General features: G+C 33.8%; 6 protein-coding genes across 15 annotated transcripts in view; 4 read left to right on the top strand and 2 right to left on the bottom strand.

The window, feature by feature from the left end:
• The first annotated feature begins 4,597 nt into the window (after nucleotides 1-4,597).
• LOC128233741 (uncharacterized) lies at nucleotides 4,598-9,146 on the top strand. 2 transcript variants are annotated; one of them, XM_052947566.1, is made up of 2 exons: nucleotides 4,598-4,729; nucleotides 5,003-9,146. In XM_052947566.1, exon 2 carries the CDS (start codon nucleotides 5,013-5,015, stop codon nucleotides 7,515-7,517), a length of 2,505 nt encoding a protein of 834 aa, XP_052803526.1. In that variant the 5' UTR covers nucleotides 4,598-4,729; nucleotides 5,003-5,012; the 3' UTR covers nucleotides 7,518-9,146. The 2 variants fall into 2 exon arrangements, with proteins under 2 accessions (XP_052803526.1, XP_052803525.1); XM_052947565.1 differs by lacking the exon at nucleotides 4,598-4,729 and adding an exon at nucleotides 4,741-4,876.
• A 2,677-nt stretch (nucleotides 9,147-11,823) lies between these two features.
• On the top strand, nucleotides 11,824-15,805 carry LOC128233773 (uncharacterized). Its single transcript, XM_052947621.1, has 2 exons — nucleotides 11,824-11,877; nucleotides 12,303-15,805. The coding sequence occupies exon 2, from the start codon at nucleotides 12,440-12,442 to the stop codon at nucleotides 15,020-15,022; it is 2,583 nt and encodes an 860-aa protein (XP_052803581.1). The 5' UTR covers nucleotides 11,824-11,877; nucleotides 12,303-12,439; the 3' UTR covers nucleotides 15,023-15,805.
• A 4,389-nt stretch (nucleotides 15,806-20,194) lies between these two features.
• LOC128235599 (alpha-2B adrenergic receptor-like) lies at nucleotides 20,195-23,689 on the top strand. The gene is made up of 2 exons (XM_052950408.1): nucleotides 20,195-20,682; nucleotides 22,921-23,689. Exons 1-2 carry the CDS (start codon nucleotides 20,195-20,197, stop codon nucleotides 23,687-23,689), a joined length of 1,257 nt encoding a protein of 418 aa, XP_052806368.1.
• A 7,200-nt stretch (nucleotides 23,690-30,889) lies between these two features.
• On the top strand, nucleotides 30,890-41,435 carry LOC128235084 (uncharacterized). 3 transcript variants are annotated; one of them, XM_052949801.1, is made up of 2 exons: nucleotides 30,890-30,990; nucleotides 36,368-41,435. In XM_052949801.1, exon 2 carries the CDS (start codon nucleotides 36,369-36,371, stop codon nucleotides 38,844-38,846), a length of 2,478 nt encoding a protein of 825 aa, XP_052805761.1. In that variant the 5' UTR covers nucleotides 30,890-30,990; nucleotide 36,368; the 3' UTR covers nucleotides 38,847-41,435. The 3 variants fall into 3 exon arrangements, with proteins under 3 accessions (XP_052805761.1, XP_052805762.1, XP_052805760.1); XM_052949802.1 differs by lacking the exon at nucleotides 30,890-30,990 and adding an exon at nucleotides 35,956-36,141 and having other exon boundaries at nucleotides 36,517-41,435; XM_052949800.1 differs by lacking the exon at nucleotides 30,890-30,990 and adding an exon at nucleotides 35,956-36,141.
• Nucleotides 41,436-45,345: 3,910 nt separating this feature from the next.
• On the bottom strand, nucleotides 45,346-56,317 carry LOC128236167 (irregular chiasm C-roughest protein-like). 3 transcript variants are annotated; one of them, XM_052951054.1, is made up of 11 exons: nucleotides 56,216-56,317; nucleotides 52,741-52,883; nucleotides 52,073-52,268; nucleotides 51,143-51,460; nucleotides 50,831-51,030; nucleotides 50,173-50,287; nucleotides 49,400-49,534; nucleotides 49,110-49,235; nucleotides 48,348-48,527; nucleotides 47,458-47,537; nucleotides 45,346-46,320 (listed from the first exon to the last, which is right to left on the bottom strand). In XM_052951054.1, the coding sequence occupies exons 1-11, from the start codon at nucleotides 56,283-56,285 to the stop codon at nucleotides 46,192-46,194; spliced, it is 1,692 nt and encodes a 563-aa protein (XP_052807014.1). In that variant the 5' UTR covers nucleotides 56,286-56,317; the 3' UTR covers nucleotides 45,346-46,191. The 3 variants fall into 3 exon arrangements, with proteins under 3 accessions (XP_052807014.1, XP_052807015.1, XP_052807016.1); XM_052951055.1 differs by having other exon boundaries at nucleotides 52,073-52,259; XM_052951056.1 differs by lacking the exon at nucleotides 45,346-46,320 and adding an exon at nucleotides 46,990-47,117.
• A 3,929-nt stretch (nucleotides 56,318-60,246) lies between these two features.
• Nucleotides 60,247-62,397, bottom strand: part of LOC128234351 (uncharacterized) — a 12,551-nt gene continuing 10,400 nt past the window's right edge. For 4 of the 5 annotated variants that reach the window (XM_052948547.1, XM_052948546.1, XM_052948544.1 and 1 more), the window contains one exon: nucleotides 60,247-61,094. In XM_052948547.1, coding sequence (XP_052804507.1) covers nucleotides 60,939-61,094 — 156 coding nt within the window. In that variant the 3' untranslated portion in view covers nucleotides 60,247-60,938. The remainder of the gene's footprint in view (nucleotides 61,095-62,397) is intronic. The other variant, XR_008260934.1, reaches the window with a different exon arrangement.

The following is a 62,397-nucleotide window of genomic DNA, read 5'->3' as shown; positions in this document are numbered from 1 at the left end:
GCATCGGGTCCAGATGGCATTAATAAACGTATTCTACGTGAAGCTTCTGGCTAATTTAGCCAACCTTTATGTGAATTGGTTCCTTGGTTCTTACGTTCTTAGGTTATGTCATTAGAATGGAAATGTTCAAATGTCTGCGTCGTCTTAAAAAAGGTGATCCTTCAAACTATCGATCAATCTCTCTTCTTAATAAAATGGAAAAGGTATTTGGGAAAATTGTATTTAAACATGTATTCACTATTTTTCGTGATTTACACTACCAGTTTCAAATCAGGTTTATGCCCGGTGACTCTATTGTTAACCAGTTAACTTATCTCTATATTAATACATTTTGTCAAGCTCTCGACGATGGACTTAAAATATTTGTCCTTTGCGATAGGACAAAAGTTGTCTTTTTCGATATAAGTAAAGCGTTTGATAAAGTTTGGCATCGTATGCTTCTGTACAAACTTGAACAAATAGGAATTTCTGGTCGTCTATTTTCTTGGTTTTCCAATTACTTAGGAAATAGGTCTCAGCGCGTTGTAATTCCAGGAGCTACATCCTCATTATCTGAGATCGAAGCGGGAACTCCAAAGGATCAATTCTTGGTCCCCTTTTGTTTCTTGTATACCAATGATATTGTTCAGGAGGTTGATTCGTATATAAAACTTTTTGGGGATGAAACGAGTCTCTTTGTTATTGTCAAATCCACTCAGTCCACAACCTTAAAAATACAGACTGACATTAATGAATTTTCTCTCTTGGCTGACAAATGGCTTTTTAAGTTCAATCCATCGAAATCAGAATCAATAGTCAAATCTCGTTAATAAAATAAACCCATTCACCCACCAGTGCATATGTTCGGCACAGCTATTTCTTCCGGTGAATATCACAAACATCTTGGCATTTTTTTTCACTGATGATTGCAGTTGGCACGCTCATATTAACTACAGCACCAGATAAAGTCTGGTGAAGAGTAAATATAATGAAACGTCTTCGTTATCAACTTGATAGGCTGTCTCTGGAGGTAATTTTTCTCTCCTTTATAAGGCCAATATTGGAGTATGCAGATGCTATCAGGGATAATTGCACACACTACGAGAAGGCCGAACTGGATAAAATACAAAACGAATGTGCACGTATAGTTACTGGTTGTACTAGACCTGTTTCTCTGCATTTCCTACAAATTGAATCTGGTTGGGAAACTTTAAATACTAGACGCGAGAAACACAAACTTCTTCTCTTCTTAAAATGAAAAATGGCTATACGCCAGATTATTTTTCTGTTTGGTTTCCCAGACAGTAGGACAAGCATCATCAAGACCGCTTACAAATTCATCCACTATATCTAGTTTTCGAACCCGCACATCTTTGTATATGAATTCATTCCTTCCTTTTACAATATCTGTAAGAAATTCTCTTCCAGTTGAGGCAAAGGCTGTAAACAATATCGCTGGTTTTAAATCATACCTATATTCTGAGCCCAAAACACTTACACTATTTTATTACGGGAACCGTCGGCTTCAGGTTCTGCCCACTCAACTACGCAACGATTGTATCCCTGAATCCCCATCGCTATGCTAAAATTAATGTTCCCTTATCATTTTGTAGGTGCGGAAACAGGAGACTACATACCAATATCTCTTTATTTGTCCTCTCTTTACTTAACAAAGGCAACATCTGTTTAATACTGTTCAATCCCTGACTCAGGTTATACTCCATTCATTACTATATGATTATGAAACACTGACTGAAGAGCAAAGTAGTACTCTTTTTGATGCAGTTAATCGTTTTATTTTTTGTCAAAAAGATTTGAAAGCCAGTGATCGACTTAAACCACCAACACTCACACATCTTTTACTTTGCCTCTCTTTCTTTTTCTTCTATTCTCAAACTTTTTTTCCAGCTTTAAAACAGTTGATTAATTTAGAATACAGATTTGTTTCTTTTATATTTTCTTTATACTAGGTAATTGCATTTAAAGTCTCTCATTCAATCACCTGTATTTAAAACATGATTTTACATGAGCTTGTATACTACTATTATTATAACTTCTTTACTAATACCTGCCTCAATTGTCAATTGTAATTTATCATAACAGGGAAAGGAACTCTATTAGTGTATTTGAACTGCTCCAATCCTGAAATTTGATTATGTATTTGGATTGAAATGTTGATTAATTTTCCTCAATAAAATATGTTTAAATCAACAGGATTACGCTCAGCTCACTATATTTTTTTCTATAATTCGCGTTATATTTTCTTCATTGAGACTTTTTAGACTTTGAATAGGAATTATCTTGATAATTACAATTAACGAAATTTTATTTATCAAAATTAAGTTTAAGTTTGCATCTTGGCTTCTTTAAATAAGCTACTTAAGCCTGTTAACCTTGAGAAGTTTCGAGAAAATGGGGCCAGGTCAATAGGTACGTGATATTAATGAGAGGGAATAAAAACAACAGAAACCGGCAGTGAAATATCTACGGCACGTTCCCTCAGAGTCGGATATTCGAACCCACCCACTAACACATGGAATATGCCATCAACAAAATGCTTAATTTCTACTTTTCTTGCAGTCAAATTCCAGAAGAAGTTGAGAAATGCTTTTAGAGTCGACAAGTATCACGCATTTATCAACTCGCCGACGGTAGAACGAAAAGTTTAAATTGTCGCGATTAGAAATTACAACGACAACTGAAAAAGTAGAATATTACTGCTTAATGTCAGCTTGTCAACTTTCGGTGGCGAGCTACCCAACTGTAAGAGCTCTAATTTCGACTTATCGCGCAACAGAGATCACGGCTAGTGTCTTTCTTTTTTAAAGTTAACTTCAAAAACGAGGGCCATTATAAAATATCCGTATGCTTTTGTTATAACTTTAAGAATATAATCTAAGGTATGTGCGTTTGGTTGGTGGTCACCAAGCCTGACAAGTGTGTTTCCTCCGGGAAGTCCAGTTTCCCCCACAACACAAGTCCAGTCACGGCTTGGGTGCCGACGAGAGTGATAAATATATTGTTGAAATAACTTGTTTCATAATTGTTGTTAAATAAAAAGTTTAAACTAAAATTAGCTGACAAAATAACGCCATTTAACATCATTCATTAGATATTTTCACCTGGTATTTGCGTTGAATACTTCTGTAGTTCAATGTATTGTAATTATGCTTTCCGGTTGTTGATAGAGATTCATCAATGAAACACAAATTATGTTTCACTGTTTCATTTAATAAAAAGAAAAGTCATTGGTTACAGTGCAACATCCCTTTATGTCTAATCTCTTGAACACTAAAAGTAAATATTTCACTCGTGGCAACGCTATTCGTGAACTATAGGTTTTGGTGCTCACTCGGTGAATTATATTACGATCTTACGCTGCCACAAACAACTCTCTTCTATCTTATAATCACACGTGCACACTTTCTGTCTTACTATGTTTTGACTCTTTAAAATTATTTCAAGTTGGTACGTATTGAATTAAACAATAATGTTATTGAAGGAAAAGTTAGACGAGAATGATGTTTTCAAATGTGTTTGATGATAATTTTGTGGTGGGTTTTATGTCGTTTAATTCCACCACCTGCCGTATATCACGTATATCACGTTTGCGCGCATGTTTTCAGCACTGAACATTTTCAAACTCTTAAGATTTGGCTACAAAATTACTCGCATTTTTGAAACCTCTTTTAATAAGGGGTACAAACATAATAACCACGGACTGATCAACGATTGCTGTTTAGAATCGATATGTCTGAGTAGTTGTTATATCGATTTCGAACCTAATACCTTTTTTGGTCAGCTAAGGAAAGGTCTGTTTGATTTTGCTTGTAAAAATCATTCATTTTCTAAAACTCACTAAATATCTTCTTGTACTTCTTGATCATACGATTGTTTGTCGAACGCATGTTGATAAATGGCCCAATTCGTAATCACGTGAGCAAAGATGCGCAATGAAGCTGTGCGCAAGTGCGGAACATAAAGACAAAGGAATCAAAGTAGTCTAGTACTTTCTCTGATAAGCCCGCCTCAACTGGATGTATGAAAGTTGTATAGAATTGTTTTGAATATCAGTTCTGGTTCGACGACCGTTTTTGGACGGTTGACCATAGCTGAACTTTGGGAACACATCTATAGCACTAGCAAAAATAATAAATTATGTTCAAATTGCACAATTTCGGTCTAGATATTATTAAAATCTATGAAAGAGAGTTACCCCAAGCACCAATGCAAACATTTTATACATAACTATTTCGTTTCTGAGGGATGGGCGCACGTCAAAAGGTTGCGCTCTTTTATTACATTTACTCTGGCGTCAAGTCCTGGATCCGCCCCTCTATACAACCTTAATTTTCTCAATCATATGAGGTCATTTGTGAAGCAGTAAACCAGGTCACGGCCCATGATTCAGACTATTAAGTCCAAGTCTAAACTCAGACTCAGAATCACTTTTAATAAATTACAAAGAAACGTTTTCATTCCGCTGGTTTTGCAAAAATTGTATAATTCTTTATAGTAATAACATACACTGAAGTGCATGCTATTTCAGAACATCCAAATATTGTGGGATATTCCCCTACATTGTCCAAGTTTATGTCTATTCTACCCTTTTTACCTACTTGGATTTTGTTATCAAAGCCCCATTATTAAACAAGGAAGTTTAAGTTTTACTTTTGAATAACAAATTATAGATTCACCACTATCTCAATTTCCATACCTTTTATGCTCATCGGATTAAGTGATTAATTTGGTATGCAATATTGGATTTGTTATTTTCCTACAATTTTAATTCTTTACCTCATTTATAATGAACAACAAAGCAGTTTAATTTGCTGCAAATGGATTCATATACCTTTGGTTCCATTCTAAATCATGGATTATTCAGCAGCAAATAAATGTAATTTAACTTTCTGTACAATCGTTGTAAAGTTTAAACTGAACAAAATACTTGATATATATCACAGTGCTTACTTTCATACTGCATTGTACAAACTACATTTTTTGATCTTTGGTTTTCATTCAGTATCGAAGCCATGAGGACGCCAGTTCTGCTTGCGAGTATTCTGCTGCTACTGCTACATATATGTTGTGGGATCGCGTACCACCTTGACAACAACGAAGTAAAAACAACGTCAAATCTAGGAGATATCGTTTCCGTTCCCGAGGAAGAAAACGGCACTTTGTCACGTGGATTAATTGTATTACCTCATTCAAAAAATATGAAACAAACCGTTAAAAGAACAGATGGTCACACTATTGACACATACAGTAACCACGGCACAGTGTCAAGTGTTGAAAAGGCTGAATTAAACGGACAAGAAGATTCAGTGTCTGAAGAATGTGTAATTGAAGTTGAAAAACCTTCATTGGATAGATTTCGTCATTTGGTTTTCAGAGCCGACAGTAATTTTGTTTTTTTAAATTTAACCTCAAACTATGATTCAGGAATACATTTAAAGAAAGCGAAATGGACAATTGCAGAAAATATTTGGATATGGACATTTTACGGAAAAGAAGGTGCATTAGAATTTCTCAAATGGCCAACTGAATTTGGAATTTGGTCCATGGGTCTATTATACGAATCTGTGATCAGAAAACCAATTGAGATATCACTGAAACGAATTACTGGCAATTGTTCGAAATTAGAAGTCGGAAAAAAGGATGATGACCTTGTTATTGCGAAAGCCTTAACAAATTTAACACTTGAAATGATGTCGCTTGACTTGGAAAAGTATGCACCTAGCTTTTATTGCTACCGAAAAAGAATGATAATAGACGCATACGTACTCTGCAAACATATTGTGTGTCCGATTGAGGCAGTAAAACACTCCTGCTGCAATTTCTTCTTCAACAAAACTTTAAATCGGAGAGTAATGAGCTGTAAGGAAATTGAATTCGAGTACGACGAAGTGTGGTGGATCTTTCCAAGCATTCTTTCAACAGTATTACTGATATATTCACCTTTATTTCTTATGTACATATTGTACCACTATTCAGAACGGGAAAGCGGTCGTCTGAGATTAAATGTTTTGAATGGACTTACGGAGAACACTATAACTTTTACACAAGACAACAACGAATCTATGATTATACATTCTCAAGATGAGTATATCTTATTCGATGGTATTAATCATGTCACTTTGTTAAACACAATCTGTATTCCTTTGAACATGAGTTTGGCAGCAATGGGTTGTTTTACGGACGTATTAAAGCGTTCGGTTAGACTTCTCATTCCTGTTTTAAGCCTAACCTTTGTTGGACTGCAGGTGGTGTTAGATTATAAGGTATTGTACAAGTTTGTACACGACTGTGTTGAATCTGGCGTACCTATGGGTTTTCGCTCAATGCTGACGGGCTATGATAAAAGTAAAAATATTTTTCTACCCTACATTGGTGGCCCTTTCGTTGCTCTGTCGTGTTATTTAATCATCACTGGCGTGCTTGTTCTTGCGCCCAGCGATCCAGCTAGACTATTGTCCGATGCTGTTGTAGCTTCGAGATCATCACAAAGTAATCCTGAAGCTTCGCCACTTTTTCTGAGTCTCAATAATATAGAAATATTCGGTGCAATGAATCTTAAGTACAGCAAAGGCTTTCGTAAGATATATAATATTTTCCTTGCTCAATTTTATATGCTTATGAATGTGAAATTCTGGAAACACATTTTCAAAATTCAAACCGCTCGATGGAATGTTTATAGTAAATGTTGTCTTTGCGTCATTGTCTTTCCTTTGTATTTTATATTGTGTTGTGTAGAAATTTTCTTATCCGTAATAATATATGGCTTCCCGATTGTATCATTTGGAAGGCTGATAATTAAAGCATATTGTATTCCCTTTAACAGAGGCGTTCGTAGATGTAGAGATCATATTTGCATGTATCTTTTTACAGGTTGTCTCATTCTATCAGTTGTATATTTTATCTTTATGTTTGCTACTATTTTTTCTGACGCTATTTTGTTTCTCACACGCGTTGCTATATTCACATTCACTGGCATCATCGTTTTTCCTAAAACGGCGTACGGATATATGATATTTGGCTTTACTGTGTTTTACTATCTTTCGAACTGTTTTAGTGACTTTTCTATGAACTATAGCAGGCTCATGAAGGATATTATCAAACTTACAAAGGGCTTTCAGCGGCATAATGAAAACACCCAGAAAAAGGTGCTTTTCAAACATAAGGACAAATGGGGAATTAGAGAGTCCCTTTTTGAACTAGCCATAGAAAACCACAGCCCTCGACGAAAATTGTTGTTTTCGACGCTCCTCCGAGCATTTGTTGTTCTCGGGTTACTGGGAATTTGTATTAACATGCTTTCCAAAACGGACAGTTTTCGTGAGCTTCACGTCATAATGCATGTTGGTACCGCTTTATTTATCTGCGCTTTACCGCAGATAGTGAACCGTGTTTGCAAGAAAAAGGATAGCATTAAGGCATTAAAGCGACGCAGAAAAGCATTGGTCAACACAGTTAAGGCATATCTTGGGTATTTTGCTGATAGTGAAACGTCTGATTCGGAGGTAAATGGTGTTTAAAGGCAAACAAAGAACCTGAGAGCGTGGGCTTTCTGCAACATTAAAGATTTTGGAACTTCAGACGAACAAGCTCGTCGCGTAAAAAAGAAATTGATTTACGATCTGGGCCATATTCATCAAGCACTTAGTTGAATTTTTCAACTTAGTGAGAACAAGTCTTGTCTTATTTGAAGTTAAAAATAATAAAGTAACCATGTTACAAAGATAAGCTAGAAAGATGTCTAGATTATAAAGGCGCGTAATTAAATATGATGGGATAAAGAGGGTATTCAAATCTTTCGTTACTAAAAGATCGAAATGTTCAAGTATGAAACTTAATATGTATGGCCCCTAGCTTACAACAACTAATATGCAAGAGCGATAACAATGGCTTCATCACCAGTTCTCTTAGAAGTGATTGTGTGTTATTGTGTTTTGTTTCAACTCTCAAACTTCAACTGTCTGACCTTTACCTCTCACCCTTGCCACGGACATATAAACCATGGATTGGCAACTGGCCCATATCGGTGATACGATAAGAAATAATAATTTACCCACAATCCTTAGCGTGCGCTCGGCAAATATCGGAAAATCCTGCCGAATCTTCGATCGGTGATTAATGCCTTGTTCGTTATAGATTTAATTATAATTAATAACTGTGATTGCAATCAGATTCAATTGGACTATTATCAACTCAAATGAAAGTACCGCGCATTTGAATCAATTTTAAATAATGTTTTCCTACATGTATATATTCGGCCGATGTCGGACGTCTCGAAAATGACAACACGGTAAGATCTCAGAATGAAATCCCGCTGCACGCGTGAGTTTGAGATTATCACATTAACACAGATGAGAGTTGCCAATCAATGGTTTATAGGTCCATGCCCTTGCTTACTTTCGCTAGTAATCCCTCGTGTGGCTGTACGTCGAAAGGTTAGTTGGCTGTTGGGATCTATAAGATTGCCCATTAAGTTACCCCGGAACAGCACGGATCTGATTCCCCTGAAAGAGTAGTTGTGCTGTTTCTGAAAAAAAAAACACAATTGCATTATAATTATAAGATCATATTGATACATACAATTTTATAATTCCAGTTGTCGTAATAGTGTTTATGTTGTTATTGAAAGTATATTACATTATCATGATATATCATATTGGTATATGTCCATTTTAACCCATTATATATCATCTGTAATTGTTATACTGATGGCTTTGATTTGGAAAATATATAACATTATAATAATTAAAACACCAGTAATCATTATAGTCATTGTGTTTTTAGATATATTAAATTTTATGAAAACATATTGATACATTTTCACTTTATATCTGATTATGCTTATTTCTTCTTCGTTTATCGTATTTTAATCAGAACACTATTATGTGTTTTTGTTTGTTTTGCTTTGTCTGTTTTGACCTTTGATCTATGCGACATTAAATAGGATAATATTTGGGTTAAAACGATCTGTCATGTCACTGTAGCTAAGGCGGAAGAAAATGAAACATTTGGACTTATCTTTTACTTCCTGATTAAAATATACAAAACCTACTTATGCGTATGTTTGATGATCCATTCAGTTTTTGTATCATTTTAAAGATTATTGCTTGTTGATAACACGTACTGTAAAATAAAGGACCGAAACAACATATATGAAGTGATTACTCTCTGTAAGTCGATCGTTAATTTTTAATGAAATCTTGAAAACTGTACATGAGCACTTTTGAAGTGCAGCAACTGCTTTAGAAATATACCAATAAAAAAAGAAAAAAAGGAATTCTCACGAAATAATTGAATTCAATCCACGATTTTAGAACTGGTAAACCTTTTATGTTCAATGTCAATTGATTATCATGGTTGAAACAAGTGAGTGAGATACAACGCAAGGTGATACGGGTGCGAGAGTGCGATACTCTATCGCTTTACTGAGGTACATTTTTGTTCTTTCACGTGCGCGGCGTGAAACTCCGGTACTGGTAGCCTATGTAAAGGCTTAAATACTAATTTTATTCATGCTTTTCGATTAACTTCGTTAATTGTACCATTTAAAATGCATTCAAATACACTCACGTATGAATTATCGACTTTGTGTACATGATTGTGAAGCGCTATGTTCATTACAGAATATTTTTTTTATTGCATATGCATTGACGTTTTGTTCATTGTCGTAATCATTTATCATCGAAACAAGCAATAAGAACTGTTCCAAAAGATCTAAACAAAATCCATATCTCTTGGCTTTCCGAATGCAATTGTGCTGATCCGTGGTGTTCAGTGATCCAAAAAGGAATTGTTAAAAAAGAATATGTCTGAAGGCAGGTAACTGGTCAAACAAGCTAAGTCGTATGTAGTTGTAGAACGGACAGGTATAGGTGACATGTATCCTCTATTTCACCACATTGACAATATGGGCTATTTTTACTTTAGATTTAGAAAACGAAAGTTTATTTTGGTTGCTACAAATGCAGTCTTGCATGAGTGAAAATCGCATAGCCGACCAAGTGAATTGGTCTTCTTGTTATTTGCTTAGTTTGTTTCAAAGCTGGTAGGGATTGCGAAGGTAGAATATCGTATGGTAAATGTTGATCGAAGGAAATGAATTGTAAAATAATTTGCAGGCGATGTTATTGGAATTATTGGAATTGTGAAGATGGTATGAAGTGGTATCTGCAAGAAAACGTGAATGAAACAGACATGTTAGGTATGTTGGAGCCAAAGAGAAATTGTATAAATCAGTGTGAGCTTATACGTTGGCGTATTCCATCTTGGAGTTCCAGACAAATTAAGTTTCATTATGAATTAGATATGGCCACCTCAACTTCCATTCCTTCAATAAACAGCCTTTCGGTAATTGCGAATAATTTCCGTTTTCGGATATGTTCGGATCGCGAATTATTGCGTATAATATATAATAGCGTACTATTATTGATATTGTGTCAGCATACCTCGAACATTTTAATACTTACGTGAAATACTACTGAAAAAAGCTTAGTAGCCAAAAGTTAAAACATAAATCCCGTTTGATGACACTGGGAAAACGCCAAAGACATAGAACACGAAAACAAAAACAAAATCACAAACAAGAAACATGGAACTACAGCACAAAAGACTACAACAGCACAACGCATATATACTAAATAAAAAAAAACTAAGTATGTTTATCAAGGATTATTAGGTACCACCTTGGAACGGTCAGTAAAATGTAAATTTACTGGGGGTTTAAACGAGTTTACGTGCACAAAATCTCACTCTTATCCGAACAATCCTAAATAAAGAAAAAACGTAAAAGGTAAATCTTATTAAAGTATGCATTAACTTGAGGAAACTTAATAATAAAACAAATTATTATAAATTAATAGGTAAACGCCAAGTACTTCAATGATTAGCGATCCCAACTCTATCTGCAGACGGAGGAATACAATACAGAGCACCTAATGCAAAAATTTCAAAGATACGATGCAGTCATTGTTTAAAACTATAAGCATCACATACAGTCTGACTTAGCATCATTGTACCGTCTCCGTGGCCTTGTGGTTAAGGCGTCCGCCTACGGAGCGGGAGGTCGAAGGTTCGAGTCTCACAAGGGGCTTGTTCTGACATGGCCGGTTGCCGACCCAGCAGCTAGTTAAATCGAGGGGTACCGATTGCCTTCTTGCCAGGCGCCTTGCTTTTGGAATAAGGAATCGGGGTAAAGATGTTCACGAATGTAGGTGTCTCATAAGTCCAACGGGCTGGCCCTTAACTAAGAGGGGTGACACTATAATAAACAAACACTTTACTTTTTACTTTACTTTACTTTATAAAATAAAAGGTTTAAAACTGTGTGATCATAGAGTTTCATAATAAAAGGCATCATTGTACTAAAACAATGTACTAAATCAACATGTTGTTAAGTATTGATTCATGATTTGTGAATTGAACTGTTGTCATTTCCGTTTCAACTTTACGTTGAAAAGTGATTTTAATTTTGGACTGTGTCTGTAGCAATAAGATGTGTAAACCGGTTGGGTCGTTCTATTTACAGCATGGGTGATAAGTAATACGCTAAGGTTTTCTTAAATGAAATAAAGTATTCTATTAAAAATTCTTGAAAGAAATGTAACAAGTAACAAATTGATGCCATTATCGGGTGGTGAACGCAATTGGGCTGGTTTAAGTACGCGTGGAGTCATTTGAACTCCGGTTTCAATTAACTGTGAACAGAATGATAAAAACTAGATAAACCCGCTTGTTCCTCATATAGCCTTTCAATGCTTTCAGTGTTTGCATTGTTATCAAAGCAAGGAAGATAAAGATATTGATATGCATTACAAATAATTTTAGTCATCGCATTCTGCGTAAACACACGTTTTGTGCTAGTCGGATTAAAAGTATTACTTGGTATGCCATATTGGATTTGTTCTTTTCCTAATTTACAATTATTTGCCACAATGGATTTAGTTTAGATTTTCAATCCTATTCTAAATAATGGATTAGTCAGCAGGAATTAAAGATATTGACATAAAGTCATGTCTTTAAAAAACACAGTTTAGTTAATAAGTTAATTTTTACATTTTTGGATTTTTTTTAACCACTTTAATTGTTATTGTGTACATACTGACCAAATACACATCCAACAGGTTTAAAAAAGAATAATGCTTTGATCATCGAATCATGCTTACATGTATTTTTGACAGTCTGAACAAGGGATACTATCTAAACAGATATATATAAGTCTTGAAATTATTTATTGTTTTACAAAAATAATTTTAATGATAAAGAAACACTTATCGCAATAATCTTGTTAAAGTGGCATATTTTTGCAGTGGTTATCGCATCTGGGTTCGATTCCCGGCCTTGGCGTGTGTGCGTTTGGTTGGTGGTCACCAAGCTGGACAAGTGGATTTTCTCCGGGCAACTTTCTTCTAAGGTTCTAGCTAAGAACAAAATGGTTTAGGAATGTATGCATTCATACGGCATTGTACAAATTACGTTAATTAATCGTCGGATCGAAGCCATGTGGACACCAGTTCTGTATGCGATAATTCTACTCCTATTAAATATTCATTACGGGATCGCATACAAACTATACAACAACGAAGAGCTACCAGTGTCAGACATAAAAACAAAGTCAAATCTTGGAGATACCGTTTCCGTTCCCGATGAAGAAAACGATAACTTGTCGCCTGGATTAATTGTATTCCCTCCGAACACTCACCCAAAAATTATGAAACAAACCTTCACAAGAGAAGATGGTCACAATAATGACACATACAGTAGCCACGACGCAGTGCCAATTGTTGAAAAGGCTGGCTTAAACGGAAAAGAAAATTCAGTGTCTGAAGAATGTGTAATTGAAGTTGAAAAGCGTTCAGTGGATAGATTTCGTCATTTGGTTTTCAGATCTGACAGTAATTTTGTCTTTTTAAATTTAACTTCAAAAAATGGTTCAGGTATACATTTAAAACGCGCCAAATGGACAATTTCAGAACATATTTGGATATGGACCTTTTCCGGAAAAGAAGGTGCTCTAGAATTTCTCAAATGGCCAGCTGAATTTGGAATTTGGTCAATGGGGTTATTGTACGAATCAGTGCTAAGAAAACCAATTAATATATTACTGGAAAGAAAAGAAGGCAACTGTTCGATATTAGAAGTCGGAAATAAGGATGATGATCATTTAATTGCGAAAGCGTTAACAAATTTAACACTTGAAATGATGGCGTTCGGCCCAGATAAATATGGACCAAGTTTTTATTGCTACCGAAAAAGAATGATAATAGAACCATACGTACTCTGCAAGCACATTGTGTGTCCGACTGCGGCAGTAAAACACTCTTGCTGTGATTTCTTCTTCAACAAATCTTTAAATGAGAGGGTAATGGTCTGTAACGAATTAGAATTCGATTACGACGAAATGTGGTGGGTCTTTCCAATCATTCTTTCGACAGTATTGCTGATATATTCACCTTTATTTCTCCTGTACATACTGTGTCTCTATTCCGAAAGGGAAAGCGGTCGTCTGCGATTAAATGTTTTGAATGGGCTTACGGAGAACACTATAACTTTTACACAAGACAACAACGAATCTATGATTATACATTCTCACGATGAGTATATCTTATTCGATGGTATTAATCATGTCACTTTGTTAAACACTATCTGTATTCCTTTGAATATGAGTTTGGCAGCAATTGGTTGTTTTACAGACGTTTTTAAGCGCTTGGTTAGACTTCTCATTCCTGTATTAAGCTTAACCTTTGTTGGACTGCAAGCATTGTTAGATTATACTTTTTTGTTCGATTTTGTACACGATTGTGTTGAATCTGGTGTACCTATGGGTTTTCGTTCAATGCTGACGGGCTATGATAAAAGTAAATATATTTTTCTTCCCTACATTGGTGGCCCTTTTGTTGCTCTGTCGTGTTATTTAATCATCACTGGTGTGCTTGTTGTTGCACCCGGCGATCCAGCTAGACTATTGTCCGATGCTGCAGTAGCTTCGAGATCATCACAAAACAAACCTGAGGCTTCGCCACTCTTTCTTAGTCTCGACGATATAGCAATATTCGGTTCGATGAATCTCAAGCACAACAAAGGCTTTCGTAAGATATTTGACATTTTACTTTCCCAATTCTATATGCTTATAAATGTGAAGTTCTGGAAACACATTTTCAAAACTCAAACAGCGCGATGGAATGTTTATAGTAAATGTTGTCTGTGCTTTCTTTTCTTTCCTTTGTATTTAATATTGTGTTGTGTAGAAATTGTCTTATCTGTAATAATATATGGCTTCCCGATTGTATCATTTGGAATGCTGTTAACTAAAGCATATTGTATTCCTTTTAACAGAGGCGTTCGTAGATGTAGAGATCATATTTGCATGTATCTTTTTACAGGTTGTCTCATTCTATCAGTTTTATATTTTATCTTCATGTTTGCTACTATTTTCTCTGATGCTTCTTTGTTTCTTACACGTGTTGCTATATTTACATTCACTGGCATCATCGTTTTTCCTAAAACGGCGTACGGATATATGATATTTGGCTTCACTGTGTTTTACTATCTTTGGAACTGTTTCAGTGATTTTTCTATGACTTATAGCCGTCTCATGAAGGATATTATCAAAATTACAAAGGGCTTGCAGCGGCAAAATGAAAACACTCAGAAAAAGGTGCTTTTCAAACATAAGGACAAATGGGGGATTAGAGAGTCCCTTTTTGAACTAGCCATAGAAAACCACAGCCCTCGACGAAAATTGTTGTTTTCGACGCTCCTCCGAGCATTCGTTGTTCTCGGGTTACTGGGAATTTGTATTAACATGCTTTTCAAAACGGACAGTTTCCGTGAGCTTCATGTCATAATGCATGTTGGGACGGCTTTGTTTATTTGCGCTTTACCGCAGATAGTGAACCGCGTTTGCAAGAAAAAGGACAGCGTTAAGGTATTAAAGCGACGCAGAAAAGCATTGGTCAACACAGTTAAGGCATATCTTGGGTATTTTGCTGATAGTGAAACGTCTGATTCGGAAGTTAATGGTGTTTAAAAGCAAATAAAGAATAAGATAGCATGGGCTTGTTCATTTAGTTAAAGATAAATACCTTGAGGTTAACGTGCGAACTGCTGATAAACAAGCTCGCTGTGTAAAAAAAGAGATTCAGTTAAGATCTTGGTCATATTCATAGATCATCTTCGTTGATATTTTTTAAAATTTTATTAATAACATTATTTATGTATATTTAGGGTATTCAAAATATTGTAATAGTGGCTGTGTGTTGTTGTTTGTTGCTCATTATGAAATGTTTGGTTTAACAACTTTGTTAATGTCTTCAACTTTATAATAGAGTGTTGTTTTTTTTAATCAATTACCTTTTTATGAAAACATATTGATACATTTTTCTGAGTTAGCCCCAGCCGTACCCATATTTACATCACCAGTAATCATAAAAGTGATTGTGTTGTTTTTGGAAGTGTATTACATTATTATGAAAATATATTTCATACTTTCACTAATCGTTAAAGTGATTTTGATGTTTCTCGAAATATACTTCATTATTATTATAACATTTCCATTTTAAACACAAATAACTCTAAAAGTGATTGTTGGGTTCTGAAAATAGATTCCATTATTATGAGTACACATAAACACTTTTTCCTTGTATACCATCAATGATAGTAAAAGTGATCATGCTTTCTCTGAAATTATGTTACATTATCATTGAAAACATACTTATACATGTTTGTTTCAAAACACATCATTTAATGTTTGTTTTTTATCTTAATGTGATTGTTTTTTCATCGTTTATCGTTATACAAAATTGTGTATTTGTTTTTTGTTTGCTTCGTCTGTTTTGACCTTTGGTCTGTGTGAAATTATATAAAATAACATTTGGGTAAAGGGCCTTCCAAAGTTGTTTGAAGTACTGGGTATGAACTATTTAGTTATCAGGTTCAATATTTCGAAAGCATTATACAAACATACGTTGCAACTCGTGTAGGTGTCAATTTCACAAACGAAGATTTTATCAGATTTACAATAAAAAACAATCTTTTTCAAAAATGTGTTAATATAAAAACATATATATATGTTTTTGTTTAAAAACAAGTAAACCGTGCCCACTTAATAATGTCTTGTGATTTGGTGGTAATTACAACGACTTTAAGGAAGAAAATTGCGTTTATATAATCCAGGAAATGAATTTAATCCTCTGTTTCGTGTTTTTTTTTTTTTTATTAAACAGCGTACTCATTTGAAAAAGAAGAAACCACTAGACATTGTTGGTTGGGTAGTCTGGGAAATGTTGACACAAAACACATTTATATTGTCGACATACTTTTCCGAGCTTTTTGATCCGAAAACTGATAAATCTTCTGCCGTAGAATTAGGTCAACTCTTTAAATAATATGGTTTTTTCAAACGTAATGAAACATTAATATTTGGAACACTTTAACTGTTGACGTTCCCTTACCACCTTTGTCCTGTGGAATATGTTTTTTTCCAAACGTAATGAAACATTAATATTTGGAACACTTTACCTGTTGACGTTCCCTTACCACCTTTGTCCTGTGGAATATGTTTTTTCCCAAACGTAATGAAACATTAATATTTGGAACACTTCACCTGTTGACGTTCCCTTACCACCTTTGTCCTGTGGAAGGCTCTTAAACGGATAGGGTATGCCATTGTAGTAAAGTAGGATCAGACTTTACAAAACCTACTCGAGCATACGTATGTCCGGATACCCCATTCAACTTTGGTATCATTTGAAAAGTTATTGCTTGATGATACACATATGTAAAATAATAACCGGTAGTTCATCATATATAAAATTATTACACCTTGTATTTTGTTCTTTATTCTAACCGAAATCTTGAACACATGCATTTTATTAGGTTATTAGGTGCAACAACATGTTTAAAATGTTCCCTCAAAAGATTTAAATGTTATCTCACCTAATAATTTCAGTATATCTACGATTTGAGAACTGGTGAAACTTTTACGAAGTCTTAACTTTCCAAATAATTTTTAGTGTTACAATGAACGGACACGTATGTTATATAGGTGCACTGTGCACAAAGGCAATCGATTGGCACTAATGTAATAATGGTTCCCTGCAAAATCAATGAATGGAAACCAATGTAAAAATAGTTCCCTTCTGATGAAATAAATGGCCATGTATTTAATTAAGGGTCCCGCAGGGGCGATATATTAACACGCATGTAATAATGGTTCTCTACAGACGCAACAGTTGGAAACTTTTGTTATAATCGTTACCTGCAGAGGTTATGAAGGTACATGTATTTAAAAATGATTCCTTGCATTTGACTGGCACCTGTAAAATTAGGTTCACTGCAGAGACAATGGAGGGACACACGAATGTAATAATAGTTCACGTCAGCAGCAATTGATGGGCACATATGTAATAAATAATAAAACTTCACTGCAAAGGAGATGATGCACATGTATGTTGTACTGATTCTTTGCATAAGCAGTGGATGACAATATATAGGTCGTTATATTTGTAGTTTGCTGGTTTGTTTGTTGAGTTTATGGTAGTCTGCCAGCGACCATTGGCTGCATTTCGGCTTGTCCCCGTCCTGTCTGACTTGATGAAGATAAACCTCTATTTCCAATAACATCTAGATAGTATCAGAGTTGAACAAAATAACACACACAATCAGAGTGAGATAAAAGGAGATACTGCTGCGATACACAAGCTAAAATATGAATATATATTATTAAATGTAATGAATTGCGTAAACATAAGTAATGACTAGCAGTTGGGCTGGTTCAAGTACGCGAGTTGTCCTTTTCACTCCACACACTTTTACCAGCTGAACTGTGTTCATACCCCGATAATAACAATAATCACGCAAGTCATTCCTTTATTACTAAGAGACACTAGTCGACGGACATCAGATATAAATCTTGTCGCCTCGTATTGGATCGTTCCAAGGTTTTCTTTCAAAACAATGACCACGTATTTATGAAGGGTTTTGTGAAGATGGCAGATATTATTTAGTATGATATATGATCAAGGACATACTCGAAATAACGTATTATGCAAATACACTGCCAGGTCGTTTGTTTGACGGATTTAACGTTAGCATGAAGCAAAATGAGGCGCCTCTAATATCTCAATACATGTTTAATGTTCATTTTTATTTGAACTCCTTCAGTTTTTTTTATTCCTGACGTAAAATAAGAGTTTATTGGTTTAAAAAACGGATTGAACGACACTAAAACTATTCGACAGTATAAATTCTAACTCAAAAAACAACTGAATCTGTTTTATAAAGAAAGCGCTCATTTTTTTTTATCTTAAATTGCGACTGATGAAGAGCTACGGGAATCATTTATCCTTTCCACGGGGCATACTGGCTATATTATAGACATTAGTGCTTAATGATGTTTCTGCGATACTAATTGTCTAATTAAAAAAAGATAAACGCTATAGTATAAAGCCAAAGCTATACTATTGATACCATGATATATCCTCGAAAGTACGATAACAAGGAGTTTTAAAGACACTTAATGAGCTATGGTCAACTGAGAACAAATATAATGCCCTTTGAATAAAAGATCCAATTTCCTTACGGAAAACTTATTTTCAAGATAATTGGTACACCGTTTGTTGTACGACTGTTAAGTCCACCGGAACTATATTAGGAAAGCTTATTTTCAAGATAATTGGTACACCGTTTGTTGTACGACTGTTAAGTCCACCGGAACTATATTATCTCATTTAAGGTAAAATAATATAAACTAAGCTATAATCTTAATTGTCCCCTGAGGCAATTCTGAGCCCCAATGGCATTGCGGTCAATTACATGTAGACGTCATATATTCCGGAATACATCAACGAACCGTATTGTACTAATTAAGTAAAACGTGATCTACAATCGAGTTTATCGGTCAGTGGCTTATCGATATAGAATTTACATTAAACTTAGAAAGGCAAATTCGATTGGTCTTCAATTTCGCCACAACGGTATTTTATATCGTAATTGCGTTAACGGCATAATACTATTTAAATTGGAAATTTTCTATTGGTCATATTTATGAACATATTGTTTTACGATTTAGCTAACCTTTTAAAGTTTGAACTATATTGTCGGTAAAAAGCCTGTGTAATACCGCTAAAATGTACTAAATTTAAAACAAGCCGAACGAGTTTCGTCTTTTGATCCAGCAGTGCATCCACAGTTCAGTCAATTATGATCTGTTTCTGACTAGCGTATATATCACTCAGAAACATCATGAAATAAATAGTGAAATTCTCATTATATGAGATTTTGTTTCCATTTTCGGGAAAAAAGAGTCTGTCCCCTAGGGAAGTAGACAGATATCATCTACGTCAATAGTCCCTGTTCGCCAAGGCCGTAATACTATAATTCAATGCAATACGAATGCTTATAAGCAACACAGTGATAAGTAATTGAAGATTAAAGATGAAGTGATAATTTAAATAAAGCAGATTCTGTTTGGGATCGTGCTAAAAGAAAAAATACAAAAACATACTTTAAAAAGGTCAAGTAATGAAACATGTATTGTCTTTTCGAGTGTATTGTTTAAGTCACTATAATTGAATGCTTTTTTTAACTTTTAATGATTTTGTAATACACTTATAAATAAATATTCAATTCAATTTTTTTGTATTGTTATTTTTTTGGCTCTAATTTTGGTTTTATCGATTAAAATTTTTCAAATTCGAAAACAGGTGTTGATGATAATATTTCCTTTCTTTGGGGTTGAAAAATCGTTTATTTCAAATTTGCAATAAATGAATTGGTCATAGAAGAAAGCTCGATGTAAAAACAACAACAATATTATTCATTTATCGTGATATTTAAAGACAAAATTCCTAGTCACTGTGGTAAACATAGGGGTCCTTACTTATAATTGGAAACAGAAAAAGAGGTTGAACGAGTATAACTACAAATACGTGACACACGGAAAGAAATGCTAGAGCTTCAATAGTCAATGGATTTTTTATAAGAACTATAAAGCACACCTGTCGTTCAGGCACGTAAGGTCTCAGCGCTGTCATTGAACCAGCATTGGACAGTTACTTACGCGAAGAATAGTTGGTAGATGTCGACATGCTATCTCACTTTGTAACATACTTGAATGTTCGGATTTAAATGATTCACATCATTTTTTACGGTTTGATACATATGTAGTATTTTATAAAGCGTTTTACCAGCGTGAGTCATTATGTTATGCGCAAATAATACTACAATAATTTGTAACAATGACACAATTGCTGCTAATTTTGAAGACAGCACAACTCAATTCGTTCCGCTGGAATTTCAAGCAACGACAAAGAACGTTATTCTAGCGGTCGTTTTGACAATTCTTGACGTTGTTACAATTTTCGGCAATCTTCTTGTTCTTCTTTCCTTTGTAATCGAGCGACGTCTGCTGCAGCCATTTAATCTCTATATTTTGAACCTTGCGGTGACGGACTTCTTCGTTGCCATAACGGCAATGACGTTTTATACGTTAGATACGCTGCTTGGATACTGGCCGTTCGGACGAATCATGTGCGGTGTGTGGATCTACTTTGACTTTGCGATGACATTTGCGTCTGTGTTTACGTTAGTCGCCATCTCCGTGGACCGATTCTGGTGTGTAACATGGGCTATTCATTATAGGACACACAACAACCGTTTTCGAACGGCTATGGTTCTTGTTTTCATTTGGTAAGTACCGAATACCGAATAAAAGGAATTAGCATATGCTTTCCTTTAAATTATTCAGCTTATAAAATATCCATTAATTGTAGTTTTTCATAAAAAAGGGAAATTTATATGTATTCATTTATTTAAGATTTGAACCGCTGTAGTCATAAGATAATTAATACGGCTTGGCGTCTTTCACTAGAGCGTAAAATTGTTGTTTTTGCATTATTTGCTTTGAGCAAAAAAACCCACCAAAATCGTTTTAGAAATATTAAATGGTAATATAAATGTTCGATAAATTTAGGAAATATATCACACCACTTGGTCAGACAGTCCCCGAAGGTGAATGTATCTCTGCGAATTCCTCGGTCCATATACACCTTTCTGGAGCTGAATGTCCTGTCCTTTTAATGTCATATGAAACTCTTTGGTATGTTTTACGTCTTAAATATAGCACAAACAATGAGAAGTATTTTGGATTATAACAATAGTAAGCACTATATTGACTGTAAGATTGTCAAACGCGATACTGAATATGCACAATTACATTAAGATTCAGCGTAACACAACGAATGCAAAACTATATGAATCATCTAACTGTGTACAAATTTAAATGCGGATATACTTTTCCAGTTAAACAAAAGCGATTATATTTGAGAAGCATGTAACCATTCTTAGATCATAAGATCTTATAACTGTTTAGGAAATAAAAAATAAAACAGTGAAAAAAAACAACAATACTCGAGATGAGCAATTTTGTGCAAGTTAGGGGTGAATAAAAGCGGCTTCCACTGCTTCTATCGCTTCGAAAAACGCTTGTTTACTTAATCATATGACGCGAAAAGCAATGCGTCGATTATTGTTACTATACAGGGCGAATGAATAAATATCAATGAAATTGCAAATAAGAATGACTTGTCGAAATTAATGTCAAGCGTGGCCATTTTTATAATTTGAAATAATGTTTAAATGCAAATCAACTTAAGAAACCGATCTGTTTTAAAAGACAAACGTTTGCTCGGGTTTTGAATATTAACCAGCAATGCGCATACCTTTTTGGTGATAAATTATAGGCACAATCAATTAGTCTAGTGATTAAACCTATGATAACAGATTCATGTGTAAAGATATTGCTCAAGAATTCACACACTATGATGTTATTTGACCGCAAAAATGTATGTAGGCTATTTGACAGTCCTAAGAGTACGTAAAACCTGTTCACGCGCAATGGAGCTTGAATGTTCACAAAAACAACGTTCTTTATATGTCTATAACGATAATTTGGCAAGTTGGAAACGATTTGATGCATCCATGTCAAAACATTGGCCGTGAGACTACGCCCAAGCAATACGAAATTTTACCAGTTTGTCCCGCCAAAAAAAAATGCAATTGAAATGAAAGGGAAATTGAATGGAAATGAAATAGTTTGTTGTCATTTTTTCAAAGAAACAGAATCATTCTAACTAGCACGATTTGTTGTTACTTAATTTGCATTGAACTATATAATCCGCGCAGAACGTTTGTCCTTAACAGTTGTCCATGGCTAACCTACCCCCCCCCCCCTTCCCTCCCTGTTTTTTTTTTGAAATTTAGTTAATCTGTGGATACATTTAAGTAGAGGCGGTTAGATTTTATTAGTCATTGGATGTACATTGTTTCTAGCAATTATTGGCCAGGCAGCGAATATCATTTTGTTGATGAATGTTATATATAGAAGACAATTTTCTGTTTCAAGTATTTACTCTTGGAGTTCTTAAATTGGAATTTAGTGCGATCTTATACGGAAGAAAAGTCTTTTTCATGTTACATATGCCTTTAATGGATATAAAATGACAGTAGATTGTTGTTTTTTTTTTGAAAAACTCGCCAAAATGTACTCGAACGTAACGTTATTTTAAAAATGAAGTCGTTGAAAGTGTGTCCATGCCCTTAGCGTGGTGACTTTGATTTTGAAGTGAGAGTGGGCTAAAAAAAAAATATATTTTTTTTTTATATTTTTACTGTTTCAAACAGTTTTATTTCATTTTTTAACTAATAAATCTATGTAACCCGCAGGAATTTATAAAATCAATACCGAAAATATGATAGATGGTAGTATTGTGTTTGACCTAATGTGATTATCGCTCCTTGTGTCACTTAAAAAACAACGGTTGATTTTTAACTGCCCATTGACTGTGTTTTATAACGCACCTTTTTGTTTTTATGTGTACGCATCCTGTTTTATCTGTGTAAATAAACTGTAGTCTTGAACAATTGCAGGTTTTCTGTGATTGCAATCTGGACACCACCCTTTATTGGCGACCGACTGCAACATAACGAGGACCATTTCTGTATTTGGGAGCCGTCGGACAACCTTGAATTTGTCATATTTGTGGCGATAGTTGGCCACTACATTCCTTGCCTCATGATGGTGTTTTCCTATGTCAAGGTATTTTTGGTAATGCGACGTCAAGCTACTATTTTTGCCGCAAATTCACAGGCACGAACGCAAACCGCTGTATCGACCGTTAAACTAACTGTAAATTCTGCAGAGCACAGCGAGAGAATCGGAGAACCCAGTGGCAATTCCGCAATCTTAAACGAAGAAGGAAATCGAGATCACCTTCGAGTGGAAGAAATATCGCAGGGCCCATATAGGTCTACGGAGACGACACAAACAGGCAGTCATGATCAGTTCCAGGCTACTTCGCAGTTTGGTGGCAGTGCGTATGGTAATGAAAGATTACCTCCGCGAAAAACTGGTCGTCGAAAACGCCAAAAGGAAAGAAGTAACAGTCGTGAGCGAAGAATATTCATAACACTAACATACGTTTTAAGCAGTTATTTGATATGTTGGTTTCCATTTTACATTGCATTCGATATGTACGCATGGGCACCAGACCTAGTTCCGGCAGAGATGTACACATTTTTCTTCTGGGTGACGTACGTCAACTCTACGCTTAATCCTTTTATTTACGCCTATACAAGTAAGGAGTTTCGTGATGCGTTCATAAAAGTCTTTAAGACATTGTATAAATGTAAAATTTAGTTAGAATAACTACTTGTAGAAAGCAGATGTGGTTCCATGATTTGTTCTTAGAGTGGGTGCAACTAGAGAGTCAAGCGCCTTCTTTGTCAGGAACCGAAATATACATGCTTTAAATCTGTTTTTATATCCATATCGAAGGAACAAAAATACATTGCACAGTTTTAGCTTAACCCAAATGCATGTGTGATCTGTTTGTATTTGTATATGTGGTATTTAGCGTTTGTGTCTCTATATCATTGTAAATTGGACCCTTATTTTGTGTCTTTAAACACAGTGAATTAGAATAATAAATTTTTCAGAATGTGTATATCGGACAAATTATTTCTTCGAGACAACGAATATTCGAGACAAACGAATTACAAAAAACAACAACTTTGAGTTTGATTTATGTCCGACATCCGACTTCTGCAATTGAACGATCTTGTTACCGTTGTGAAAACCGCAAACGTATTATTGAAAAATAAAGTGAAAAAAAGAAGAATTATTTGTGTAAAATTAATTTAATTCACGTTTATGTATTACACAAAACAGATATAAAACACAATAACATACAAATTTACATTGTAAGAAAACCGTAAAACACATCTTAAAATAGTACACTCGTTTATGAAGTTTTGTTTTCTACATGCGGTATAGAGAAAATTCTTATATGTATAAACTTATTGCATATTAATCTTGCATTTAATTGTAGTGACAGATACGTAGACTGGTTTTGTTGCTGATTAGCCATATTGTAATTATATTTGTTGTTTTCCTCCAAATGTGCAAGTAAATGGTGAATCAAAATCGTGTGTTATTCATCAAAACAGCCCTCTTTCCCAGTTCCATCACCTTAAAAGTATTTGAAACCGAACGTTTGTTATAAGTCGTATGCTAGTAAAGTAAGTGACCCGAACAAATTTGGTGAGAAAATAAAGATTAACGAGCATGCAATTAGACAACAATCAAAACCATTCGGTCAGCAACCACCAACCGCTCAGTCACCGTTCATCATGTTTTAGACTTGTGACAAGACAGTAAATACAGCTGACCGCATCAGTCCACTATCATCATGCAATGGCAAATATGATTGGATTGGCATTCATTCATATTTCCTGTTATTTTACAGCAATAGCCAGCTGTAGAATAATGCGGATAAATTGTCGATTAGTTGTCAAGTTATCAAAATTTGCAAAAGCGATCCGCTAAGAGTTCAGTATTCTTATATCTTTAATGATAAACAAGTTTTGTTCCACACATATTAACTTGTCGTCAACCAATTACTTATCAAAACATCTGTAATATTCTGAACATAAGAGTACTTCTTAACCTCTTATGAGCGAAATGAAATGAAAAATGTTTTACTGAACTGGCTAATAAGGCATATCAAAAACTGTTATTTTTTACGTTTTCCCGAACGACCCTAATTAATTTGTTTATAAGCACTAGAAATGTTTTATTCCTCCTTTTGGTAAAGTTGGTTGGAAGTATATGGAGGTTCCTAGTCGACAACGTTGACCCTAACAAAATTTTAAGCGTATTTTAAGAGTGAAAATGACGCTTAGACAAAGCTTTATCTTAAACTGAAGATTCTGACACACCGAACCTGAAGCGGAAACAATTAACTCTTTGTTTTTGGCCTGACTGAAAAGGCTAAAACTATGTGTATCGAACATATTCTACAAGCATTCAACCTTAATGATGTCTTAAACTCTACACTAGCGGGGCTGGGGTGGGGTGGCGAGGGAGGGGGCGTGTTTGCCGCATAGTAAAACAAGGTTTTGATTTCAATGTAGGAGAAAAAAGCAATAACATACACCTTTTTGGAGTAGAAATTGATTATTCCACCCTCCCAAAACGTTCAAATAAATTACGGATGTCAGGGAGGGGCGCAGTTTTGTACAACAAGAAGAAGAAGAAGAACAACAACAACAACAACAACATCATCATCAACAACAAAAACAACATATACATATCTACACTTTTTTCGCAATAACAATGTACTTATCCGACACTTCAAAACTCGTGATTCTGTGCCTGGTTCCTATTGTTTGATAAGTGTCACATCTTTCCTTGAGGAAGTCTATAAATACAGAACCTGTTATTATTTTTTGTTCAGACGCACTTTTTACACAGTTATAATCTGTTTAAAAAAACACTAATAACAAAATTAACGTAAATTAAACTCGTATTTTTCAAAATTTTATTGCAAACATATAAGGGTGTTACTTTGGTAGGATTGTGTTTAAAGTGGTACTGTACTGACGGAAGGATCTTTGGTAGAAAACAATACTGTTACATTAAACTATATCCATATAACATTGAAAACGTTCAGATTGCAAAGACTAATTGATTTCATTTAAACCGAAAACGTTTCTGGTGCCAACACTTATTAAATACGTTTTAAAAAAAATCTCGTTTTGAAAGAACCTTTTACCAATAAGGATAGTAACAAAGGCAGTAATTATTGAACTCTTGACGCAAATATGCTGTAAAAACATAAAATATTTAAATATATTAAAGAAAAATACACATTATCCAATTTTAAATAACCAAACCTTTGACGACGCGTAAAGAAATAAACAAATGCACAGTAAACCGTTCTACGATTGTTCACAAGCTTTCGGATTTAAATAAGTAAACCGGTACTTCCAACAAAATGTTTTTATTGAATCTATTATGTACACTTATTTTACAACGACTGCGAAAATGTTGTATTAACATATACCAAGTTACTCTTGTAAGCACCGTGTTTTGCGAAATTTTTGAAGTTTTTGTTGTGAAAATCGGACAGAAGCCTTGGGTGGCTTCGTGACCTCAAACCAATCTCCTTTACGCCCCATCCGGGCATCGAACCCGGGACACATTGGTGATTAGCAGGTACGTTTACAAATGTGCTTACTGATGATTCTAAAATTATTTAATAATTCACAGATATATAAGCCTGCTTTGAGAACCATGGAATCGAAGAGGACGTTTCCGGCTGTTTTGATTCTTCTGATTAGTGAAATAACGGCTTATTTTTACATTCAAATTAAACTCGGTATCCTTCACAAGAATCGTCGTTTTCGACATTTATTCATCCTTTTTGGTATACTAAAGCAATTGAATTAAATTATTGTAACTCCTATTTAGGATTAAGAATGCATCTTTAAAGGCAACATGAAAAACAATGGAAACTACAGGGATACACACAATAGTAAAACAAACTAACCAAGCTCCTTTTTAAATGCAGTTTTTAAACCAGTGAGTATATACCACGTGATAAATTGCGTCATAAATGCTACGTCGAAAGGAAATATTTGCTTCGAATAAATAATTCAAACGAAGATAACTTCACTATTTATTCACCTTTTTAAATGAAACATAGCGCAGTCGGTGCCGCTTCTGGAGCCCCAACTTCGTTTTTTACCAGAGTTTAATTGAGCGTTTTGTTTCTTAAAACAAAGCTTTTCACAATACGGCTGTGTGAGGGAGCACTGTTAAAACATTATTATGGAAACAGATTTGTCGAAGTGTTTGATGAAACTAATCATCTTATCAAACTCCGGTAATAAAACGAAGGCGGGACTCTTTCAGCGGTAAAGACTGCCCTTTGTTTAATTTAAAATGGTGTTGAAAAAGAGAAGTGATCTTTGTCTTAAGTCTTTATTTTATAAATTAATTAATGTTCGTAAGAAATGCGGCAACTGCTTTCACAAAGTTAAATTTAGTACATGAGTTCACTGAGGATTAAAACTAGTTCTGAGTACATGAAATCACCCATGTAAAGCCTATCCTGCATGTTTAAGTAAAGAGGCTGACTAGTGTCCTTTCATATAGCCCACTTATAATAAAAAATAAACAAATAGCAAAGATCACTTCCTTGTAAAATACAAAAAATTGTTTCATTTAAGATAAAAAACTCTTGGTGTTACCTTCCTGTTTGTAACCGTATCGTACTTATGCGGAAAATTATATAAATTAGGTTTCTAAATGTAGCTTATTGAACAATAGAAGCTGATCATCTAACAGTTAGAACCGCAATAACCATCGTGCAGTGTTTCAATACATGAACACTTATCAAATTAAAAATAATATAGACTTTGCAGTCAGGGTGACTGATGTGATTCATGTCTAATCACTGGGATTGTCTTTTTTAAAGAGCGTACGACCAAGATCAAGAATTAAATTTGCCTTAAGTAAAATTAATTGAATTTTAAAAGGTAACCATATGTATCTTACCTGACCTACTAAGCAATTTGTTTCAAAATGAATCAAATAGCTACTAGCAAAAGTAGTTGTATAATCTGATCGTTGGTAAGAGTGTAACTCTATTTTTACGAACGGCCGTCTTAAAACTCTCGGAATATCAAATAAAAGCACTGTATTATAGTTCAATGAAACTTCGTACATATGTTAAAAACGCACCAGAGACGCAATCATGCATTTTTGTATTAAGTTAGAAAGCAAAAGTACTGACGAATTGATACCATTAACGCTACTTGTAGCCGTACAAGTTACATATATTTCTTTAGAGCTTAACATCATAAGCCTCGCTAAATACGCATTTATAGGGTTATAATCGCCTTACTTACTGACTGGGAATTTCAGTACGTTTTCAAAGGACACATTATTGAGGTTTTAGAAAATTCAGCTGGGAGCTTGTCAATACAAAGGATTTTTATTGAGATAAAATTGCCTTTCTAATTTCGTTTTCAGAAATCGAAATCTAAACTGTGATCATGTTTAGTTGTTTAAGACGTTGTTAATATTATTTTTCTGTGACCACGAGTGAAAGAAAATAAAATCTTACACTGAATTCAACTAGTATTCTTTTCATTTCATGCATATATCGTGTTTTTTTCTTCAATATATTTTTCCGCTAGAGTAAATTGCTGTGGCCTCTTTGCGAAGGGAAGTAACTGCGGCATACTCGCTATGTCAAAGTTACCTCCTCCTCGCGCGAGCAGTCCGTCTACTAAAAAAAAAGTTCCACACTTAATGGAAATGGTTGTTGGAATTGAAATTATTTTTAGATAAAACCCTACTTCCATCAACGAAACCTATCATTATTAACATTTATAGAGGCACAAAACAAGTATTTAAACAAAATCATTTCGGAAATAAAAAAATTGTATCGCGTAGAAATACAATTCAATGAAACTTGAGCATGTGACATTTTTAAACATTCAAAAACAATTTCAACAGATTTAAATAAACTTCGATGGACTTATTCAAGTGTGTATTCGTAAAAGCAACTGAAGTCTGTGTTAAGTGTTTTTCGTAGTGTGTATCTAGTCACTGTCGCTCTCAAACCCTGGATCTTACGGTATTTTTTCGGGGTGAATTCATGCTCAGTGCAGCCGAAGGATGTTTTGTTGTTGAGACAGCGAATTAGTTTCATATCTATTAAAGTTGTATGTCACGTTCCCGTGTGTTTACGAAGACCCCAGATGAAATGTCGAGGATGTGCCCGAAGATGCTTTTGAGAGGGATGCAGCGCAGACTTTGAAAGTTTTTAAAAAGAAAAATGAATTGTTGAACTGATGAATGTAAACTGGAAATTGGTCAAATTCAAAATGCTTGTGCATACATGTACGCGGTTAGAGTTTGTAGGACGAAATGATCTATCAACTCTATTACTAGCACATGTAGCCAAGTAAATATTCAACCGATACCTACCAAGCGGGTTAATTGTAACAGTATGTTCCATGAAATAGTTCATACATAAATTGGTAAGCTTGTTCTTTTTTTAATAGTTATAATGAATCGCAAAAATGTTTGTTTTATTCAAACTATTGCATAATTTGATTTTGACAATTCAATACGATTCGGTCAATGTGTACATTACTGCATTACAGACGATAACAAACATGTACTTGTGACATACAGGTATTTTTTAAAGTCAAGGGAAGCAAATCTTATAAACGATGAAAAAATTGTCCCGAGTTGTCTGTCCACAGAGGAATGAGCAAGGGTTTCACTCGAACCAGAGTGAAATGATCAAGTTATAAATCACTAATATTTTTCACTCTTTCACCGGTATGTAGTGGAGTAAGCCTTTTTTCTTTTTTTCTTATCTTCTTATTTATGTTGTGGCGTTTATATGGAGGACGCTTCTTATTGTACTTAGCTTGTACACTTAATGAGACGTTGCGAAATGTTGCCTGTACGTGTAGGAGTTCGTGTGGTCTGTTTTTTGGCGTTTGGAGTTGTTCTTGTAAAGGTTCTGTTAGAACATGTGGCATGAAATGAGCAAAACAAACAGAATAACACAAACAAAATCATACAAATATAGTTTAAACACATAAAAAATCGAATACTTATTATGCAGCCGTATGGTTTTTACGGTTACAATGTATTCAAATCAGTAGTATTTAACCTGAAACAATTTAGAGTTGTGAGATTTACATTGTTGTTTGTGTCACTTGACTTATTGGTGAGATGATCTTATATTTCAAAGAGTAATTTGAGGCAGATATTTTCTTAATACTAAATTGTATACATTATGTGATTATGTACGTGTTATTTATATTGGTGAAGTTTGGTGAAGTTTGCATTTGATCAAATGAGTTGTATTGGAAGTGTATTTTGTAGTTTGTCACGTATTTTTCGTGGTCCTTGTAAATATAAGTTCAAAATAGCAAGGTTGTTTTAGACACTAAATTTCTTTCACATTATGCATGCTTTTGCGATTCGTTCGATTTGCAGTTTAACCAAACCATTGAGGGTTGCGACCGGACATGAGTGCTTGAACATATGGTCCCTTAATTCAGTAAGTGTTGCTAGGAATATCTGGTTGATGTTAGGATTTTTTTATATTGTTTTACCCTTTTGTTAGTGCGCATATTCAAAGCACACACACTCTACATTAAGTATTGATTGCATAATAGATTGTTTAGGAAATGTATACATATATGTATATAATTTACACAATACAAGTTTCTAGATAATGAATCAATGTTTTAAAAAGATGTTCGGTTTTGTACTTTCTATAAATTTATTTGAATTAAGGCATTGGAATTGTGCATGTATTTTTTTACAAATGATTTAAAAGTGTTAACACGTATATTTTGGTTAATCCAATTTTCTGACAAAGAAATCCACGGACAATTAATAACAGTTGTATTGTGTAACATGAATGCTGGTCGGTATAATTTTAAACTTATTGTATCATCCCTGTTATTTACATCCTGATTAAAAAAAATAACAAACCCATAAAACCCTTGTATTGGTAAACAATGTTTTGGATTGAATACCAAAGTCGCCATATATCACTCAATTCGGATTACTTTTAAGTTATAAACAAATTTATAGTGATACAGGAGTATGTAAATCAGGTACGCATATACTTTATATGTAAGTAATAGCGTCTAGCCGAAATGGAGGCTACGTGGATAACTTGTGATCTACATTGCACGAATTTGTGTACGCTTGTACAAAGCCAGATCTCATTATTGGAATTTAATCATGGACGATATCACGAGGCAAAACGTTATGCAAATGTCTGTGAGATTATATGGTTTGAGGAGAGTTTTTATTCTACACACATTTTAACGAAAGTATTTACTTGTAATGGTAGACATACAATGTCAACTTAAGGGACAAACCAAGTACTAGTATAATCCTGCTTAGAGACACAAGGCAAGGACTCAAATCACACCGAACGAGAGAAACAAACGAAACCACATAAAGCCTCACACTTATCAGCATATCTTGATCAATAAATGATATAATTACCGCCTTTGGTAAGAGTTTACAAGTAGAGTACAAGTACTGTTTCGCAACTTCTCTAATGAAACCTGAATGTCTGCCTTGTTTAACCGAAAACACTGTATTACATATATGGGCAATTGTTTCAATATATCAAATACAATTGTGTTTAATCACGAGTATTGTTTAGGGCAAACACATAAAACTTGTTTTCAATGAGGAATATCGGTACCATACTTTACTGCCTGTTATCCGTATGTGTTTAAAATAACGCTAGTTTAACTCAACACTTTTGATATGATAAACTTTTTATAAGCGGTTATTGGTGTTATGGAAAAAATGACCAAACTTAATAAATACAATATAAATATTTTGGAATTCCCTGTGGCTATTTAGCCGATCATATGCGATTAAAGGTAGCTAAATACTCATAGAGGTCAAGCAACGGAATTTGGAACTTTGAAAAAAAGTTTAAAAGAATTTTAAAAACAATGCTGGCTTAATCTCCAGACTTTCGTGGATTTGGGAAAAAAGGGAAATGCATGCTAATATCTAGAATACATAGACATGTAAATATTTTATTTTTTTACATATAAGACATCTTAAACCATACTTGAACGGTGATTTTTTACATGAAAAATAGTTTTATTTTTTTGTAAGAAATGGTCAATAGGAAAAGACATTTTTTTTGTCTCCATTATTTTCATAATTTTAGCATGTTACTATACCACTGCTTGATTGTTATTTGATATTTTGTATCAATTGCCAGTTTGGTCTTAAGATATTAAAGGTGCTATGAAAATGAGATCATAATTTTGGATTTGCCAGACACTTCTCTTTTGATTAAGTGTAATACACATCTCGAAATAAGCATACAAACATCAGTTATATATATGCATATTGTATTTTTAAAAAAAATGTATAGCGTTCTTATTGTGTTTTATTTCAACGTTAGTATATTTTCGAAGAAAAATAATCTGAAAATGCACTTCTGAAAAAGGGGTCAAGTTACTCTAAATGCCCTCGTGAAACCTTCTGATAGATTTAAGTTATATATAAAAGCTGTATAACTCACATTCTAGTGTGTCTACGTTGGAACAATTACATTGACAGATTGTAAAAATACAAATAGATTCCATCAAATACTTATTTGCTGTTCGATAAAGATGTACAGAGTGCGTTTTTTTTACTTCTCTGCCACTTAAAACTTTAAAAGGAAAACAAACAAAAAATAACAAAAAAAAAAAAAACAAAGAGAGATAAATATTAAGTCACAGGTTATGGTCAAAGGCATTAAACATTTAGTTTATACAGAACAGAACAGAACAGAATGTTTATTTAACTTAAGCATATACAGCTTATGGTTATAAACACAGAATGAAAAAAAAATAGCATGCATGTAATAAATAAGTAATGCATATTGATATTTTGGTACCTATACCAACAATACATATGGTATACACAAAACTAACTCATTTAACAGCAATATAATGTGAGAATGTCTTTTAAGATATCATATATTTATGTCTCTTATCTTAAAAGCGTAAATACAAAAATCGCTAATTTTATTAACAGAGTTTTTTTATCACAATTTAGTAATGATATAAATTTAATCATACTAGGATTTCTAACATACTATCTAGGAATATAAGTCTGTCGGATGTCATTATACATTGGGCAAACAAAAACAAAATGAAACTCGTCTTCTATATCGTTTAAATGGCACAGCGTGCATTTTCTGTCTTGTCTAGGGATACTTTTATGTCTACCTAGTTCAATATAAAAAAATATGCGAGGACAATATGAGTTTAGCTAAAACATTTCTATATTTTATATGATCCAGTAATACCATGTAGTTAGACAATTGAAATGCATGTTTAACTTCCTTATATAAATGCAATGATGACTGTGTCACCATGGAAGCTCGCCAACTAATTATGTATACATCTCTTAATATATTTCTAAACATGGGGACAAATGAATTTACATTAACAGACTCAGGGAATAACCACACATCCGCATAACCCGCTGACAGAAGTATACTTCTTACTTTAGAGACCCAGTTTATTGTCTGTGGATTATCATCAAGATCCCTGTATTGATCCTTTAATATTGCCCTGAGGATACAATTATCTTTTTTATCTTTGTATAATTTAAGGAAACACTTAATACGCGAATATGTCTCTCAATATATAGCAGAAATCTGCCTAGCTCTCCATAGAGTGAAAATGAATTTGTGGAGCGCTTGACATTAAGCACCCACTTGCAAAATTTCCTGTGTACTCTTTCTATCACCTCTGGCTGAATATAACCCCACAATTCTGAATTATAGTTAAGAATTGACAAAACAAATGCATCAAACAAGTTGAACATTATATCAATAGGTACCTGGTTACGTTTGATCAAGGCCTTAAGTGAGTTTATAGACCTCAATGCCTTGCCAGCCAGTGTAATAGCCGCCTGCATGAAAGATCCACCATAGAAAAATATTACACCGAGATAGTTAAAGTGACACTGTTATTCAAAAATCAATACATACACATGTATAACAAACATAAATTTGGACTGATACACCTTAAACTACTTACCTAATAATGCAGTTATGGAAAATATTAATTACTTATAACAATATTGTAATCGTGGTTTTAATAGCAGAAAGCGCAGAAATATTAAATGATTGGTGAATGCTAAAAGATTTACTGTGGTTTACTGTAGTTTTTTTTGGCAGAAATACCATGTTTTACGCTCATTTCTTTCAAATTCAACTATGTATCCTTCATGAGAACCATTGCTCGACATTTATTCATCCATTTTGGAATATAAAAACAAAAGTTTTAATTGTTGTAAATCTTACATGGGAATAAGAGTCCATCTTTAAAGGACAGTTTCAACAGCTTGATCGTTGGACGGCTATATATCATTTTTAGCTAACCGACCACCTTTTCTAAACACCACAATTTTAGTCTTTTCCGCATTGACCGTCAGATTCCATTTACAACAATAAGTACATAAATTATTCAATGACTCCTAAAGGCCTTTTCTAGTTTCCGACACAATAGCTGCATCGTCTGCGAATGACAACAAATAAACCGAAATCTCATCAACTGTGAGACCTGCATTTACCTTGTTGTAACTAAAGCTCAATATCATTGAGAAAGAGAGAAAAACAAATCGGGGAGGTTATCTTCCCTTGAAATAAGCCAATATTACTGTCAAAGAAATCTGACAAAGAACCAAGATGTTTAATACACATTTTCACCTCACTATACATCGACCTCAGCAAAGACAAAAACGTCACATCAATACCAAGTTTGATAAGTTTAAACCAAAGGCGCCCTCTATCAATGCAGTCGTATGCCTTACGGAAGTCCACGAAACAACAATACAATTTCTTCTTCTTACTTAATTGCCTTTGTATAAGAGAGTTAAGTATAAACACCGGGTCAATCGTACTGTAGTTACTTTTAAAACCAAACTGAGGATCTGTCAAAATATCGTGCTCTTTTACCCACTTTTTAAGCCGGTTATTTAATATAACTGTAAATAGTTTAGCAAAACAGCTTATTAGTTTAACCCCTCTATAATTATTTGGGTCCGTTTGCTCTCCCTTTTTATATATTGGAATTATGGCTCATGTAGCCCAACTACTGGGAAAAGTTCGCATATCAACTATATGATTGAAGAATATCCCTAGGGGATTAATTATAACAGGTATACTTGACTTAAAATACTCATACAGAATATTATCGAGAGAACAAGCAAAGTGTGGGTCATTATTGGCATTATTGTCGAAATCCTCAACATACTTCCTACTTTCCTTATGAGGTTGGACATCTATATTTGACATCAAATTATCAAAATAGTCCTTAAACTCTCTATTTGATATATTGTCCCCGAAATTACTATTTGACTTATTCTTAAATATTTTCCATATTTAGGTGTCTTCTTTCGCATTTCATTCATCGTTTTACATCGCGCCTTATTAAAGTTATTCTTAGATGTTCTACACTGATACTTGTAATCTTTCTTTGCGCTTAACGCTGCTAATCTATCCCCATCAGTTAAAGAAATATTATACAGACAGACAGCGTTTTTATATACGCAGTATTTTCGCTTGCATTTACTGTCATACCAGTCATTCTTAATGGCCCGTGCCCTATCAAAATAAGGCGAAGAATTGGCCTTTTTCTCAAAAAATCTCTGACAGAAATGTTGTAAAAATATTTGTCAGTTTATCAACATTTCCTTCCTTAGAAATTTCATCATGCAAATCATGTTCTAATTTGTGTATATCTGCACTTATATCTGCTACAAAATTATCCTTAAATTTCGAGTCCCATTTATGATAAATTTTATTAGTTGAAAGCACATCGACATGTCTAGTATTTATTTTCAAAGATAGGGAAAGGGGTGATTAAATAATCAAGGTCAAGTAGATAATACACAATCAAGTACTTGAATGTCTTCTTCCTTGATTATTTCACACGTTTAGAGAACCTTATGTCTGAAAAATCATTTGTATATAAAAACGCCGGGTATGAAACTGTTTATTGTTGAATAGAAACCATCAGCGGTATATTGAGGAAGAAAAAAGTTCGACGACATGTCTTCAGTTACGGTGAAAACGTTAAGTAGTCATGTGTGGTTGTATTTATTCAGAATAAGTATGATAAAATTGCTCGATTATTAAAAATAAACTCGCATTTGTTTCACACGTTTATCTGGAAACTGTTGAGCAGGATATATAGCTAGACGTCTTCCTCGTGGAGTAATTATTGGTACAATTATTATTTCCAGAATATTATATAGCATGGTCAATAATAGTTTTCACTTTTGTAACACATGATCATAAAGTTCGATTATTGAGACAATATTTCACCTTTTTCTTGCTTAGAAAAGTCTCAGTGTGGTTTTCTAATATATTTATAGTAATTGAATGTATTGAATGTAGTTCTGATTTGCATGAAGACTCCCACTATAACTTTCATCATTTCTGCTTTTCAGAATGATGTACATAGCCACACGACCAGTAGTTTTATTTATAATAACAATTATATATTTTGTGAATGGGTGTTTAAATGCAACGGTACAAAAAGGTGCCTACACGCCAATTACAAAAGGACATGGCAATATGTTAAAATTTATATTGCCAGGAACCAATCATGATAAGAAGAACGTAAGACTACTAGAGGACGCCAACAATCAACCAGTTATAAATACGTCAGGAAAAGATGTTCGTAATACTTATGCTGAAAACGAAATCTGCAATTTAACGATTGATCCACGATTAGTCAACACATTTCGGCATGCAGTTGTCAGTTCCGGAAGCAACTTTGTTTTCTTAAATCTAACACCAGACCATGGATCTGGTGTTGTATTTAAACATCCCACGCTAATAATCAGCGACAACATTTGGATATGGACATTTTGGGGACGGAAAGGTGCTTTCGAGTTCCTCAAATGGCCTGCTGAATTTGGAATTTGGTCAATGACATTGCTGTACGAAAAGGTGATAAGAAAACCCGTGAATATACCTCTACAGCGAATATCCGGTAACTGCCTTAATATTACTGTCGGCAATCAAGAAGATGATAAGAAAATTGCGAATGCATTGAAGAGTTTGGTAGATGAAATGATGACAATTGATAAAGAAACATATGGACCCAGCTTCTTCTGTTACAAGATGCGACAGTACATAGAACCTTATGTTCTTTGTAAACACGTGGTATGCCCCATCGAAGCTGTACAACACAATTGTTGCGACTACTTCTACAATAACACTATTAATCCAAGAAGGGAGATGAAGTGTAGAGAGCAAACATTTGAATATGACAACATCTGGTGGGCTCTTCCTAGCATTGTATCGTTTACTCTTTTCATATATTGTCCTATTGTCATCATGTACACACTGTATAAATGTTCTTCACATAAAAAGAGTACCATTAAGTTATCTGAAATTCAAAGGACACTTGGCCAACGTGGAATTTCAAATGCGGACACAGAGAGCAGTCGATTTTCAAACGAGGACACATTCATATTTGAAGATACCAATCATGTTACCTTGGTCAACACTTTGTTTATGCCAATGAAAGAATGTCATGACGGAAATGACGGTGATCAAAGCAATTGTGTGAGTTGTTGTTCAGGGCGATTTGCAAGATTATTTTTTCCATTTCTTAGTTTCGTCATTATTGGACTTCAACTTTTACTGGATTACATATTTTTATATGATTTTGTCATTGACTCCGCCGATAGTGGGGTACTTCTTGGGTTTCGCTCCATGATAACAGGTTATTCAAAGAGCAAAGAGAACTTCTTGCCGTATATCGGTGGTCCTTACGTAGCTCTTGCCTGCTATTTGCTTATTACTGAGCTACTTGTTGTTATGCCTGCTTCACTGAACAACCTTCTATCTGAAGCTATATTGGTGAATCGAACATCAAGGTCCGAGTTTGAGTCATCCCCAATTTTACTCACAGTAAAAAGGATAGGCATTCTGGGTTCTAAAAATGTGTATGTTGCAAACGGGTATTACAAAATATACACTCTTTTTATTGCACAGTTTTTTATGCTCTTTAATATCAAGTATTGGAAGCACGCAATCGCAATTCAGATACTACGATGGGGAAAGATTAAAAGAAAGGTTGGATGTTTACCCTTCTTACCATTTTATTTGGCAATATGCTTTATAGAGCTGTTTCTTTCGCTGTTTATATACGGCTTTCCGATTATTTCATTCGGTATTATTATGGTCAAAGCATACTGTAGACCTTTTCGAAGAAGCGTTTATTCGGACTTAGTTGGGAAATATATTTGGACAGCAGTTCTTGTGGTTGCAGTGTTATTTTTTCTGTTTATGTTTGGAAATATTTTCCTCGACGCAACATTATTCATATCGCGTGTTGCTATATTCACTTTCACTGGATTAATTGTCTATCCCAAATCGTCTTACGGGTACATTATTTTTGTTATCACCGTTTTCTATTATATTTCGGAGAGTATAAATGATTTTTCGATGATTTATCGTCGACTACTGAGTGATATCGTGAGAATAGCAAGTTCATTGGAAAGGGGAAATATGTGTTTGCAAATGAGAGTGATTTATAAGTACAAAGGTAGAAGAGCAGTTCGGGAATCTTTGTTTGAACTTGTCGTAGAAACCATTTGCCCAAGGCGAAAGCTTTTCTTTCTTACATTCCTTAAAACAGTCGTGATCATTGGGATTCTGTGGGTTTGTTTAAATCTGCTGATTAAGACGGACAGTTTCAAGGAACTTCATGTAATTATGCATGTTGGGACGGCTTTATTAATTTGTGCAATTCCTCAAATATTCAAAAGAATATGCAAAGACAAGCAGCGACATAGCATTTCTGGGCCCTATGGAAAGGAGCTAACGCATACTGTAAAAACGTATTTGGGTTATTTTGTAGAGGAGGACAGTGATAGCTCAGAGTGTGACGCGTATTCTTTTAATAACGTTTAATTTGAAACCAACTCCTTTAAAACTCAGATTGAAGAGCAGACAGCGTAAAATAAGTATATGATACACTCGACCGTTATAGCGAACGTATATATTCAGGAATGATATATTATTGTTTCCGAGCTACAAATAGATTAAAATTTGGATAATTGGTGACCCCATATAATATATATAACATAATGGTACTATTTGATAGTTTTTTCGAGTTCAATTGAAGTAAAACACGCATATATATATATTACGAAATTATTTTTTTTACATATTTGGAACAAGTAATTATTTATGAGCTTAACCATACGAGTTTTATTTATATGCGCCTATTTTTTCTTACACAAAAACGCATTCAAATGAGCCAACCGTATAGCATTTTTCTGAACGTTCTCTGTTCTACAATGTCACGTTTACGGCGTTAGATGTTCGGATTCTTTTCTTTTAATCAGGCAGAAAAAAAACAAATTAAAATGTTGATCATTCATTCCATTACTATCGTAAAAGAATTGCACATTCAGTTTAAGTTTGATACATGTCAGTATGACGTCACTTGGGTTGCTAGGCAACTGTAGTTGTTCTTTTATACTAAAGTGTAGTATTCCAACAACATGCGCAGTTTAAGTGTTTAATTTTAAAATAAATCAAACAAGATTTACAAGCAATATTCTTTAATTTACATCAAAATATTGAGATCACTGGTGACTGTCAATATAATATAATAATACATTTGACACCAAAGTACAAGCATACATCTTAACATGAACGTTATATAATAATCATGTATGTGGTGTACCTACAATTATTTCGCAGTTAATTTTCTATCAATATTTTTCATGTAATGCGTGTCTTCAAAACATTGTTTAACGACTATGGATCATTCCACAACATTATATGAAGCAGTGTAAAAACCAAGAATATTTTTTATCATAAAACAGATGGAATAACTTAATTGATAAATATTCAAGTGTCTCAAGTAATCTGACCACTACATATTACATGAACGTCTTTTAAGATGCAAACCCCGCGCAAAACTGTTCCCGTTTCTCTTTCGGACACGTGTTTGCTAACACTCCGACGGAGATATTCCTTCCTGTTCAAGCTTAGACCAGCCGCTTGAACCGGTTCCGGCCTGGTGTCCACTAAAAACCTGAAGGAGCGGTCCTTAAGGAGGTTGATATGTGTTTCTTCGCCACCCCTTTTTTCCTTTACAATCACGATGCCTGGCAGACTGGCTGTGAACCTGAAATGTTGGTATTTCCTGAAAAAGAATTAACTTAATAATAATTGAATAATTTGGTCTGTTATTAGGTAAAACGGGTCTCCATCGAAAATGCAATTCCTGTTATATAATATGGATCTACGCAGAAAAATATTTTAATATATTAAAAATAACTGTACAATACAGTAAACCAAAATCTCAATATTAACGTAACACACAAATATTTACCGTATTCCTACAAATGACTTGAAATGCCTGGATAGGAACGATTTCCAATCTCTCCAGATCCACTGCGGGTAGCGCACCGATACGTTGGTCACATATGTATATATTTATATTTTGACCTTATGTATGATGTAATTCCAGTCATTCTTTTACATTTAAGTAATTAGCAATTAAGTACCTTGATGATAAGGGGTCATAATTAACATAAATGTTTGCTTTCAGAGAACAAGCTTATTTGTTGGTCTGATTCCTTAAGTAGTTCAAAGAGAAGAAAGAATATATGTATCATATTTTTATTATTTCACAATGGGCCGATTGTTAAGAACTTTGTTGAAGTAAACAATGTGATTAACGAGAGTGATGTTAACTTTTCAACGTTAACCACTTGATGATGTGCTATTACATTTAATGACACCCCCCCCCCCCCGATAAAACAGCTGTCTTTCATATTATAAGAAAACAGTGCTGATAACAAATGTATTCATTAAACTTCCAGACCAGTGAAGATGTTAAAAATAACAACGGTGACGTTAACAACGTTGTTAACTTAAACAATGATCTGAACAATCGGCCCATTGTGTTTATGACCTTTGATTGAAGCGTATGTACTATATATAATTTCCGCATTGTCTACCCATTATGTTTTGTAATTACTTCCTTACTGATTGAGATTTTAAAGTGATTGTGATGTTACGTATTTGATCATTGTAATTAAATCGAAGGCATCTTGCGATTGTTATTGAATGATGTTTGCTTAAATGTACACTTGATTTAAATATAACGGTGTTTAACTAATTGTTATGTTTTTTTTTTGTGAAATCCATCTTCTATAAAAATAATCGAATCAATTATTTCATTATATATTTTTTTATATTATACGAAACTCAAAGAACATAATTATATTGTTATTGCACTGACTAGTTACTATCAAATAATTGGAGCATAACTTGTGTTTCATTAACGTATTTCTTACATGAGTTTCAAATTAGAATAAAACAAGGACTACTGTTTGCTTATTCAATTGATGTGTTTAACAAAGTCTTTATATTTTCGGTGTATATTATACTCTTATACATTTTTCTCTTCCTCGTAAACATTTTCTTTTTTTATCAATTGTGTTCTATCGTATTTAACCCCATATTATAATTTACTAACCACATTTCCCTACGATGTTTATTTGATGTTATTGACAAGAATAAACGTAGACGAACAATTTTCCTCTCTTCTTCTAATGCACGGTTTTTTAAAATGAAGTTTCCCAAGCTTGGATTTTTTTTAAAGGAAATGCAATTAAAAAGTAGTTGATTTTTATATTTGTGTTATAAAATGGCACCCTGAAAAAAAGTCGATAGGCATTCTAATAAACAAACAAGAAAAAAACGAGATAATATTTATTACCAATAAGGTTGTAGCCCCACTTCCCCTTTGTTCAGAGTACTTCTTTATTTCTTTGCCTACCATGCCTTTCAAATATCATTTTACTAGTGAACGCGTCTGCGTAACAAATACTTCTAAAACGTCTGACTGCATATTCAAAAACCGTTGCACCGGCCTAACAAAATGCCTCATCAAAATAAGGATTAGAAAACTGTTGAACTATACTCGACCTAAACAGAAAACATATTGCATACCCATCATGAAAAAGAAGATAACGCCTTGAGTATTATATGCACAGGAAACAATTTGCGTGACTTATTGCCCCAGTTATGAAACCTTTTGTTAAAAAGGAAGTTAAAATGGGGAAGTTAAATATTTATTTATTTATTATGGTCTTTTTAATTGAGATCACATAGCTGTCTCGGCCAAATTTCGACACCGCAGTTTTCATGTCTACATGCAATAAACCTGCTGTATTGTTTTAGTACAAAAATCAAACATTTCATTGTTTTAATTCCTCTATATTTTAAAGGGAAAGCAAGAAGTTACTATCAGTTACGGGGTTAGTAGAGCAAACCTCGGACCCGAATATGGTTTAAGCGCTCCGTATATCCCATATCGGGTCACCTATTAACCCCGTAACGAATACATCACGTCGACAACCTGTTAACATGTTTAAATGTTTCATTTATTTATCAGAATATTCATCGGATTCGGAAAATAGACGATATTTTGGTACGATATAATTTTGGTGACCAAATATGGAAAAAAATGGGGTCACCGCGTGACCAGTCCTGGACCAATGGCGTTGCGTCATTTATGTTTTAGGCGTGATATATATATATATGTATACTTTATGCAACGGCACATGCTTTGTCACTAACTAAACAAATTTTGACGCTGAACGTTAAATTCAGTTATGGACACAGATAAAGATCAGCTTAACTGCGCAACATATCACATTTCATAATACCACAGTTATCGAAATATTTGCTTCGATTGTTGTTGATAGTCTTTTTTATATATTCTTTTCCAAAGCAATAACATACGATTCAAATGTAACTGATACAAAACATTGGGATAAAAATATCACGAACACACGCAGTCGCTTGTTTAATGCTACATCGGGAGACTCACACAACATCAAGGGACCAATATCAATAAGCGATATTGGCCAGAATGATAACGTGATATTTTTTAAATCAAATTGATTATCTTCCTTGGGTCATGACGGCATTTTCAAATGCTTCCGGTAAAGCAAACGAGTGATATAACTGCATATGCTTTATATGCCCGAAAGATAATCATTTTTTAAAGGAGAAAAGAAAATAGAAATAGAAGATAAAATAAATCACAAACCTTACATCGTGGCTAGGGACATTCGGTGATGAGACATATCTGATTCATTTACAGCATTAGGCATGCGTTTGATAAGGTCAATGACTGCGATCTACCCTTAGGGATTAATTCTAATCTAAATGAAAGATAATCATTTTGATAAAGCATGATAACATTAATACCATCAGTTCAATGATCGTTGCCTGTTTGGCAAATTCAGAGGAGTATACGCGTTTCATTAAACTAATTTTGAAATTGTATTTAAAAACTTGTTACGAAGAATAAATGGAATTTAACATTTAAACAATATTGCTGTTTTATAGTAAAGAAAACCATATTTATTATAGTGTTAAATAAACTATTCTGATTTCTAAAAGCTGCTTCCAACATAATATCAGATTAAAAGTAGTATATTTGTTAAAATCATTACGTACATTGAATATATAAATGACCAATGTTTAATTCTCAACTAAAAGTGTTGCTTTAATGCGCAGTTGCAAACTCTTGGTTTGACAGCAAATTACCTTGTCATTATTATATGTCGAAGAAAGTATTGAAAATGCAAAGTGTTATCAGACATTCATAAAGTGTGCTTGAGGGTTGATATTAAAGTTCATTAGCTGGTTGGTGAAATTTACTTGAGTGAAGTTATTCTAGGAAGCATTTGGGATAGCTTTGACGTAATAGCCATTTAACATATCTATTCAATATATTTCGAAATATATTGTTATTGTTTTCTTAAAATAGTGAGTTAACAAAACATGAATAACAGATAAAATTAAAGACGGACATAATTCTTTCATTTCATAATTCGGTCCTCCGAGAGCGCAAAATACATCTTATGTATATGAACACATCAGACTCGGTCTAAAATATCAAGTTCATTGACAGGAATGCAAAGGTAAAACTGGCAACATTCCCTAGCACTTCATGCTCCAATCTCTTCAATCATCAATTTTATTCATGAATAATATCTTGTTTTTATTTCTTCGATCTTTTATTTTCACAGGGTTTATGAAGTTACAGTTTTGTCACCTCTATTTACCGGCGACCTTTCTTTAACGCTTTTTAACGGCGATATTCTATACGATGGTATTCTACGTAATGTGACAAGCATTAAAAGTCGCGGACAACGCGAAGACTAGTCTTCAAATTCGTGTCTACGGTCAGAATTGGTGTTACTGTCGCCACAGCTAGGGATGCAGATGGTGCGTTGGAACAAGTTGATTCAAGAAATTGTCCTACGAAGAATGATAACACCTCAAACCAGTATTTAAGTGTCGGTAGGAGCACTGCGGGCGTGACTGCGGCCAAACTACGAATACATTAAAGCCTATATCTCCTGGAGGAATCACAACACAAAGGAAACAGTTCGGATTATACTGAGGAGAAAGATGAGTAAGCCAGTCTAATGTGTTACTTCCACTCGTTCATCGCCTTTAACACGTACACATGGGCATATATTTGAGTTCGGGACAGTTATTCATGTTCTTTTATTGAAGACAGACTTAATCTCGACACTGAATCAGTTTATTTACGCCTTTATGAAGCTTTTGAGATGTGAATGTCGATTAAGCCATAACGGTTAGTTAGAAATAGTTGTTTTAAACGAATTCAGGACTTCCTCTTCTCACATAAACAATTTTCGATTGGATCCGACATATGACCTGACAATTCCTTACTCAATGATCTCCGTGGACGTGCAGATAAGAGAACTGCCACCACGTATGCAAATAGATGGATTTCAGATGCGTTTTTAAGAAATAATTATTTTTACACGTATCCTGTTATACATGAGCATTCGGAGCACCTCAGCCATTGTTGTCGATAATAACGACGGGTGCATGCCGGTGCATCAGTAGAAGGAGATCGTACAACTTTGTGAAATGAGGTGTCTTAGCTAGTATTTGTATATCTAAGTTTAAATTGATCGCCAGTGAAGTGTATTATTGCAACTAAATTATGCTTCCCAAGAGTTTAACTGCTAAGTCATTAAGTTTAACTGTTAAATTGAAATTACTATGCGATCTACTTACAGCGTAGTTAAAAGGAACCGATTTTTGACATTGTAAACCGTCCATATACATCCGAGGTTGTTTGCGATAAAAATGACCAAGGAGTTCCTAATGATACATGAGTTATGTTCCTTAAATACCTTTGTTCTTAAACTTCGATTAAAAATGTACAAATTTAAAAGTGAAATATTTTTTAAGTGTCGTCACATAATTTTAATCATGCGTGGCTGCAGTGATTTCTGAATGGCAAAGGGAAGTAACCGAAGTAAGCATTTTGTGGAGTTTGATGAACAGTTGTATTGCAAACATACAACACATAGAAAACGGCATTGTGAATACATTTTAATGAATAGTAAAAGGTTTTCTAACTTCCCAAAATATATTGAAGCAGTGCAGTGGCTTCATAATCATTTTGACAAAATGCAATTCATTCAAAACTCGCTATGTCGAGCTCTGTTATCTAGAAGGTTCGGTTATGCCGATTTTTGTTTATGTTTTTGTGTTTAGTTAGATATGTTTTCTGTTTTGAGTTATATCGAGTTTTTGCTATCTCGAAGCATTTTCTAAGGTTCCAACGACTTCGACCGAGTTTTGTCTATAGTTTTCAAATTAATAAACGAAATACCAAACATAAACAGAAATAATTTCACATGAAGTATTAAAAGGACTGTGTACTCTGTGACATTTGAATGAGATTTAATCAAAATAATCGCCGTTCTTAAGGGAACCGATGTTTGGTTTAGGTTATAAAGTTCTAGATACATTATAAAATAAAAGTCAGCATCATACATTATTGCAAGAGAAAATATTTACACAATTTTACAAAGAAGACATACTTAAAACAAACATTGCAATGTAACATCGTTCAAACCCATCAGTTAATCAGCGAAGAGATTGTCCATCAGTTACGGCCCTTTCCCAATTTGTCAAATGATCAGCATAATGCATATAATAAAAGCTAATGGTACATCGTCAGTATTCATGTTAATCTATGTTCGCACTAGTGCTCTTTTTTATTTATTTTTTATAAATTATATGTGGCGTCGGTCCCACCCTATTGAAAAGTGACAAAACTACATTCAAATTTTACAGAAGCTACCCAACTATCAAGAACTGTTTCATGTGTAAAGTCTATTTAAAACAAATAGTAAATGGGTCATTTAATCGTCTAACCCAGATCCCTTCATTTAGCTGAGGAAAAATCGATTGAAACGTATGTAGTTCTAGCCTCTAAATTCACTGTTGGCTTCACTCGTGTGGAACCCTCTGCTGGTAGATCAAGATCAGCGTAGATGAGTGCTCCTTCCTCGGTCTACATTCAGTAAAACACACAACTTTATAAGGAACGTAAAACAAACAACGTTTACGTATCATCATTCAGAGATCAGTATATGGAACAAACTGCATGGTTTTTTTAAACATAATAATTTATATTTACTACCTATTCAGCAGTTCGTTACCAACTCGTTACGGCGATGGGATTCATTAATTCAATAGTGCAAAACATTACAAGGAGTATATGATAGTTCAACTCCAGTGAGTTTAAACCATATAACTACATTGCGTATAAGGCATATTAACAAACAGCAGGAAATTGAAGACATATAACTACAGGGAGTTTCAAACATATTCACTAAAGGGAGTTGAAGACAAATAAATACTGTGAGTTTCAATATTTTCACTGCAGGGAGTTGAAGACAATTTATTACAAGGACTACAAGGCAGATACACTTCAGGGAATTTAAGACATATTAAATAAAAGAAGTTTAAGACATATTCACTACAGGAAGTCAAAGACATATTAAAATAACTGACCGTAAGACATAATAACTACAAAGAGTTGCAGATATATTGACTACAGTGAGTTTAAGATATACATGTATTCACCGCATGTAGTTTAAGACATATTCACTACTGGCAGTTGAATGCATATTCACTACAGGCGGTAAAAACATATTCACTACAGGCAGTTGGAAACATATTCACTACTGGCAGTTGAATACATATTCACTACAGGCGGTAAAAACATATTCACTACAGGCAGTTGAAAACATACTTACTACAGGCAGTTGGATACTTATTCATTAAATGTAGTTTAAGCCGTTTTCACTACAGGCAGTATAAGACATATTCACTATAGGCAATTTAAGGCTTATTCACTACATTGAGTTTAAGACTTATTTATTAAATGTAGTTTAAGACACATTCACTACAGGTAGTTGAAGACATTCTTACTTCAGCCAGTTAAAGACATATTCAATACAGTAAATGAAAGAAAAAATGTAAATTTTAATTGGCTGACCGTAAGACATAATAATTACAGAGATCTGCAGACCAACGTTGAGTTTTAAATATAATAGTGCATGGAGTTTAAGATATATTCACTACACATATTTAAAGACATATACACTACGTGTAGAGTACTTTTAAGACTGATTAACTTTCGTACCTGAGGTTTTGCAGCCTGTCGCTCCTCCTTTTGAACAACACAAGCATCACCATGGTTGATTCCACCGAGATTATCGGGTCCTTTTAAAAAAATAAAATATTTCACCATTTAGTTACTGATTGATAAAACTATGAGCATTTCTTTCGTAACTGGCATTTATTCTAACAGTTCGGCTTCGTAAGTTTACACTTGTACATATCTGCTCGCATCGTAATAAAAGTCAGTATTTATAAAATTTACTTCGTACCTAAATCACTAAACGCTTTGTTGGTAGATTCTTACGGAATAAAAAAAGTACTTAATCAGCAACAAATCAGTGACAAAACTGCTAAAATCAATGTTTTATAAAATAATCGTACACAAGTCTTCAAAATGAACAGACGAAGAATGAAAGGTCATGTAGGAAACAATTTGCCTGCATCATAAGCATAGATTATGGATGTTTTGATTATATAACCACCAGTGTTTCTACAGTCATTTAACGGTCATTCAACATCCAATACAGCATTCGCCCCTGACATTTACTATGTTCTACGTCAATAATTACAAAATGTCTTTTCATTTGGTCCACGGAGATTTCAGTCATTGATGGTGTTAAGGAACTCATACAAAATGGTTTGATGTTCTTAAACTTTGCTGATATTGAATTAAGATTTATAAAGAGACACAAAACAACTGGCAGATACCTAGTTTAACATAATTTTGTAAATCCAAGCCGAACATAGGTTTTAAATAATGTTTAAATGTAAAGCTATTATTTGCACAAACCATGTTGCTGTTATCTTTTAACATTTTAAACAATTGTTACTTGTTTGAAACATTTTTATTAATGTAATTTTGATTAAGAAGAATTTACGATATTCGCTTCTGAATATGCACATTATAAGTACCTTCTCTCGTCCGTGTTTTCTTTCGTCTTTTCGATACAATCGCGCACCCGAAGGCTATCAAAACGATTGTTAACGCTAGACAACCGCAAATTATTCCGATCAACATAGAGGAAGAGTTGTCTTTACCGCTGGGTGGTGAGGAAGGCCTTGGACTCGGTATTGTTGGTTGAGATGATTTTTCTACAATAAATGCAATATAATACATATAACGTTTAACACTGCGACCGCAATGCTGGAAAAGCCATCCTTCGGATGCATCCATACATAGCAAGTATGATATGAGGAATCGATATAATACATTAAGCGTAACTTAGTGAGAAGTGCGGGCGATTTCTTTGAAGTTGCAGGGTTTGTGTTCATTAGTTTAATAGCCGTCATTATTTTCCCAATCGACAAACGCATAACCTTTCCATATTATTATTCCCAATTAATCTTTTAATTATTTTGTCTAAGAATGTATAAATAATTGATTTTAATTCTGTTACAGATCTTTAAAAATTGATACAAACATATCACTCACTTTTATAGTTTAAGGTCATTGTAACAAATTATATATGTTTTAGGTTTTTACATATAAGTTTTCGTCCGTCTCACTTAACGGTTAGCACAACATACAAAGAACCACCAAACAACCGCAAATGATTTTAATCAGCATTGACTCCGTTCAGTGTTAAGGGTAGGCCTTATCCATGTTGATAAGAATCGTTTACGGTCCTGCCTCCTCGTTAACATCAAAGGAGATGTTCACCCACGTGTACATACCTTTGACCAAGATGAGCAGTTCATTTTCCGCCGATCCAATTGTGTTTCTTGCAGTACACGTTAAGTTATGACTACCAGTGGAGTGAAATTGCATGTTCAATTCTATGCTGACTTTAGTCCTTTTACCTGAAAAAGCAGGTTATTCGTTTAGGATATACTTGCCTCTTTCCCTTCAGACTTCAGTATTCTGAACATGGTAATGATCCTATTGCTTTAAAAGTGCAAATGTTGCTCATTTAAACAAAATAAAAGACGATTTATGACCCACTAAAAAAGAAACATGCAAGTACTTGTTTTGTTTGAAGGCGTGTGAAGCCACTCCATCTTAGCTGGTGGGTTTGCGTCACATTGACATAAAAAGCTTGCACTGTCACCTACGTAGGTGTTAACTGGGGACCTGGGAGAAAAGCTGATAAACGGTTTGTCTGTAAGCGTAAAAAAGAAATCATAGAGCCGATAAGTCAGAACTTTATTTATAAAAGCAACGTGATTAAAGTCATAATTGCTATCTTTTAAACGAAAATTTGTTTTATGACATCATATTTATTTTAATAAACATGTAGAGATGAAACAGGCTTACCGAATGCCTAGCAGCAGAAGCTGTAACAATGACCGTATTTAAATATGCTTGGTTTGATGCCTCACAGGCATTCAGTATCTAAAACTCTATCAATGTCCCTAGTTGAGTACACGTTAATTCATTTGCATTTAACTAGGGCCAATATAGGAGTTTGGGATATTGAGTTTCGGTTATACCTGAATTTATGTGCATTCCAATACCTAAGGGCCATTGTTAGATTCGTTGATACTGAAGTTCGGTAGGTCTTAATACAATAACAATCCAAAAGGGTCATTGTTTGTGTTTTAAACGATGAATGCATGTTAGGCCTTACTCTATATGCATTAAAAAAGGTCATTGTATCGGTTAGATTTCGGCCATTTTCATTCAAAAAGGATCATTGTAAGAGCTTTTGATGTTGGGCGTTCCGCTTTTTCCTTTCAAACTTTGCATCCTATGGTTACACTTATTAAAGGATGATCAAATAATGCAGTGTTCACTTACATGTTATGTTGAGCTTATAGGCTTCTATTACTTTGATTTCTACGAACTTAGGATTTTCTATGTAACACGATACTGTTTCTCCATTGTTACGTCGTGTTAGGTTGGCAGATAAAGTCTGCAAATTGACAAGTAACATAAACAATTTAACATTGATATTGTATTACAATATAAAATGTTATTTCAATGGATTTGATCAATACTCATATTATTTAGTATAATCTCAAATCGCATGTAAACATCATAGAAAAACATTCAAACAGAATGAAATACCTTTTTTGAAATTGTCATATTATTGGTGTCATGCCAAAAAATGTTTTAAACAATAATAACATAAAATACCAATAAGCTTGACAAAATGACAATGCTTTTTTAGTAACACATAGGGATTCTTAAACGTCCTGCTTACAGAACTGAAACTAAACCACTTATTTCTGCTTACAGCTGTTTATTTCATTAAACAGACAAAATGTTGAAAATAAGAAATAATTAGCGTTATTATAACATCAAACTTTTATATTATTATCAATTCTCACTCTTACAATTAATTCCAGGCGGTGCCTTGTTTGCAACACCACACGTTTATAAAAAAGTTTTATTCACAAGACGTTATGTGTTAGTGTACACACAAATGAATAAGAAGATCTCAATTATATATTACCTCAGTCATTGTATATCCTGATAATTCGTGAACCCTTTCTTTTTTCTGTGTGGAATTGTATTGAACATTAGACGTTATGTCCCATCTTATTTGACTAACTGGATTTGATACGTCGCTTTTACACTGCAGTAGAAGTATTGCATTACCTTTGTCATCGTTGACTCGATTTAATTCTTCAAGCTGTAAAAACTTCGGTGGGACTGGTTGAAAGAACAAACAAAAACAAGTTGCTTTGTAAGGATGAAATTTGGATTAAATTTGCCATTTCAATCCGGTTTTACATAACGAACTGTGTAACTTAGATTTACTTACATAAAACATCAATGGCAGAAGTCGAGCAATTTGTTTTCATTTTCGGTGTGTTTTTGTCATACTCTCTAAACTCAACACAACAAGTTAAATTCCTGGTATTGTCATATCTGCTAAAACTGTTTTCTAATTCGGTTTCAGCATCAATTGTTTTATCGTCTTTTAGTTTTGAAAAGCTGTTGCTTGTATTGTATGTTGTTGAATTGTACATGAAGTAGAGTCTTGGCTCCGGTCGGGCATTGAAGGTTTTGCAAATAATATGTGCATGATTTCCTTCTTTGATTGATTCCGGCAGCGTAAATGTAGGTATCGATGGTTTCCCTGTTGGTAAAATATGAACTTTAAGTTATTATCTGTTTTTTTAAACACACTTTCTTACTTCATATAGTCCAAACTAAATGATCATTAGATGAAATGAGTTCATAGTAGTTTCCCATTGAATCGGTATTCTTATTGTACAAATTTTAACTACCATTTTGTACTTATTGGTGAGTATTCACAGATGTTATAAAATGCATTTGATATCTGAATATACAACATCTCACTTAATTGGTACAAGTATTTTTTAATTAGATCTATTTCTTTATAATTATAATGTTGTATCAAAGTTGTTTGCCGAACTAACAGTATGTCATTATTCACAATGACAATCAATTGAACTAAAATAGCAAATTTATTGTCGCCAAGTTGTTTCACTTTCAGCATTTTTAATGATGCGATACAGTCAAAATGATTCTTAAACCAGTATGTGACGTTTAGAGATAGGCTCGTTAACTGCTGATGGTCGTAAAGTCGTGGGACATTCATTTGCTTGCCCTTCGTGATTGGAATTAAAACAATGTAACGTTGCACTGCTTCTGGTTTTTCTTTATCACATAGTGTAAATATATTTTCAAGTAATACAATATGATTGAAGTAAGAAAAAAGACTTACGCAAAACAATAAGAGTGATTGAAACTGTTTTGGGCTGTTGTCCATCTATAGTAGCCTCGCAAGTAACGGTATGATCTGTATCTTCTTCACTTGGCATGTATTCATACAATGCTCGATACAATGGAGAGCCTTCCACGGTCAGATTGGGAACATCTTGTCCATTTTTCTTGAGCTTGAACTTCATTTCCTTTAACAACTTCATATAACTCTAATACATTACTCAGTACCAACCAGAAATCACAAAATATGTTTTACAAGATCACACTATTATCGAACAACATTCATGGTGCATCATATGACGGGAGATCTAACCAAATTCTTATTGGCCTTAACATTTAACATAGAACGTACGAAGTGAATTCGGTCAAAATATGTACATCTACTATGGTTGGAATAAAAAACAAACAAAGGTAAAATGCCTCGGAAAAGAAATACAATGTTAATGTCCGTCCTACATTATGCAAGTCAGCACTTTGTTCATGAAGAGGAGTGGTCATTCTGGCTTATAAATTGCAATTGATACAGATGGAATATATTTGTTTATATATATTGTTTATTAGGTGCCATTTCGAAGAACGTTTGTATGCATTTCCTTCATCGTTAGTGGCGCAAATTGAAATACAAATATGATTGAATAAATATTAAATAGAGAGAAGTAAGGTGTTTACCAGGTCTTCCTTGCTGACTCCAAGCACAATACATTCCACGTTCATATAGACGCCAACCTTTCCCACCAGGCATCGTTCACAATCCAACTCTGGGATGGTAACGTTGTCAGGGAATTGGGGAATTATGGAAGGGACATTTGGCTCTGAAATGTAAATTACGATTGCACAATGTATTAAAAAAACGTATATTTCAAATACATGTTTGCGTGTTTCGTTATTAAATCTATGTTAGATACTTTGTCATTTCTTGGTCAAAAACAATTTACTACTCTTTATTCTGATGCAGACTACTGTAAGAGTACATCTTATTTTCGCACAGAAACCTCCTTTGGAAATCATCTTTTTCATGGAAAGTAGAACTGTTCATATTGTTCTAGAGTTGGCTCTTCCAAGAAATAAGCAATAACAATGACAACGCAATTGTATGAGAGAGCACATAATAATAAGTATATCAATTGTAGCCATTGATGTTAAGTGTTATGTGTTTCCGTGGTATTCTTGTCCTCCTCAACAATCTTTCACAGTATTAATTCCTTTAACGATTTCAAAACTTGCAAGAAGTATATAGGTTAATGCTTACATAGCTGAGCTACGCTTTATTTTCTTTAAATTAAAATGAAAACACATATAATGGTTGAAATCATTTTTGTTTACAAATAAAGCACGTCCATTTTAATCGAGCATTTTTTTGCCACTGCCGTTGAAATATGTACGCGTAAGAACGGAAGCGTATTGAATATATGTAGTTATATTGTGTCAGTTTTTGACATGTATATTTTTCTTCTCTGTTTCTTTAGCTAAATTTTATCCTGATATTCGTATGTGTTTGTTTTATTGTTTGTTTGGGAACATCTTACAAAGGCTTTCGTTTCATGTATTGGCCTTGATACGGCTAAATACAGATTATAATATTAACAATATATCAACCATTATTTTATGAAATACTGTCAGGCCAAACAAATTGTTGACTTATTTTCCTTCACTCAAGTACGAGCGTTGACTTCTGCATGCAAAACTCTTGTCAGTATAAAACCAACTTTTCCATTTTAAAATAATGTGATATCTTAGCAGACCGCAGTATGGTAAAGCCAGCGTACCGCGTACTACACTGTTTAAAAAAAACAACGCTTTTGTACAACATAATCATACAAACCATTTTGTTTTAAATTTGATTTGCACGGCCAATATATTGGCGAGTTCTCTAAACGAACGGCACGTAAATCGCCGATCGATATGTGATTTTTAAAAATGCTGCTAACTATTGGTACAAAAATGATATCAATCATCATCATTGATTAAATTAGTCTAGTATAAATGAAGAACTTTCTTGTTTCAGCAACTTATAAGGAATAAGCCGCTTAAATGAGAAACTTGAAGGTTGACCAAATAAGTAGGACAAAACTAAAGTGACATTCTTATTTAAAAGCAATTGAGAAATAAGTATATTTAACAAAAATCTCAAGTGATCAACCTTTAACTACTTACTAAATAATGCATTTATGGAAAATATAAGTTATCGGTAATAAGGTTGTAAATGTATATTTAATAGCTGAAAACGCACACATTACCTAATTGATTGGTGAGTGCTAAAAGATTTACTTTGACCAACTATCGTCTCATAAGGTAGAAATACCGTGTTTGCTGCATCTGTATTTTGAAATTAGTCTCGGTATCCTTCATAAGCACCATTGTTTGTGATATTTATTCATGCTTTGTGGTAAATAAAGACAATTTTATTAATTGTGGTACATTTTTTAAGGATTTAGAGTGCATCTTTAATAGATAACAAGTCATAATGACTAGATCGTTAAACGCGACTACTAAACGTCTTCCTTTACAGTATAACACCGTGCGTGTTCCTAAACTCACTCAATATTTAAGGAATGAATTGCGGGGTTGATGTTATATTCGGGGTATGATTGGGCTGGTCAAAGTGTGTGGAGTCCGAAAGAAATTCTTTGACCAGTCAAACTGCTTTCATATCCCGGTAAATTTTTACACCAAAAGTTCATTAAAAAAATATTAAAAAAAATAATTCATTTCATTTAAGAATACTTTACTGTAATCCTTTCTTACCAATTCTGTAAAATGACTTCACAATAACACGGAAAAAGATCAACCACTTGAAATCACTTTTGAAAGTAAGAATGAAACACAAGTTGCAACAATTCATTTAACATATCATGAGTTAACACTTTCTAAAACATTGATATTTTTTTACGGGACCTGCTGACACAAAACAAGCAGTAACAAAAAAAAAATCCATGTATACTGATGCGTTGATTCGCGATCTGAACATATCCGAAGATGCTATTTTCATTAGACGATATCAGCGATTGCCGAAAGGCAACTCATTTAAGGAATGACAGTTGAGATGTGAATATTCACCGTTATCCCCGACTGTGAAGATACGTATTATCAACATGACACGGTCATGTTGAATGTCAATAGAGTAACGAGGTAAGGTAGTGTCTATATTATTTGTGTATTTCCACCATTGGACCAAACTTGTGTTATGACTTCGAATAATTGAAAACTCTAGCCACACATCGTCACCTTGATTGATTTGATCGGTATTTATGGCCCGTAATGTGCCACATACTGCAACGTTTGATAACAAATGTATGTTACTATTGTCAAGATATATGACCCGAGTAACATACATTATTAAATAACTGGGCTTTATATCAGGATCATTTTTGTTTATTTATAATAACATTAAACAACCGCAATGTATCACGGTTAGGTTCTTAAATATTATATCAGCATTAAAGCACGGTCATACATAAAGCAATTCATTCAAATTTTTACCATTTTTCTCAGTATCGACTTGATGTAGATAACGGTACTTGTTCACATTGAAATATAACACGCATCAGTTCAAACAGAAAATAATATTGCGAATTCATTTTGTTCATGACTTAACAATATATAAGTGCTATTATACTCAGCAAAGAATGAGGTTGTCCAAAACTATTGGATGAAGATAATGTATACAGCAATGTATACAATTGTAGTATAATCATCAGTGGGCTTTGCTTTTAAATCAAATGCGGCTGTTCAAAAACATACGAATGTATAGAAGCATTAAAAGCAAACCCTGCCTGAAATATGGATAGAAGAAATTGGCTGTTTTAATAGTAGTCATTTTTAAGCGTCAATTATGTTCAAATATATATATATATATATATGAGCTTATTAACATATCATGATGTGAGCGCCCTTTTTCTATTTGTATTCGAGGCAAGGTATGACGCGATATTTCCCTTTTATGTCATATGTACTATAATGCCTATTGCACCTTGTTGCGGTTCTCATCATTTCTACATTATGATATAAGTACAACATGCCCTCATCATACACGCCTTGAAATTGGGGAAATAATGATAAAACACGACCTATAATGTACAGTCTAATTGCACACTTGATGTCATTGTTATGTGTAAACGTTATTAAGTAATAATACGTGTCTTACCTTCACATTGATGACTTGGTAGACAAAACAGAATATAAACAATTTTACAGATGAGAGATATATAATCCATCTTTTCTGCTTCGAAATTGACTGAAATCAGGAATTGCACACGATATCCTCCAGTTTTCATAATCATCAATAGCTACTTAGGACACTTCGAACGAGGGGATGTAGAGTGATTTCCAAGTAAAAGTTTAAAATAATCGATTAATTGAAAGGAAGTTTTCGGCTCTAAATTTGTTCATCTGTATATGTTTATGAATGAAAATAATAAACAACCCAGGTTAAATGAACCCCCTTAAAAACACACTTCTTATTGCTAGCAAAAGTTTAACAAAAATGGTAGTTTTGTTCTAAAGTATGTTAATTTCAACCCATGTAACCCTAATAAACATCCGATTAGATTAGGTTAGCGCACTAGTTACTCACTAAGGCGACCGGGATTGCCTTACAGCCTAGGCGCATGAGAGTTTGGTTAGTGGTCACCAAGTCGGACAAGTAGGTTTTCTCAGAGCTCGCCGATTTCCCCCCACAAAACAAGACTACACTCATGCCAACGAGGGTGACATAAAAGTAAAACTTAGCATAATTTTCTTAACAATCGTTGTTAAATGTATAATGTTTTAACAAAACATCCAACTGAAAAAAATATTTTTACTTTTTCCTAATTGTTTTTATTTCTTTGTAAAAAATAGTTTTGTATGTCCTAACAATTGGCCTTGATATGTTTAACAACAGTTTCAGAAAATTACATTAAGGAAACATTTTATGAAGTGCCTTTAATAGTTCTATTGTGCGCTACTTTTCTGTAAAAAAGCGTTGTTAATTTCGCGATTAACATCCAGATCGTTTGCCAACATGGGAAACAAATTGCACCCAAAATGAATTTAAACTCTAAATTAATTAAGTATAAAACAAATACACTGTTGTAGAAAAGTCGGCTACGTAATACATTGATTTAAAATTACCAGATCAAATAATACACAACTTATACTTTGATAAATGTTGCCTGCCTACCAGTGGTAGCGTAGGTTGTAATACAGATCAACTGAAATAAATTAATCTAATTTCTAACTTTTTGTAGCTATACCAAAATATACAAAAATAATAACTGCAATGCTTGCGATTTTTATACAAAATTTACAACATTAGTGCGCGTACTGTTTAAGTGAAGAACGAATACAACAGTGCGTTGGTGTTTAAAACATCTTTTATTACGGTGCGTGTGCAATTTTTATTTCATGCATTTCGATGAAAGACTGAAAAATATTGGTGAATGATAACTTGATCATTTCACTCTAGCTCGAGTGAAATAATGCCTTTTGATCATACCACTCTGTACAGACAACTCGGGACTATTTTTTTCATCTTTTACAAGATTTGCTTCCCCTGACTTCCAAAAAAATACATGTATGTAACAAGTACATGTTTGGTGTCGTATGTAGTGCAGTAATATACACATTGACCGAATCGCATAGAATTCTCAAAATCAAATTATGCAATAGCTTTAATAAAACAAAAAAAAATTGCGATTGATTGTAACACTTAAAAAAAAAACAACTTACCAATTTATGTATGAAATATTTCATGGAACATACTTTTACAATTAACCCGCTTGGTAGATATTGGTTGAATATTATTTTGGCCACATGTGCTAGTAATAAAATTGATAGATTATTTCTTCCTACAAACACTAACCGCGTACATGTATGTACAAGCATTTTGATTTTGACCAATTTCCAGTTTACCATCAGTTCAACAATTCATTTTTCTTTTTAAAAATAATCCTCAGGAAAGGCTTGTCCAAAAGCGGAACGATAAAGGAGTCCAGTCTTATCAAATAGCTCAGATCATCGGCCATAAAAACCTGAACAATTAAAGCAGATTGAAATATGAAAATTATTCGCTGTCCCAACAACAAAACATCCTTCGGCTGCACTGAGAATGAATTCGCCCCGAGAAAATACCGTAAGATCCAGAGTCAGAGCGACAGTGAATAGATATACACTACAAAAAACACTAAACACTGACTTCCGTTGCTTATACAAATGCACACTTTTTATCAGTCCATCTTTGTTAATTTAAATCTGTTGGAATTGTTTTTGAATGTACAAAAATGGCACATGCTCAAGTTTCATTGAATTGTAATTCTACGCCAAAAATATTTTGTTATTTCCAAAATGCTTTTGTTTAAATTCTTGTTTTGTGCCTTAATAAATGTTAAACATGATAGGTTTCGTTGATGGAATTAGGGTTGTATCTAAAAATAATTTCAATTCCAACATTCATTTCCATAAAGTGTGGAACTTTTTTTTAGTGGACGGACTGCTCTTGCGAAAAGGAGGTAACTTTGACATAGCGATTATGCCGCAGTTACTTCCATTCGCAAAGAGGCCACATAAATTTACTGTAGCGGGGAAATATACTGAAAACACACGATATATGCATGATATAAAACGCTACCCCACTCGTGAAAATATATTTTCTGTGACCACTCGTGAAATCAAATACGATCTTACACTGAATTCAACAAATATCCTCTATATATAAGAAATATTCCACCAATGCGTGCATTTCACACCAGCAAGATAACATCTAAACGTGTGCTAACAATTGTGCAGCTAACTACAGAGCATTAGGTGTTTCATACTTGAACTATAATAACAATGTGTTTGCTTTTTTATGCAAGATATATTACAACATTTCATATGCTTTTCATATAAGACAGATTAAAGCCGTGCGTGTATTTATATATATATATATATATATATATATATATATATATATATATATATATATATATAGATTTATGCAGTACGTTTGTTTTTGTGTAAGTAAACTTACTGAAGAGCATTTTCTTTGACAGGAATTGTTTGCAAAAGTGGTCTAGTGATTTCGGTGTCCGATCTCCATTTAAGATATGTCGAAGTTGAGCTCCAGTAGGTCACAAATGATAATGGGATTGTTTTGCGTTTTCTCACCCACATGTTTTACATGTTGGTAGGTAGTTATGTTCTTTGCTTTAAGTCCGTAACAAAAAAAAAATCCAAAAAAAAAATCATCATATGACAACCGAAGTGCATAAGGAAAATCGGGTCACTGCATATTTTTATGAGTTTGTCGAAACACGCAAAGCAAACAAATAATTAACTCTTACAATAATCATATTCGTTAAATGTTCTATATAATAGAAGCCTATACTTTGTACAGTAAAAGTAATTTCTCAATCTCAAACTTGACTCCTTGTTTCCCATATAATCTTGGCATGATTAAACGTTATAAATGTTTTACTGTTTTTTTAAAAGAGCATGGGATATGTGTTATGTACATAAGCATCTTAAATCAATATCCCACAGTAAGTACTCCAGAGCATAGCATGCACCTTTGTAACAACTCAAATTTAATGATTTGTACAGACTCATTTTTCCTTTAGGAATGTTGACCAAATTACGTATTGAATAGAAATAATATATCAGAAAATACACTCTTAAACTAGTTAACCAGTATAGCATTTCAAGTAATTATGTATGTTGTGTTAAGGTTAAATGATTTGTGATTGAGAATTAACTGCATTAATTTTTGTGAAATTTTGGGCATTGCTGGTGTCAACTCAATCGTGATTTTATAAGCTATGATAAATTGACCTATTTTGCTTTTTTTTTTGAATAAGCTACTCGTATTACACTAGATAGTTTAAGTCGATTTTATAAATAGCACTCCGTCAACAAGGTCAGACTTAAAGTATGTTTCAATTACTATGAGACAATCTTTAATGTAAAATCAACAAAAAACTGTAATCAAATCTCCTCTATCAAGATATTTATTACCAATGCATGGCTGACGTTTTCGTTGTCGCGCATTGTCAAATTTTCTTGCGTGTTACTTGCGCATCAAAACAACTTCCGAAACGTCACGACACATTAATGCATGAAACTTGTCATCTACAAATTAATGCGATAAAACATGCGGGGACATGACACTTGTACATATTTGTCATATAATTCATATATTGTGACAGAATAAAATATGAGATCAGTACGATACAGTATATTTGAAAGTATATAAAACAATACGAATATTTCGTTAAAGTATATAAAAACAGTACGAATAATTCGTTAAAGTATGTAAATACAGTACGAATAATTCGTTACTGCTAACTGACTTTGTTTCACTGCTGCCTTCAGTGCAAATCTTAATTGTACATTGTGACATTTTGATCAGATTTAATTTGGTTTAGAAAATGAAGTGTCTACATGCAGGTTGAATATAGGTCACACTCATACGTTATGACATAAGAGAACATTAACACAATATAATTAGGAAAACAAAGTTATAAAAAAGCATTGTAATGTAGCATAGCAAAATTTTATCAGTATGGACATGAACAATGATTTGGCGACTAGTTTTAACAACATCGGTTACGACCCATTACAAATACATAAAGTGATAAGCAAAATGAATATAATCAATGCTATTGTTATAGCTTCAGTTCTTATGTGTGATTAATGTTCGCACTTGGGTTCTGTATAGGATTAAATTTATTATATATTAAGTATATGTGACCTCGGTCTCAACCAATTAAAAGGGAGCAGAACTATGTTAACAGAAACACATTAGGCTTACAAAGCATAATAAGTGATCAAAGTGTAAAATACAAATCTAGCAACGCTACATCAATTAACAAATAATAATCGGGTCATTTTCCACGAGGAAACTCATGTAACTAATCGTTTAACACAGATCCTTTCATTTTAGCTGTCTGAGCAATATCGATTGACACGTATGTTGTTCCGACGTCTAAATTCACTGCTGGCTTCCCTCGTGTGGAACCCTCTGCAGGTAGATCAAGATCAGCGTAGATGAGTGCTCCATCCTCGGCCTACATTGAATAATACAAAACAAAAACGTTCATCAATTCGTTATGACTATGTGATAGTTAATTCAATACTTAAATAAAACGTACGTGTAGTTAAATACATTTTAACTACATGGAGTTTAAAAGATATTCACTACAAGGAGATTAAAACACATTCACTATAAGGAGATTAAAACACATTCACTATAAGGAGATTAAAACACATTCACTACAGGGAGACATAAGATTTGTACAGGGAGTAAAAACAGAGTAACAACGTGAATAGTTTAAGATATTGATAACATGGTTATTTAGACATATAACTACTAACAGGAAGTTTTAATCAAATTCAATACAAGGCATATTTACTACAGGGAGTATAAGGCATATACACTACAGGGGGTATAAGGCATGTACACTACAGTGAGTATAAGGCATATACACTATAGGGAGTATAAGGTATATACACTACAGGGGGTATAAGGCATGTACACTATAGTGAGTATAAGGCATATACACTATAGGGAGTATAGGGTATATACACTACAGTGAGTATAAGGCATGTACACTACAGGGAGTATAAGGTATATACACTACAGGGAGTATAAGGCATGTACACTACAGGGAGTATAAGGTATATACACTACAGTGAGTATAAGGCATGTACACTACAGGGAGTATAAGGCATGTACGCTACAGGGGGTATAAGGCATGTACACTACAGGGAGTATAAAACATGTACAGGCAGGGAGTATAAGGCATGTACACTACAGGGAGTATAAGGCATGTACACTACAGGGAGTATAAGGCATGTACACTACAGGGAGTATAAGGTATATACACTACAGGGAGGTAAGGACATATACACTACAGGGAGGTAAGGACATATACACTTCAGGGAGTATAAGGCATATTTACTACAGGGAGTATAAGGCCATATACACTACAGGGAGTATAAGGCAAATTTACTACAGGGAGTATAAGGCATATACACTACAGGGGGAATCAGGCATATACACTACAGGGGGTATAAGGTATGTACACTACAGTGAGTATAAGGCATATACACTATAGGGAGTATAAGGTATATACACTACAGGGAGTATAAGGCATGTTTACTACAGAGAGTATAAGATATATACGCTACAGGGAGTTTAAGGCATGTACACTACAGGGAGTATAAGGCATGTACACTACAGGGAGTATAAGGCATGTACACTACAGGGAGTATAAGGCATGTACACTACAGGGAGTATAAGGCATGTACACTACAGGGAGTATAAGGTATATACACTATAGGGAGGTAAGGACATATACACTTCAGTGA

Source organism: Mya arenaria, chromosome 5, assembly GCF_026914265.1.
Source record: "Mya arenaria isolate MELC-2E11 chromosome 5, ASM2691426v1".
Lineage (NCBI taxonomy): Eukaryota > Metazoa > Mollusca > Bivalvia > Myida > Myidae > Mya > Mya arenaria.
The sequence above is the reverse complement of the archived record's forward strand: the minus strand, read 5'-3'. Positions and strand labels throughout refer to the sequence as shown.

Excerpts from the sequence above, each read along its gene's own strand:
- LOC128236167 (XM_052951054.1), bottom strand. The coding sequence starts at position 56,285 with ATGGATTATATATCTCTCATCTGTAAAATTGTTTATATTCTGTTTTGT. Across the intron at positions 52,269-52,740 it reads GAGTCAGCAAGGAAGACCTG|TTGTTAAAGGAAATGAAGTT; the intron begins GTAAACACCTTA and ends AGTTATATGAAG. Across the intron at positions 46,321-47,457 it reads GACAGGCTGCAAAACCTCAG|ACCGAGGAAGGAGCACTCAT; the intron begins GTACGAAAGTTA and ends TACTGAATGTAG.
- LOC128235599 (XM_052950408.1), top strand. The coding sequence starts at position 20,195 with ATGTTATGCGCAAATAATACTACAATAATTTGTAACAATGACACAATT. Across the intron at positions 20,683-22,920 it reads ATGGTTCTTGTTTTCATTTG|GTTTTCTGTGATTGCAATCT; the intron begins GTAAGTACCGAA and ends GAACAATTGCAG.
- LOC128235084 (XM_052949801.1), top strand. The coding sequence starts at position 36,369 with ATGATGTACATAGCCACACGACCAGTAGTTTTATTTATAATAACAATT.
- LOC128233741 (XM_052947566.1), top strand. The coding sequence starts at position 5,013 with ATGAGGACGCCAGTTCTGCTTGCGAGTATTCTGCTGCTACTGCTACAT.
- LOC128233773 (XM_052947621.1), top strand. The coding sequence starts at position 12,440 with ATGCATTCATACGGCATTGTACAAATTACGTTAATTAATCGTCGGATC.